The sequence below is a fragment of the Carassius auratus genome, chromosome 32 (genome assembly GCF_003368295.1).
Source record: "Carassius auratus strain Wakin chromosome 32, ASM336829v1, whole genome shotgun sequence".
NCBI lineage: Eukaryota > Metazoa > Chordata > Actinopteri > Cypriniformes > Cyprinidae > Carassius > Carassius auratus.
In genome coordinates this window covers 1921590-1993678 of record NC_039274.1, presented here as the reverse complement: position 1 = coordinate 1993678, position 72089 = coordinate 1921590, and the positions used below count along the sequence as shown (strand labels likewise).

The window sequence follows — 72089 nt, the reverse complement described above, 5'->3', positions numbered from 1 at the left end:
TAAAAAACAAGTAAAAAACAAGCAACCATCTAGGCATAATTATTATTATTATAGAGATGTATTATTATTACTGTAGGCTACAACAGTAGCTTTATATATTGTCAATTTACTCATGTAAACCAAACATTTATTTTAATGGGCTGCCATGAAGATCTTTGAGTGTCTGTGTTTATGATATGACAGTATTCTCAAATGAAACGGTAAATTCTCATGAAGTGACGGTTTATGCGTTCGTGTCCTCATGACACACAGCAGAGACTACAAAACAGCGAGCTCTCGCGCATCTGTGCCAGTCACCCACAGAGATGTAGATTTTGCGGGAGTAATATTTAAATAGTATTTTGCAGTTTAATATTCACAGACACTAGTATATATTCGGCTACTGTCTGGAGCCCTGCGTTTTGACTTACACGGAAGCGACTGAACGCAGTTGCCGGTACTGAATATACTCGAGAGTCTGTAACTACCGGTACTACAGAGACATACTGCTAACCACTGATCTATAATATAGTAGCGGCTTCACTGTCTTTTGGCAGTTTAGAATGTGATGAGTGATCCAGTCATATATAGATAAGGGCTGCTAACGCGTTTTCATTTCTTCTTCGCTGCTCTAAACAGGGGTTGCTTGTGGCAACACAGCACAACTTCCTGTGTTTTCAATGCATTTTGAGCAGCGAAGAAGAACCGTGCAGCGGTTAGGCAAAGCTTGCGGTCATAACTAGGTCTTTTTTAAGAAAATGGTATCGGATCGGTATATGGGTTCATGTACTCGCCGATGCCGATGCCAGAATTTGTTGTGGTATCGGAGATATTTCCGATACTAGTATCGGAATCGGAACAACTCTACTAAAGACCTAATCCTCTCTTTCATCTTCAGTAAATCCTGTTTACAGCCAGTAAATAAGGTTTACTGTCTTCTTTACTTATGCTTGATGTCTCAGGATTCAAAGAATCGTGCTGCAGACATTTCTTTGTATACATAATCATGTCAATATTCTGATCATATTTTTCCAAGCACATTTATCCAATTCCAGACCACATCAGTCATAATAATTCATGATTTTATAAGATATACATTGCTAATGAGGGAGAGTGTAGCTTACAAACACCCTGTTTTCAGATGTATGATCATAAGGCATGTTTTGGCAAAGTTGAACAGGCGGGGGAAAAAAAAGAGTCATGACATTTAAAAATTATGAAAGAATGCATCATTCTGAGGTTTGCCAAAAAGGAAAGGTGTGAATTAAGTGCAAAAGACTTGGGGGGAAAGTAGGTGTCGGCAGAAATAGGTGTCAGTTTCTCAGAGAACTTGCTAAGGGAAGGAAGGCTGAAACACAACCAATATTTAATAAGAATCCAGGTCAAACAACACAATATGAAAGATTTGTCTTGCCATCTACACTACCATTCAAATGTTTTGGGGTCAGTGATTTTTATTTTGAAAACAATTTATACTTTTATTCAGCAAGAACACATTAAATTCATCAAAAGTGACAGTAAAATATGACAAAAATATGTATTTAAAATACATAACTGTTTATACTAAACTTTGATCAAATAAATGCTGTCTTGGTGAGTGTATGAGTGATTAAAAAAACTACTTTTGAATAGTAGTGGACAGTGACAGAGTGTCTCAACATATTGCATAATATGTAGTCATATATTTTGCATATAAGTTCATGTTTAAGAATTTATTAATATTTTGAATTAATTCTGATTTTTAATTACGGTCTTCAGATGGTGGTGTTGATGGACCCCTGTGAGGACTCTGAAAATGTCCTGAGGTCCAACCGCTCACGTGAAAAAACATACATGTTTGATGTGGTATTCGACTATACTGCCACCCAGGTCAGTAGTAGTGCTGCTCTTCCACGCAAAATATTTTTTTGTGTTTGTGTAGGTCATGGGATACTTGATCATTGTCCTTCATGGTCAATTTTGTGTGTGTGTGGTCAAAGATTATTTGTGTGTGTGTGTGTTAAAGGTCATTTACATTTTTAAAATATTCAGCATGATCACAGTGCCAGACCTCCATGTTATTTACTTTTTCTTTATTTCAGGAGGATGTTTATGTGGCAACAACAAAAAATCTTATTGATGGTGTGATTGCTGGTTATAATGCCACAGTCTTTGCATATGGACCAACGGGTAATGTTGATATGACGTTTTCTGTTTAGTGTTCGTATAAAAATTAATGTGCTGTTCATTCACATTATCCTAAATTAAAATTATTTTAAAACAAACAAATGTTGAACCTAATGGGATTAAAAAAAAATGAAAATGCTCATTTTATACTGATCACTGACACCTCGCCTTACCATTGATTGTGTCTGCATATGACCTCAGATCAGACAAGAAAACCCTCTAAAATTAAGCATTTAACTAAGTAGAGAAAGTAAACTAGCCAAGATATCTATGTTCACATTTTCTGCTTCGTTTAATTTTTTAGGAGCTGGAAAGACATACACTATGTTAGGATTAGATTCTGAGCCTGGCATTTACATCCGAACACTCAATGATCTCTTCAGGGCCATTGAAGACAGCACTGAAGATTTGGATTGCACTGTTTATATGTCATATATAGAGGTCAGTTTTATTGTTTTGTAGATATTAAAAACCATTACATCAAATTTGGTACTGTCCTTTTGAGACTTTACAAACGGATAGTGTCCTGAATGCACTAAAAACTAATAAACTTCTTTGCAGATTTATAATGAGATCATCAGAGATCTGTTAAATCCATCTTCTGGATACCTTGAGCTTCGTGAGGATGCCAAAGGGGAAATACGAATCGCCGGCATCACAGAATTCTCTACATGTAATGCTAAAGAGGTACTTTTTAATAGCCTACCATACACTACCTTTTATTTTTGCTGCCCATTCATTTCCTACATTTTGCCTGTTTTCTCCTTATTATCTCCAATAAAGGATGATGTTTTTCTGAACTTGGTGTTTGCCTATGATTTTAGATAATGGCTCTTTTGACCAAAGGAAATAAACAGAGGACTCAGGAGTCAACAGCTGCTAACAAGACATCATCTCGCTCTCATGCTATACTTCAGGCAAGTCTAGAACACTCACACACACATACACACACTAAGCATGTACATGACCTCAAATTGGCACACTGTAGTCTGAGTGTGCATCTGCTGCTTTGTCTGCTTCACAGGTGACAGTCAAGCAAAAGAGTCGTGTAAAGGATATCAACGAGGAGGTCAGGGTGGGGAAGCTATTCATGGTAGACTTGGCAGGAACTGAGCGAGCATCACAGGTATGTATATCATTGCTCTTTTTTGTTGTTTTTGATTGCTTCCACTGTCCTCATTTGTAAGTCGCTTTGAATAAAAGCGACTGCTAAATGAAAAAATGTAAATGTATGTGCTGAATTGGAAATATAAGCTTTCGAATTCAGGGCTTGACAAAAAGAATTACCCAATGGCCCGGGGCCAGAATGAAAGATGCTTGGGCCAGTTAAAAAAAAATGTTGCTGGCTCAATCAGGCCACTGCTGCACCATCATGAAAGTTTATCATTTGCATGTTTTTAAGCGTAGTTAATTAAAACAATTCAGACAAATACATACCAAAGTATGTCAAAATACCAGTCTTTTTCAAATAACTTTGTAGCTTTAACAATAATTAATCTATATTAAATTTATACAGTGGGGTACAGATGTCCTGGTCAAATGGCCTGTCTTTGTTTTATTTTAACTGATCTCTGTTATGGGCCAAAATGTCATTTGTGTGGAAATATTGCAGGCCAGAGAATTGTAAAAAAAAATTCGGTATTTAAAATTTTGGTGTTATATAAGCTTATTTATTAGAATTAAAGATAACATGGTTCAAAAACAATTATTACTATTAATTATTTTTTTGTGGCAAGGTCAATGGAAATGTTAGCACGGCTGGTAAAATTTGTAACCGATTAGAATCCTTAGCATTGAGCCCTGGAATTCCTCAGGGAGGCCAGATTTTTTAGTTCGGCACCCTTCCTCATCTTTCGCCGAAATTAATATTTAAGCTCTTCTGGCCTTCATTATTCATATGCGTATAATGTGAGACTGATGAAGGAACTTGAGCATCTTACATCTTATATGGCAGCCAAAACATCACTCTTCATTAGATTCAGACATTCTTACACAGTTGTTTTGTCTGTGAACACCAACAGACAGTCTTATGTCCTGTTCTAAAGCACATATTCTCTTTGCTCAGACTCAAAACAGAGGAAAGAGAATGAAGGAAGGAGCACATATAAACCGTTCCCTGTTAGCACTGGCCAACTGCATCAATGCCTTGAGTGAGAAGGGTGGGAAAGGAGCCCAGTTTGTCAACTACAGAGATAGCAAACTCACTCGACTTCTTAAGGTGAGCAAAATGTATGGACCATGGACCTACTGTATTTCCACCAATAAAAAATGTCATTGTAACTTTCCATCTCACAAGTCTCAGAATTTACAAAATATAACTTCAGAATTCTGAGATATAAACTCGAAATTGTGAGTCACATTAGCATTTTTTATTTTTTTTTAATTCTGAGTCTGGAAAGTCCAAATTGTATGATATAATTTAGAAACCCTAAAAAACACTTTTTTTTCTTAGAATTGCATGTTTATATTTTGAATTCTCAGAATTGAAAGACAAAAAAAGTGTTTAGTTTAAGATATAAACTTGATATAAATATTGTCTCAGACAATATTCACAAACTCATTGATGTGTTGAATTTGATGTGAATTTCAGGATGCTTTAGGAGGAAACAGTCGTACAGTCATGATAACCCATATCAGTCCTGCCAGCTCCAACTTTGAAGAGTCAAGAAACACACTGGTTTATGCAGACAAAGCCAAAAATATAAGAACCAAGGTAAACACATACTTAATAGTATTTGTCTAAACAATGTGGATTATCTAGATGATTATTTTGAACTATTTACCAGGCAAAGTATAAAACTAATGGTGTTAATATTTAAAAGTCAAAGAAGTATCACACAAAATAAATGAGTATTAAAATAAATTTAATTTAGGTTTATGAGGAACTGTTCATAAGTTGTGCTGAACTGCTTAACATTTGTGTAGATGCCGTGATATATTTTTCTTCAGGATTCTTTGATGAATAGAAAATTTGGAATAGTAGTGTATATTCCACTAATAAAGTATTTTCTGTTAAATTTTAACATGATTAATTCAGAATTATATTGAAAAGATTCACAATTATGTTGAAATTAATCATACAGTATGTGTTAGTGAGATCTCTTAATTTTCAGTTTCTGATCACCCTATTGTGGTTGTATTTGTGATTTCATTGTGTTGAGATGCAGGCAAGATCCTCTCTTGCTATTCTGTTTCAAATTCTTCTAGGTGAAACGCAATTTGATGAATGTTTCATATCACCTGGCTCAATATACAAGAATTATTGCTGAACTACGAAGTGAAATTGACCGACTTCGTGCAAAGATTGACCAACAGAGTCAAGAGCAACAGAAAGGAGAGAAAGCAGACATTCATGAAATTCAAGGTTGTGTTCAATTTATATGTTGGTATTTGGGTACAGTAGCTAACAAAAAATATTGAAATAAACTTTATTTACATAAGGATTTTAGGTTGAAATATACTCTCTGCTTGAGTTACGCACAAACATTATTTTCTTAGTAGTTTGTTCAAATCTTTAACTGCAAGTATGAGCAATAATATTGTTTTTTCTTGAAATAGCAGTTACATTTAAAAAATTAAAGATTTTTTTTTAATGATTGCCATCTGCTTTCTCTGTATGGGCTGTTTTTAGCTGAGGTGCAGCAGTACAGTCATGGTGAGATGGCTTTACTGCAGGAGCAGCTCTTGTCTGCCTTCAGGGAGCAGATGGAGATCAGGCGCAGCCTCATGGAGCTGGAGAACTGCAATATGGAACTTCATATAGACACATCTAGACATCTGCTCACCATATCAGAGTAAACACTTAAACATACAGACAGAGTTCCAACCATCAGTAATTCTTCAATTATGGACAGGATTATTTTAGTTATCTAAAACTAAAACAGTTTAAAAATAATAACGTTAATGGGATAGTTCACCCAAAGATTACAAATTTGTCATCATTTATTCACCTTCATATTGTTCCAAACCCATATTATTAATTAGTATAGGAACTTCTTTCTTCTGTTGAATATATTTTGATGAATGTTGGCAATCAGACAGTTTCTGGTGGTAGCCATTGACTTCCATAGTATTTTTTACCATACCATAAAAGTCAGTGGCTACCGGCAACTGTTTAGTTATCAACATTCATCAAAAAAAAATCTTCTTTTGTGTTCAGCAGAAGAAAGTAAAGTTTGGAACAATTTGAGGATGAATAAAAACAAAAATTTAATAAAATGAAAAATATAAAAATGAAAAATGAAAAAGAAAAACCTTTTTAAGGATTTATGTTTAATGCCTTATGTTATTTTGTCTATTTAATTAATTTTTCTGTATTTTTAAGAGTGTTAAAATGTAAAACATTTAAATTTGAGTGTGATTATTTTGGGCTTGTCATCCAAATATGTCATTATCACCTTACTGATAAAATGAAAAAATTATAAGAAAGAAAATAAATGTTAAAACTTTAGTGTAGTAAAACATACTATACTCCTTGTTATAAATAGACCCTTGCCCTACAGTATTATAACTTTTTCTTATTTTCATCTCACATCAACCCTCTTTCTGTTTCCCTCCTCTTGTAGTTGGGAGCGTGACAGAGCACGTGCCCGGCAAGGGAGAGGGAAAGTAACTGAAGAGAAAACAGACAGAGATAAGGAGGAAGAGCAAGAGAGTGGACCAGAGGAGCCACAGTTTGTCACAGCAGCTCGAGAGGAGATTGGCCCACTACTGGCTGAACAGAGAAAGACAATGGAGCTCAAAGTAATTATGTTCATTTAGTAATTAAGACTCGTTTTAAAGGAGTTATGAATGCAAATGGAAATCTGACTTGACATGTCAAGCAGTAACAGCAGTACTTCATATAAAATTCTCATATTTTAAAGCAAGCTGTTTTACGTTTTCATCTTAAACAAGCATCTTTTTTAAAAACTTTTTTTTGGTTATTTCCCTATTGGTTTCTACCCTTTTTTCAGCGTGAACTGGAAGAAAAATTAATGACCATGAAACTAAAGTCATCTAAGATTGAGGAGTTGCTTCCTAATCGCATAAGTAACCGTGAACAGAGAGACATACTGACATTGCTCTGCAAGGTTCATGAGCTGGAACTTGAAAAAACTGAAATCCAGTCAGCTGTTCTCTGTAAAGAATATGTTCTCAGGACAAAAGACTTCATCATCCAGCGCCATGAGCAGCAGCGGACGCTCTGTGATGACATCATACACCAGCAGAAGGCTCTAATTGAAGGTGTGGGTCACTGACACGGGCTGATGTCTTTAAAGAGACAGATTATAGCATCTGACATTATAAACATTAGATCAAATACTTGTATTTATTAATTCTGTCCACAGATCAAGGACTTTGTGTACCTGAGGAGTTACAAGAGCTTTATTCACTGTACTTTAGTGAATTAAGTGATGGAAGCGTCGACCAAATTGTCAACCTTCACACTTTTACCACAAACCCCAGAGTTGTGAGCAACACTTGCTTATGTTTTCTTTCATCTCTTCCTTTCTTTCTTATTTTCTTTTCCCTTTTAAATTGCTCTTTAAGTCTCTTCTTCTCACCGAAGTGCATTTATTTGATCAAAAATACAGAAAAAAAACCCCAGTAATATCGTGTTATGATTATTGTAATATTTTTGCAATTTAAAACAACTAATTTCTATTATAATATGCTTTAAAATGTAATGTAATTTATTTCAGCAGAAATTACTTAATTACTTATCCCAGACTGTTGAACAGTAGTGTGTCAATTATTTATTTCTGTTTATACAGGATAATTCTCTTATGATTATGGCCAGCCAGATGAGACTTGATGTGATCTCAGCAGAACAGCAGAACAACAGGAAGTTCAGTCCTTTAGATAAACACCCCTGTGATTCTTCTTCCTCTGGGCTGGATTATGACAGGTAAAGTATGTATTGAGGAAAGTAGACTGCATCGTTCATCTGGAATAACAACAGATTTGGTATGCTTTCATCTATCTTTTTTATATCTTCCTTATCATAGTGACAGTAACAGAGTTTTCAAACCGTTGTCTAAACCTCAGCCACAGAGACGGCACCACTTATCTTCTAGCCCAGCTCTTTCAATAAAGGTAAAAACACAGACGCGCTCATAGACCCTGAGCCATACCACCTGACAGTGTCATCTCATCTTTTACTGTGTAAACAAATGGCATTATATCAGATAGTCTCACAAGAAACACTTCTGAGTATCAGAATTAAAATAATCCATAAATTAATCAGAAAATATCAGTAAATTAATTCAAACAGGTAAACATGAGGGTAAACAATGATCTTAATCAATGTTGAAATAAGTATTTAATTGATTTAGATGGCATAGCAATGTACAGTAGTTTGAAATGTGGCTTAATGTCTTTGAGCAGGTTTGTGCTGTTAAGGGTTCGACTCCCATTTGTCCTACTGAAGCTGTGAGTCCAGACACTTTGAGGGAAATTGTTAGTGACACCAAGAGCATCTCAGTAATTGCAGCGAAACGTCGCTCACACCTAGCGAAGGTGACCAATTCCAGAGTGGCCGGTTTGGCTTTGACCACAGGGCTCAAATCCTCAGTAAGTATGGACAGTCTAGTTTCTACTTTGGCAGAAGAGTCTTCTGAGGTCAAAAGAAACACCCCAAGACATGGAGGCAGGTCCCAGTCGAAGCAGGACTTAAAGACAACGGAAGCCAGAAGAGAGCTGCCTGAGAGAAACCAACACAAGAAACGGTCTAGGTCTTTTGAAGCAAGCAAAAGGGTATGAGTGTATCTATGTGCACCTCCATCTCTATTGTTTCAGTGAGCTTTGGCTATCATATATAGCATATATATATATGGGCAATTATGGGCATATATATACAATTGGGCAATTAGTTGAATTAGTTGAAAGGGGTGTGTTCAAAAAAATAGCAGTGTGGCATTCAATCACTGAGGTCATCAATTTTGTGAAGAAACAGGTGTGAATCAGGTGGCCCCTATTTAAGGATGAAGCCAACACTTGTTGAACATGCATTTGAAAGCTGAGGAAAATGGGTCGTTCAAGACATTGTTCAGAAGAACAGCGTACTTTGATTAAAAAGTTGATTAGAGAGGGGAAAACCTATAAAGAGCTGCAAAAAATGATAGGCTGTTCAGCTAAAATGATCTCCAATGCCTTAAAATGGAGAGCAAAACCAGAGAGACGTGGAAGAAAACGGAAGACAACCATCAAAATGGATAGAAGAATAACCAGAATGGCAAAGGCTCAGCCAATGATCACCTCCAGGATGATCAAAGACAGTCTGGAGTTACCTGTAAGTACTGTGACAGTTAGAAGACGTCTGTGTGAAGCTAATCTATTTTCAAGAATCCCCCGCAAAGTCCCTCTGTTAAAAAAAAAGGCATGTGCAGAAGAGGTTACAATTTGCCAAAGAACACATCAACTGGCCTAAAGAGAAATGGAGGAACATTTTGTGGACTGATGAGAGTAAAATTATTCTTTTTGGGTCCAAGGGCCACAGGCAGTTTGTGAGACGACCCCCAAACTCTGAATTCAAGCCACAGTACACAGTGAAGACAGTGAAGCATGGAGGTGCAAGCATCATGATATGGGCATGTTTCTCCTACTATGGTGTTGGGCCTATTTATCGCATACCAGGGATCATGGATCAGTTTGCATATGTTAAAATACTTGAAGAGGTCATGTTGCCCTATGCTGAAGAGGACATGCCCTTGAAATGGTTGTTTCAACAAGACAATGACCCAAAACACACTAGTAAACGGGCAAAGTCTTGGTTCCAAACCAACAAAATTAATGTTATGGAGTGGCCAGCCCAATCTCCAGACCTTAATCCAATTGAGAACTTGTGGGGTGATATCAAAAATGCTGTTTCTGAAGCAAAACCAAGAAATGTGAATGAATTGTGGAATGTTGTTAAAGAATCATGGAGTGGAATAACAGCTGAGAGGTGCCACAAGTTGGTTGACTCCATGCCACACAGATGTCAAGCAGTTTTAAAAAACTGTGGTCATACAACTAAATATTAGTTTAGTGATTCACAGGATTGCTAAATCCCAGAAAAAAAAAATGTTTGTACAAAATAGTTTTGAGTTTGTACAGTCAAAGGTAGACACTGCTATTTTTTTGAACACACCCCTTTCAACTAATTGCCCAATTGCACAGCCTTAAGAGCGTGCATATCATGAATGCTGGGTCTTGTTTGTTTTCTGACAATCTACTGAACCTACTGGTAACTTGTTTGCCACGTAGCAATAAAAAATATACTAAAAACCTTGATTATTCTGGTTAGTCACATTGTACTGCTATTATTTTGAACAATACTGTATATATATATACACACACTATCATTCAAAGTTTTTATTAATACTTTCATTCTGCAAGGATCCATTAAATTAATATAAAATATCACAGTTAAGGCATTTATTTATATGGCTACAAAAAATATATATTTAAAATAAATGGTGTTTTTTTTTTTACTTTCTATCTATCGAAGAATGCTGAAAGCAAAATGCATCATGGTTTCCACAAAAATATTAGGCAGTACAACTGTTTTCAACATTGAAATATTTCTTGAGCACCAAATCAGCATATTAATATGATTTCTGAAGGATCATGTAACACTGAAGACTGGAGAGTAATGATGCGAAAAATTCAGCTTTTACATCACAGGAATAAATAACATTTTAAAATATATTCAAGCATTTATTTTAAATGAACAAAACTCTTCACTATATTACTTTTTTTCATGCTGAGCGCGAAGGTGTTTTTTTCTTGGTGACTAATACCGACCAAGCATCACAGTCTGCTTGTACTACGACAGAACAACAATGGAGAGTTTTGCTTGTCTGCGAGTATTTAAGTCTTTACCAGATGGAATTGCCGGACTACCATAATATTGTTATGAAAAATAATGCTTGGCGAAACATTTAATTCTTGATGCATCTGCCATATTACTTCAGCAGATATCGCACGTCATAGCAACCAAAAGAAAATGCTGTGCTCTCAAGCACTCACATCTGGGCGTTTTCAGCAGAGCGCCGGGCATTTTCAGATGGCTAGAAATGCTTTGGTGGACTTGCGTGGCTACAGTGTGCTTTTGTGTTTTTTTTTACAGTGGGTTGCATGAGAAATTCTAACCTAATTGAATAGAGCAAACAGGTGTCTATGTAAAAAGATGGGAAAAACTGTAAAGCTCAACTTACATTATTGAAGAGGCTGCTTAATTTTATCTGTTTTTACCACAGCACATACAAAAACCAAGACAAAACCCTTCCAGATATCCAGCTTTGAAGAGCATTTCAGACAACAGGCTTGTGCGACCAGCATTAAACGTGATCCAGTCACACAACAGTGGTGCTGGAAACCCTGCAACACCCCCAGTAGCTAAAGTGAAAAACACTGTCTCTCAATTTACAGGTACAGAACTGCTTTCCAAACTCAAGCAAACTGTTATACAGCCTAGAATAGGGATGTAACCTTTATTAGAAAATGGAGAACTTTGAGTCATTTATCCATTAACACAATTGAGTTTTTTTATTTTTTAACATGGGTGCCAAAATCGGTGTGTGCTTCTTTCATGCTGTATATCTGTGAAACAGGCCTAAAAATGAGCAAACTGTGAAAAAAAAATTATATATGAATTTAGGTGAAGTGCAGCTTGAGAAGTTAGAGATCAGGGGAACACCACCCAGCATCATCCATCAAAAACACTCTGATGTCAAACGAGGACAGACAACCTACAAACGACAGCAAGGTAAAAAAAAAAAAAAAAATCTTGCTAATTAGCAACATTCTTTTGTTTTTAGTTGTGAAATTAGATGGAAGGATATGATTTTTGCATTCCAACTCAAGTTACCAAATTTTTTTTAGGCCTAGGAGATGTTTCTTACTCCAGCAATCTCCTACAGCAACCAGGCAATTACAAGAAGTCCACCGATGAAAATCCTAGACAAAAAGGAATGACCGATGTCAACAGAAAGAATGGCAAAAAACCCAAACATCCTGTAAAAAAGTCATTTGTCTGAGTTTTTCGTTCACATACAAGAGAAAATTTTTTTCACTGAAATGTACAGCTGAGACTATGTTATGCAAGTTATTTGTCTTTGCTTTGAAACTGACAATACATACAAAAAAAATGTGGATGAATAATTTAAAGCAAATTTATTTGACGTGAAAGCATATAAATGTATATATAAACATATGTTTGGAGATAAAGCATGTTTCAGAATAGTTTAATTTTTTCTCTAAATGTACTGTGTAAACTTCTACAAAACTGATGAAATGCTTATGGCTTAATTTATTTATAAAAAAAAAAAAAAACAAAGAAAAATGTCAAGTGTCAAAGTCCATATTGGTTTCTCCAAAGGAAAATTAATTACTTGGATTAAAGTTAACCACTGAACTGGCATGGACACAAACTGATCCCTGATCAACTTTAATGAAATTGTGTCAGGTGTTGAATAACACCGGGTTACATCGCTGTTTAAATTCACATTCAATAATATATATATTCTTCGTCTTTTTTTAAATTATAAGCTTGTAATAATGTTCAGGTCTTTTGTGTTTGCGTCATAATGTCACATCTGTATACATAAAGAAGAAGTCTGGCAGAAATGTTACTTACTTGTTCTGATGAATTTTTTTGGTGTGACTTCTTATTTTGGGCAAGCTTTCAAGGTGTAGCGTAGCTGTAATTCTGAAGTAAAGCAAATATCCGGACTGGTGTGCTAACTAACAGCCTACACACACCTACATCGGAAATCGTTAGTTTCATCCCTGCTGAGGAGCCTGCCGATGCATAACCACATAAAGAAGATAATTCTGCAAATAACATCTCGGTTACATATGCAAGATTGGTTTTTGGACGTTTGTAAGCGTTTATCTTGTCCTCCGGTGAAAATGTTGTTGCAAACGTAGCCTTGTGTCTGTCGCTGTGTTTGACAGGAGCTTGTGTGGGTGCCGTCCCATGTAAACTGCGTTAGAAAGCTTGTGCTGTAGGGAAGTGAGTGCGTTTGGGTCGCTGTTGGTCGCTATCTCACTATCTATCTGTCGGTCTATCTATCTATATACTGTATCTAGTCTATCTATCTATCTATATATATCTATTTATCTATAATCTGCGTTCTGCACTATCTGAATACTCTTGTCTCTCTAGTCACTCTCAATGCTCTCAAGGCGGCTTTGGTAAATTCTCTCCCCAACATGACGTGATGCAATGCATTGTGGGGGAAAGGAGACCGCTGTAAGATAGTAGCTATTTTTTTCGTATTATATTCCATTTTGTGATACCCAACAACATAAAATCGATGGATAACAGTTTAAATGTTTATTACCAACAAGCAAATTGCACATATTCGTAAAAAAATGAACCTTGCAACACGGCCTTTAAGGGAATAACATAGTATAATATGAAAAAACGGTGGAGTATCCCTTTAAATCAACTAGATGTACCATTATTTAATAAACACTAATAGCATCGCCTATTAATACAACCACAATAATGTAACTCAGAATTGAGAATTTATAAAAAGGTATTTAAAAATTAATTTTAATTAGAAAATAATTAAACTGTAAATGCTTTGCGGAACAAGTATTCTCTCCCTAATGAGGATTTCTACAGACAGTTTGGCCCTGTAATGTTTCAGCGTTATGCAAATATTTCAAAGTCCCCTGACTCTGTTCAAGAAGCCTTCGCCGCAGGTATCAGATTGTCCTTTACTCACTTTATTAAGTACCTGTTAGATCCACAGACTGAAAAGGAGAAGCCTTTCAATGAGCACTGGCAGCAGATGTACAGACTCTGCCATCCGTGCCAAATTGACTTTGTTGGGAAAATGGAAACACTTAATGAGGATACAAAACATTTGTTGAAGATTCTTGGGATGAAAAATCAGATTTGCTTTCCCCCAGGGTACCGCAACAGGACAGCTGCTAACTGGTTAGCAAACATTTCAGTAGCTGACTGAAGAAAATTGTATAATCTTTATTAAACAGACTTTAGATTATTTGGATACGATAAACCTGAGACACTTCTGCATGAGTGACAGAGACAGTTGTTCTTTAAAAGAGATTACATGAATATAATGTAAAATAAAAGTGGATTGTACAGATGTTTGGTACCTAAACAATAATATTATTACACTATTGGTTTTTTATTATTATTATTTTTTCTTCTTCTTTTACTAAAACAGTGGTTTATCAGGTGGACATTTATTCCTTCATTATTAAATTAAATTATATCCAGTGTTGCCTTCATAACAATTTTGCAGTACAACAATTGTACTGTTATCCCTCACAGCCTCGTTTTTGTCAAACAAAAAAACATTGATACTATTCCGATAAGGTCTACAGACCAGACCAGAGCATTGATTTGTTTTGGCCACAAGGGGGCAGTGTGTTTCAGTTGATTTATTTCAGAGAGTGCCATATACTAAAGCCATGTGAGCAGCACTGAAATTTGACAGAACTTATTAATATTTAATGCTAGGAAAAAAATCTAATGTAGAATTTATGAAATGATGCATATTTTGAGGCTAAGGCCAAGTGGAGAAATATGCAAATTAGAGGTTCCTGTTTTTATTTGAAACAAGACATCAGTAAAAAGAAATATGAATAATATGTTCATGAAAAAATGAATTGTTCTTTTTTTTATTTAATATGCTACTAGTTATTTAAATGGGGTTATGCAATGATAAATAATGGTACTGAGTGTTTTGTTTTTAGTCATATTCCTTCATTACAAATAAGGAGATCAAAATGTCACTGTAAATTCCATTTAAAAAAAAAAAATTGTTATGTCCTCTTTCCCCAACTCTCTTTAGTTCTCTATCAGACTGACTAGAACTGAATAGTCTGAAAGGTCAAGGGCATATTCACCATGGAGTCAAGCCTTCTGAACTACTGTCCTCTTCATCTTGCCTACGCTTCTGCTGTATGACAGCTTGAAAGGTTGTGTGGCAGGTTCTTTTAAAGTTGTCCCCTCTATGAGATGCTTTAGAATAAAGGTCAATACTAATGGCCAAATTCAGTCGTCCACAAGAACAGGATGCAAGTACACTCTTGCTTCCTGTCCATGCTGACTCATGTCCATTATTTCTTTCTTTAGTTCAGCACATTCTTTCGCACCCCTCAAAAGGGATTGTTGCTACATAATGTAAATCAGTGAATAAACTAAAATAAGAAAAGGGATTGCTAGAAAGCGTGCAGATCCGGTTTCTTGCACTTTCTGCTTACAGTAGACAAAACAGGGACTGAAAAACTTCATTAAAGCTATTGTTCAATTAGTCTGGAATTTTTTTTTTTCTGTGGGGTTTTCAACTGTCAGAACTTTAGAAAATTGTCTAAATACCTGACACCTGTCTCTATCGGATACAAGCATGAAGTCAAAAGCAAACAGAATCCATAATTATTATCACTGACGCTTTCTACACTGGATACCGTATACAGATGCGCATTCAATTTCTGAAATAGTCCACATGCTTGAGCTACTGCCGACAACAGGATAAATGGAAGAGTAAAGGAATGTTTGCTATGACTAGCACATTAGAAACTCTAATGCCTTCAGAAGATGTGCAGCAGCAAGAATAAGTGCAAGCAATTGTTTTAGAAACGAGGCACAGTGAACCTAAAAAAAACCTAAAGGTTTTGACATTTACATATTTGGATAGCTCAGTTTTAATTAGATTCTCATTTAATGTCTCGACAAGCACTTTCCCACAGAAAGCAGTAACAGGAATGTGCATCTTGTGTGATGTGATGACAGCTGCTTCAAATGATACCGAGCCAGAAACAGCAAATTTCACTATTAGATGAGCAGAATTAAAGAAAATATGTTTCAATATGAAACAAATATACTGTTGTGTCTGTGAGAGGAAGCATCCAATGAAAGTTCTTGTTAGTCCATCCTAAAGAGATTTGCCCTTGCTTAAACCATTTACAGAAATAAGTCACCCAGTCCTGATTTCAGGTCTACTAAATGTGCACTGACAGAATCAATACATTGCTCTTTAACTTCTTCAACCTTGTGACGTACAAATCTTGTGCGTTCCTGCTTATATGTGAGCAACTGTTAGGATAAGTCTGCGTAGGTGTGCATTGTGTGACTTACCACTGGCTTCCGGCACTTTCCTTTTTTATTAGTATTTTAATTATTTTTTAAACCAGCAAGTATATATCCCATGGCTAGAGGCAATGCTGTGTCACAAGCCAGCGACGTACCATTATGTTCCTCCACACATATGGGATAAAATCCCAGCGGGGGTGGTCAAGTCTGTGGTTTTCTCGTGCAATTGTGCTACTTTTAAACTGTTGCCATTTTTCCCCCGTGGGTTAAACGTTTGACATATTATATAAATTATATTTGACTGAAATGTTTGTATTGAAATATTTTATATTCTATCAATGATAAAACTCTGGTAGGAGCCTTTGAGCTGTGTGATCACTATGATATCGTGATGTTCAATTTACATAACAGTGACTGTAAATATATGTATTTTAGGTATGGGAATTGCATATTTAGAATTTTGATAGTTGGGATATGATCTACTTTGGGGCTATTTTTGATTGATACCAAGACTTGGCAACCCAGAAGCAGAAATGCATGAACACACACACAAATAATATATATATATATATATATATATATATATATATATATATATATATATATATATATATATATATATATATATATATATATATATATATATATATATATGTCTACACACAATAAGCTAAAAAAATATTAAGAAAAAACGTCTCAGGTTACGAATGTAACCATGGTTCCCTGAGAGGGAACGAGACACTGCGTCCTCTGAAGGGACACTATGGGGAACACCTCGTCGTGACCCGTGTCTGAAGCATACTTTGAAAAAACGCCAACTCGTTGGCCGGTGACAGCGTCTGACGTCACTACCGGCGCGACTATAAATAAGCGACCGGAGAGCACGTCATTTATCTTCTTCGTGAAGCTTGCGTCCGAAGCATGGCAAGGGATCTAGAGGACGCAGTGTCTCGTTCCCTCTCAGGGAACCATGGTTACATTCGTAACCTGAGACGTTCCCCCTCAAGGGAACTTCGAACTGCGTCCTCTGAAGGGACACTATGGGGAACAGTATACCCACGCCGCCATGCTGAGGGGAGCGCAGGCCAGACCATGGCGAACACTAAGTACCAACTCTACCATTCTTATGGGAGTTGCCCCTAGGACGTTTAGACAGCTGTCTGTGACACTACCCCTTACGGCCAAAGGCCTAAGCTACATACCCAATTTAATTGATCAGGGCCTCGACCCGGGGCAGAGCTTAAAGGCTTGGAATAGGAAGGATTCCTTTAAAGGGATACGGCTAAGAAACCAGTATTATACAAGGTCTTGCCTGTCACACAGGGGCTACCGCTTGCTCTTGCAAAAATTTTTCGAAGGAGCTGTCTCAACAGAACCCTGGTAGCAAACCCCTGCTAGATAGGTATTCAAGGATACCTGAATGGAGTGGCGCCCAAGATGAACGGGGCTTTACACCAACTCAAGAAAGGGCACGAAGCCACCGCGCGAAGCCCTTACCATAAAGGATTTTTAGAAAGAACGCAGAGCCTTAGCGTGCGAACTTACCACAGAGTGGATTTCAGAAAGTGTGCAAAGAATACACGTGCACACTTACCATAGTATGGATTTTAAAATACTGTTCTAGGGAGGGGTTCTCCTGGCACTCTGAAGGGGAAAAGCAGAGAACACCGTCAAACGAGAGGAACTCTGAATTCAGAGTAGCGTAATAACACGTGATCCTTCTTTTTTGGAAAAAGGGGCCCGTGGTTAAAATTACTGCGAGAACCGCTCCAATATCCCTTGATGAGGGAAGCAATGCTTGAGTGCAAAAACAAATGCACTCCGGCTGAAAAGAGCCAAAGGAACCAAAGTCTAAACATCTCGAAAAGGGAACGAAGCTGAGCGCGTAACCCTTACCATACAGGATTTTAGAAAAGTGTGCAGAGACTTGCGTGCACACTTACCACTTTAAGAAGTACACAGAATGTAGCGTGCGTACCTACAGGTTCCTAAGCATCGCAGAGGTGTTTATATAAGCGGTCAGGAGGCCCCTCAGGGTGACCTGGCCATCATGAAATCTCCTGCAGTGCCGTGCCAGTTCTGATGATCAGCGAGGCTCCCACAGAAGCCCGTGATCTCGCCGCCTAATACCAGAGCACGAGGCCGGAAGGACGGTGCTGACGGGTGTTAGTAGATGCCATGACTGAGCACTGTAAAAGAGACTCACTTAGAAAGTTAGTAGACATATGACCACCAGCAATTCAACTCATAAGTATATACAGAAAAAGGGTTACATACTCACCCATCCTCCTGTAGTGGAATCCTGCTCACAGGGCGCCTCCTTATAGTCCGGACCATCAGTAAGGTGGTTACTATGAATATAGAACCAACCAAAAAACATCATAGGTCCAGCATATGAGACTGTTATGAGAGAAATTCTCCCCCACCTAACCTCGATCAGGTGGAGAGCTGGTGGTCGCAGGGGAATTCAGGCAAGGGAGGAAAAGAGCAGAAGTTAAACATAAAAAACAGTTACTGTTCTCTCTAGGTATCGCTCTGATTCGGACGAGAACGCTGCCTCGTCTGAATCACATCCCTCAGGTCCTGCTTACCTCCTCGCGACCCACGATTCCTCTTGCCCCTGCCCATAGGCGGGGGAGGAGCGCGAGCCGCGACACTAGCCTTCTGCGCCCGTCTTTGATCCTCAGAACGAGACGGGCCAGGACCCCTATGTTGTTCGGGCTCGGACCTGGTCCTTCGTGGAATGAAGGTTTTAAAAGCAGCTGAGCGCGCCCTTGCCTCCCTGAACTTTTCAACCACCATCTCGACGGAGGTACCGAAAAGCTCAGAAGGCGAGACCGGAGCATCGAGAAGAAAGCCCCTTTCTTTCTTCCCGATGTCTGCCAGGTTCACCCACAGATGTCTCTCCGTTACTACCATGGCAGCCATAGACCTACCCATGGCTGAGGCGGCCTGCTTGGTAGCATGGAGAGAGAGGTCTGTGGTGCGGCGCAGCTCGGCCACCTGATCAGCTGAAAGGCCCTCGCCTTTATCCAGGTCCCTCAGCAGGTCAGCCTGGTAAGCCTGAAGCACCGCCATAGTGTGCAATGAAGCCACAGCCTGACCTGCTGCTGCGTATGCTTTGCCATTTAAACGGGATGTATCCTGGAGGGGCTTAGATGGCAAAGAGGGAGATTTAAGAGAGGATGTTTCCCCCACAGAGAGATAGCTAGCCAGCGTCTCTTCTACAGGGGGCATCTTCTCATAGCCATTTTCGCGCATGCCCTCGATGTTAGCATAACTCGTATGCTGAAACCGATGGATGCGAGAAGAAAATGGCCTCTTCCATTCTTTCTCGATTTCCGCATGTAAATCAGGCAAGAATGGAAGGCTCACCTGGGCTGGAGGGCTATGGTCAGATAAATAACGCTCATCAAGGCGACCTCGCGGCGTTATTTTGCTGGTACGTTTCCATGGCAAGTTTAACTTTTCTGTGGCACGATCCATAACCTCTAACAGCTCCTCATACGCAGGGCAGGAGGATTGAGAAGGCTCAGCCTCAGCTTCTTCGCCATCCTCAGACATCTCCTGCTCTTCCTGGGTAGAACCCAGCAGAGCACTAACTTCAGTATCAGAAAGGGTTAATGATAACACGTCTTCCTCCCGAAGTTCATTCTCGTCCGCCGCCGAAGAGCGAGAAAGAGAAAGTCCCTCTCTAAACTCTTCAACGAGGTCCACCTGTGATCCCCACGAGCTCATTCTCCTCCGTGCCTCAACAGCGGCGGGTCCTGAGCCGCGGGAGACAGATGGCTGTCCCTCTTTCCTCGAAAAGAGAGACAAACGAGAGCGGAGCTTTTTCATGGAAAAACGCTCACAGTGCACGCAAATCGCCCCCTCAAGGACATCGCGCGCGTGCTCTTCGCCCAAACAAAAAACGCAAAGACTGTGTGTGTCATCCGGTGTCAAATAACGCTGACACGGATGCACGCACTGTCTAAACGCCTTGCTAGTGGAAGCCATGATAACAAAAGTAAAGATCGCTCTTACCGTGGTCGTTTCTCAAACGCACACTTCAAACAAAACAGTCAAATGAAGACGAAGAAGATAAATGACGTGCTCTCCGGTCGCTTATTTATAGTCGCGCCGGTAGTGACGTCAGACGCTGTCACCGGCCAACGAGTTGGCGTTTTTTCAAAGTATGCTTCAGACACGGGTCACGACGAGGTGTTCCCCATAGTGTCCCTTCAGAGGACGCAGTTCGAAGTTCCCTTGAGGGGGAACATTATTTTAACATTTTTGGGGGTAGCACGGAAGAGACAATAAAAGTCTTAAAAGGAAAGAGACTCACAAATGGTTTTCACCAAGGGGTTGATTATCTCTGGATAAGTTTTTTAAGGATTCCAAGTAATTTTTACATTCACGATTGTTGTAAATAAGCTGAATAAAAAATATGTGAACAATATGCATGATTGCAATATGGTTTGTGTTTTTCAAGTCATTTACAGTTGAATAATGCTGAATAATAAACTGAATAATGCAGCGCTTACTGACATAGCATTTATCACAGTAGCCTGTAGAAACTATTACATATATTTTCTGCCTTATTCTGTGATCATAATGGAAAAAAAGTTTAGTATATAAACAAATCATAAAAGTGTAGTATATAAACAAATAATAAGACTATTTGAATTGCTTGTGACAAAACCTTAAAAAATGTGAATTCAATTTCTATTCATTCTTGTGCAAAAAAAAAACAAACAAACAACAACAACAACTATTTTTCCCTGAAAGTCACTGCTGCACACTGCCTATATCGGAAAATATAGGCAATAGTCTTAGTCTTTGTGCCAATAGTCTTACTCAGAAATATCATGATTTTTCACATCAAATTTAAGTGGTGATATTGAGAAATAATTCCAGCAATGACCCAGAAGTGTGAATGAAGATCACCTTGATTGATTGTATTTTATAAGATTTAGACTCCTAGATGCATGGGAATGCTTCACTTGAGAAATCATGAAGAAGATAAGAGCAGCACACCATCCAAAACCAAGCCTGAGGGCTGTGGGTGGTCCTCACTGCTTCCTGTCCTTAAATGTTATCACTGGTGAGTCAGGTGACTGTGGGGACTAAATGTCTCTCAGGCTTAGTTCAGGCAAGTGTGTATGTGTCTTGCACAAATGTGTGGGCAGTGATGTCTTGAGGCTGTGTGTGTGTTTGTTTTCAGGGGGGTTTTTTATGGCTGCGATTAGAAGCTCACCCTCTTAACATGCTTAAACACCAGTATGGACACAGCTGAAGGCGCCTTCTTATACAAACAACCAGCGAGGAAGGAAAGAGAGAGAGAGGAAAACATGGAATCAGGGAAAGGTAGACCTGGTGAGTGTGGTAAATCTTTGTGGTAACAGGCAGGAAGGAAAACAGATTGATGAGAGGAAAGAAAATAATGGAGATCATGATGTTTATCGAGGTAATCTCAAAGCACACAAAATTACGTTTTTAATGAATCAAAGAATGAACTATTTTTAAGGCATGCCAAGGAAACCACTCCCAGTTATTGTTCTTCATTTTGGAGATTTTCTCTATTCTGAGATGTTCCTTTGCAGCCATTTACTGCTGTTAACTAAATGACAGAGCATAATTATAGTAAAAACATTAATATTGGGAAATATTATTGCAATTTAAAATAACTGTTTTCTATTGTTTTTCTATTTTAAAATGAAATATTGAGTGTTTATAAATTAAAAATATCCTGAAGGATCACATGACACTGAAGACTAATGGTCACTAAAAAATTCAGCTTTGCAATGACAAGAATAAATTACATTTTAAAATCTATATTAAAATAGGAAATACTAATAAATTGTTAAAGGATGAGGACTAGATCCACACATAAATCTGCTATAACTATAATGAATGAGAGACATGAGAAAGCCATTCCCATAATGACATATTTAGTATCTTGCAAAGGGGGAAGCACAGGTTCATTAAAATAATTTAATATCTCTGTTGCAGTTTATTAGTAATAATCATAAAATGCATTGCCGTTTTTGCTGTTTTATATTAACCAAAAGTGGAAAAATGATCACAGTGTGATCCATGATAATGTTGAAGAGGAAGCCCGGGGTCTCTAAAGAATCAATGAACGGATGAATGAACAGGTGTGAAGGTGTTTTATTTAAAAGTGTGTATCAGATCAATCAGATGTGACACTGACTACGTTTACATGCAGCCAATAACCCGTTCAAAACCGGAATATTAGCAATAACCCGGTCGCGCATGGCCATGTGAACACCGACAAAAACCCGGATATGCTCATATCCCGGTTTTTATAAATTATACCTGGGGTACCCCTTTTCTAACCTGAATATTTGGTCTTGTAAACGCGTTTCGGCATATCCCCATCAAAATGTGTGTTCTGCGCATGTTCTATTCACAAGGAATCTTGGTCTTTTGAGTAGAGACGGTGCATAAAAAAATCGGAAATGACGCATATTGCATCTTAATGTTGTCCGTACGCCCAGACGCTAATCGTGCGTTGCAGTTTACATCGGGATATTGGCGACTGATTACACATTCCATGTATACAGGAGTAACTCTCTCTGCTCACGCATGTAAACGGGATAGCCCGAATGTTTCAGGACCCCGAATAGTGACCTTAACCCGACCACAACCCGAATTTTAACAGCTTGTAAACGCAGTCACTGTTTGAAGGTCAGTGTTGAAGACACATATGTTTAGACTCATATTTCATCATTAGTGCAGTTTAATTATTTTAATGACAGATGAAATAAACCACATTAATGATACAATGTTATTTATAGAAAATATCTGATCAAAAATCAAATCAGATTCATTCTTTAGATTCACAAATGCAATAATAATAATGATATATATATATATATATATATATATATATATATATATATATATATATATATATATATATATATATACTGTGACAGTATGAGAATGCTATATATATATATATATATATATATATATATATATATATATATATATATATATAGCATTCTCATACTGTCACAGTTATACTGCTATTAACACACAGAGAAGAAGGTTTATAAAAGTCTTCAATCCAACACAGATGGTAAAATAAATGCAGACAAGACAAGCTAGAGATAGACATACAGGAACTTAAATACACAGACCCAATAAGAATAATTAACTACACACACCTGAACAGAATGACACAATTAACTCAATGAAGGAGAATGATGCATAAGGAAAACAAAGTGCAAACTAAATGACATGTGATACATATTTACACTTATAGTAAAAACAATGTGTTTTCAAAGTACTATACAGTATGTGCGAGAGCAGCTGTGGCCAAATGGTTAGAGAGCCGGACTACCAGAATGTCGCCGGTTCGAGTCTCGGTGCTGGCAGGAGTTGTAGGTGGGAGGGAGTGAATGAACAGCACACACTTCCACCCTCAATACCCATGGCTGAAGTGCCCTTGAGCAAGGCACTGAACCTCCAATTGCTCCCCGGGCGCTGGATATATAGCTGGCCACTGCTCCAGGTGTGTGTTCACTTCTCATTGCTGTGTGTGTGCACTTGGATGGGTTAAATGCAGAGCATAAATTCTGAGTATGGGTTACCATATTTGGCAAATGTCTGTATGCTAATAATAAAGTACCATGATATATATCCAATTACCATGGTATAATCATCTGATACCTTCAGGTATATTGCTCCAGTTGTTGTTTTTTTCCAATCTTATAATTATTAATGCACTTGCAATTATTATTATTAATCATTCTTTTATAAATAATGTTACATCTTATATTCTTACCATGTCTTTTACTCCTTGATTAATTGTTTTGAAATGTGCTTTTCAAAAAACTTTTTTTTTTTATAACTGGGTTTCTTCTGAGACAATAATTAATATTCTCAATTAACCCTGTAAAGCCCACTGTTGCAGAGTTACAACATGACTTTTAACAATATAAAAAAGCCTGCAAATTTTTTATTTTAGTTTTCTTAATACCACATTTACATAGTTAATGGGTTCTATTGTTTTTCCTCACAATGCTATTGAATAGAAGAAGTGTTTATAGATCTAGTCCTCTCGCAATGAACTCACTCTACCTGCAAACTTTGTGTTGAGCTCATCTCCTTTTTTTGCATGACTGGATTTGTCAAGATTCATGTAAGAAAAAATCCTTATGTATTTGTGTGTGTGTGTGGGTGTGTGTGTGTGTGTGTGTGAGTGTGTGTGTTTATTACAATGTCTAGAACACAGAAATTTAAATATAAACTGTTAGATGATTCATTTTAACTAAGTTTTAAATTTCTGTAAAATTTGTGCTTAGTTTAGCTTAGACCATAATTAAACACATGAATAAATTGTATGTGGTATTTGAAACTCCATCAGCAGTATCTGAAACTCCAAGTATCTGTGTAGTTTTTTTTTTTTTTTTAAACTTCTAAATGATCCTGAGATTTCTTTTATGAGTGTTGCCCAAGTAGCAGTTTATAGCATTAAGAGATTAAAAAAAATAGTCTCTGAATCTTCTGGATTTTTTGGGGGGCAAGCCACAACCATGAGGGTTCAAACTGTGGGTGAGAACTGGAATCTCTGGCATGATGTGTGACTCTGATGTGTACCAAGGGTGTGTAGATGAAATACAACAAGCCAAATCTGAACTTGGACTGTCATGTGATGTTGTGATGATGAGGTGATGAAGCTTGCCTCCACACTTAAAGGGGTCAAAATTACAAGATCTACGCAGACAACTACTTCACCCTTGTCCCATTGGTAGTCAAGCTCCATCATTGATGTTGAGAGGCGTTACATTATTGGTTCCTATAACAAAAACATGGGAGGGGTGGATTTGTTGGACTCATTTGCTGCCAAGTACAAGTTACACCCCATGAAATCCCACCAATGGTACATTTACATCTGGCACACCATCGTCCTTGCTGTGATTAATGCCTGGCTCCTCTACAAGTGGGACTGTAAAGCTCTGAAGATGACTAAAGAGACACTGAACAGGAGACAGTTTCTGGCACAACTTGCAACCTCTCTCCTCCTGGTGAACACACACAACACAACACCCAAGAGAGGGCGACCATCTTCAGGGAAGACGAACACATGCACACAGAAGGTGACATCAGGGAGCCCTTTGGATCCTCAGAAGATAACATCCTCAACAGATGTGAGTCCCCCAGCCAAGAGGTCATCGGACCACCCCCCACTGCATGTATGCAAAGACATGATTGCTCATTTCCCAGTAAAAACAAAGAGTGGACGCTGCAGACACTGCAATAATGGATACACAAACTGTGTATTAAGCGCAATGTTAGCCTGTGCTACTCAGATGAAAAGAACTGTCTTAGGGACTATCACAGCAAGTAAACACAGACTTCATTCAAACCACATTGAAAGTGATAGAAGAAAAAGTTTTATAAATATTTTTTTTCAGTATTTTTATTAATAAATGCCTATTCATAATAAAATATGATTGTTGTGCGATTATTACTCATGATATACTGTTATGGGGCTAAGTAAGCAATCAACCCTGCAGATGCATGCTTAAATGCTCTGTATATATGTTCAGACAGAGTACAAATACAGATATTCTGCTCCTAACTAGGGCCAATGTTGCAATATTACAACATTTCCATAAAAACTTACTAAAATGTAAAAAAAAAAAATCACATCAGAGACCTCCTAAAACAATATCTGAGGTCAAAAATGTTTTTTTGAAATGTTGATAATTTTTTTCTATATTTGGGTATTGAAGGATTAACGTTCAAAATGTAGATTTAGCTAATCAAAATGATTGTGTTAGATTTTAATCATCTCTACTCCATCACACAGAAAGAGAAATATTGTATGATATAGTTTACAAAGAATTATATTGTGTCGTACTGCTCTAGTGACGCACACCAACAGTGCTCAGCAATGAGCAAATCTTACACCGTTAAACTCGTGAGACTTCACTGCCAGAGCTGTGATCATGATGGCAGACACATCTAGATAAGGTTTACACCCTGAGGAGACAAAGCTAGTTGACATGACCTCATCTTAAAAGGGAAAAGCTGACAGAGATGGCGTGAATGCCTCCTGTGGCTGGTTCAATGCTTTTGAAATGGCATGACTTTCTTTACTGAGTGCAAAATCGAGAGTGCTGAATACAGGATCTAGGGTTTCCTCCCCCATCAATGAACATGAGTATATAAGAACATCACAGTCTGTATTTCACAGTTATTTAACAAATAAAAGTAATTCAAGATCAATACCACTTAAACTTAATATATATTTTGTTTGGGGGCGGGTAATTTTTTATTTTACGATACTACTCTTTTTTTTCTTTTTTCTTTTTTCTTTTTTTTATGAACTCAGTGCATCTCACATCATCACTTTAATACATCATCCAAATCAACAGATATCTAATTAATGTTTTTCTCCTAATTCAAAACACTGCAGGATGCCAATCTGATCATTTTTCATCAGTTTTTTAAAAAGTGAGAAATCTGGAAGTCACACTGCATGCCCTGAGGAATTTTACAAAAACTTTAATTAACAGTTCAGTAACTTTGCTCTAACTTGCAAGCTTTTAATGCTCCCTCTGTGCTTTTTTTATAATAATATTGTCATGTCTTCATTAGTAGACTTTTCTGAACACAAACATATATAGTGTTTGTGTTGATAAGATTGACATTTTTTATATATATATATATATCTCTTATACTCACCAATGATGCATTTATTTCATCTGAAATACAGTAATATTGTGTAACATTACTACAATTTTTAATAACTTTTTTCTTTTAAAATATATTTTAACATTTAATTTATTCCTGTGCTGTCCAAGCACAATTACTGCAGTTTTCGGTGTCACCTGATGCTTCAGAAATAAATTCTAAATGCTAAATTGTTGCTTAGGTAACATTTTTTATTATTATTTATGTTGAAAATGGTTGTGGAAACCAGGATACAATTGTTTTTCTTGATTATTTTAATAAGGATGAGTTCGAAACAAATGCATTTATTTAAAATAGAATTGTAACATTTATTAAAAAATGTCCTCACTGTCACTTTTGATGAATCTATGCATATATTTTATTTGTGAAAACTCCAAATGAACAGTATATTTAAAGAGCCACACAATTACCTGTATTACAGTGTATGATGTAGCTGTCCATCAGTGTAAACAATGTGCAAAGTAATTAAACCAAAAAGTACACAATTTATAAAGTTATTGGCTTCTAAAGTAAGGAGTCGACTCTGAATCGCTGAAACGAGTCGTTATAGATTTCAAAACTTTTGCCCATCTCTATGTACGTCACTAGGAGCACTTTGCATAATAATCTCCGCCTACCGTCTTGGGAGAAACAAGTCTCTGACCTGCCCCACCCACCCCCCCACACAGACGCTCTGGTTGGTGTGATAGCATCATGTCGAGGAGACAGTGTGTTTTTAAATTGTAAAAGGCAAGTTTGTTTTATTTTCACTGCCAAAGAATGAAGATCAGAAGAACCAATGGCTAAAATTCATTTTTACCACAATAACAGAGCAGTACAACAAATCCCTTTTGTTGTGTTCACAACATTTCACTGATGACTGCTTTTCTAATCTCGGTCAGTACAAGGCGGGATTTTCAAAGCGTTTGGCCATAAAAGATGGTTCATTACCAACTTTATTTAGACCAACAAGCATCTCCGAATCACAACTTGAAGTATGATTCTGAAGTTATGTGTTTGTTTTCTCCCGAGCGTCTTATCAGTATGTGTGCTGTCTGCAGCCTTTGTCTGTGCTGATCTTCATTTACAAACACGTCATTGAAATGAAGTGTAACAAGTGCTGCTAACAGATATTCTGTGATAAAGTAATCCGTATGAAAACAACCCGATGTCTGTTTTCCATGTCTCCCTTCGTTATATCTAATGTGACCACGCCCCGTGTTGAACGCGCTATTCAGATTCAAACTGAAGCGCGCGGCTTGAATACGCCCACACAGAAGAAAAAGCAGCGAGACTTTTCAAGTTTTTTATTTTACTGTTTGCTTCGCGATGAGAGGAATAAGACATAAATTCACCCCAAACAGATGCTAACGCATTGTTTACCATGAAGTTGTGTGCGGAACAACCAATCAAACCTGACTATGTTTGTTGACCAATCAGAACACAGTATGCTACCGAAAGGTGGGGTTTAAGGAAACTGAATCTTTTGAACAGCTTCGAGGAATTGAGGTAATTTTAAAATGATATTTTGACAAAATGACAATGTTTTTTAACCTTGGATGGATTTAAACCTATTGTACAGGACTTATAAACAGTAATAGGAAGCTTAGAATTTTCATCTTACTGGCTCTTTAACCGATAAACAGCCCTATTTAACAGCACATCATGAGTATCATACAGTAAAGTGCTAAAGGAAAAAAAAACATCAAATGCTACAGATGGGGGCGATTGAGTCATTATTGCCATTATCTCAATTGCAGCTTTAAATTCATAAGACAGAACAGTTTAATCAGTCAAAAGAGAAGAATATACTCCAAGAGACTCTTGAAGCGAAATACTGAGTTGGCATTGTCATACATAAATCTTTAGGGAACATTGCAGCCACTTCAGCACTAGCTTAACCATCATCATCAATCAGCATCACCTGGCTGAGTAAACTGATTTGCTGGATTTTCCGATGTAGTCAGACTGCATCATGTCTGCATCATTTTCAGAAGCAGTGTTGATGTTAATCAGTTAGCTATGATTCTGTGGCGTTTATGGTGAGGGAATATGTACTCACTCAAACACACTTTCTCTCACTCTCATTCATGGTCTAGACAGACTCAAAGAATAGACAAAGTCTCTTGAGTCTCAAGACAATATGGTAATATAATATGTGACGTATGTATATTGAATTAATGGAACGCATTGCAGTACTCAGTCAAACTTTCTGCTCTCTTTGGTGATACTGGTGATTTTAAATTGGTTGATTTGCATCGCTGCAGTGAATCTGATACCAACCTGTGTCTGAAAGTGCAGCTGCAATTTACAACTTTCAGTCTCATTCAAGCCTTATGCTACCTGAATCTTTAATTCTTTAAATGACATTGCTGTAAATATGCCTTTAGAATCTTTAATAGTTTTTGAAGTGTATACTCAACTCAAAATATATCTAAGTATTTCCAATTTCTTTTACTTCTTGTACTTCTTTAATTATGAAAAGCTTATGTAACTACAATTTACATAACAAGTTTACAAGTTGCTTCCCTAACACCGCTGCTCTAACCTCAGAGTTACACAACTCTGACAGTTTGATGCTGAGACTGGAAGGCAGATTAGGCCCACCCATAGACTGTATAAAAACATGGACGTAGTGTCCGTGGCGTAACCTGTAGACTCCTGAAGAGTGTTTTTGAAGCCTAAAGGGGCGGTCACACTAGACTTTAAACGTGCAAAATTATTTCGGACGCCGCTACGAATATGGGCGGGAGCAAGATAAAACGGTCTCTCTTCAATTATCACAACATAAATTAATATGTGCTTGTACGATGTCTTTTGGAATTGCGTCGAAAGCGGCTTATTATTGTACTCTCTGTATCTCTCTCTATATAAATACATACACCCTAAGCAATAAAAAATTATAAAACGTCCTCATTCAAATGTACCATCTGTTCCTGTTTCCACTGACACTGCGGGCCATGCAGCTTCTTTTTTTATTTTTTTATATATATAATCTTTTAAATATGTATTATATAAAATAGGACGCTGCACTACAGCTAAAGTTATATAGCGCTTCCTTCATTTTTGAATTTCTGTACAGAGAGGTCACGCCAGTGACGTACCGATCTTCTACTGGTCCCACATCTTCACATGATGCAAATTCGCAGGTCAGAGTTCACCAAACTTGAACTTTGGAACAAATCATAGACAGTAAAAGAAATGGACACAGCGACCCCATTGGATTCAACGAAGACAAGTGAAGTCAATTAGAAACACGAACTTCCTGGGGGTCGAGCGTACTGCGCAGACTCAAACTGAACTTGGTGACGTAGATGTCATGTGAGCAACCTGTCTGACAATTGTAAGTCTTCTAATAGCTGTGACAAGAGAAATCTGAATCACCCAACAGATCTTGCAGAGAAGGTGAGCGTGAACAGGAGCAATTTTGGTAAGTGTTCTGATTAATTATCTCCCTTGACTTTATGCCTCCACGTCCCCCCGATAGCCTCATAGACAGTAAAAGATTGTCTGCGAGCTTCTCCTCCTGTCCATACGGTAATTTATCTACTGTGCGACAGAGTCGCAGGTTATGACGCAATCGTTAGCCTATTTCTTACAAAAACTGCTTCTATGGGACCATAACGTAAGATGCAAGGTAATGGAGCCTTTTATACATTTTTGTGTTTCTTTAGAAATAATTAATGGACAAATGGAGTCTTTAAACGCCTCAGATGTAAAGTTATTCGCTGTCAAAGTGGCGCCAAAATTAATTGGAGTCAATGGAATGCTAACAGCAGGTGGGGGTCCACTAGCCAATGGTGGCGCCCAGGGCTGCTTCAATAAGATATAAAACCCTGCCCCCCTGATTGAAATGCGAAATTTTTCGCATGAGCTTGTGTTTCCGGTCTGACGCATTCGAATGCGTATGAATGGAAGTCAATGGAACAAAAGTGCAGTGTGACCACCCCATTAAGGCTGCATCCGAAAACTTAGGCAGGTGATTTGTTGCCTTGCTGTCTAATCAGGCAATGACTTTGCAGACAGCGTTTTTGCCTGAAGGCACCTTATGAAACGAATTTCGGACAGGCTTCTGAGCCAGTATAATGGTTAAATGATCACCATGTGACCCTCCAGGACAATCAAAAATGGGCAAAAAGGGAGGAGCTACTTGATGAGGCCATGCACATCTAGCACGACGACAGTGTCAGCAGTGGCAATCCACCTGTCACTCAAGTGACCACACCCTTAATTATGCAGAACTTTAAGGCTTAATATAATTTAAACGGATGAGTTTCACAAAAAATTCACCCTCCTCACAGTTGTCATGAAGGGCAAAATTTGCTATTTAGACCAAAATCTTTTTTTGCACCAGGCTATAACCATGTTTTTTTCTTCTGTAAAGACTGACTCCCTTTTGCAGCCAGCCTCAAGCGGCCAGTCGATGAATTGCAGTTTTAGTCACTTCCTTATTGGCCTCAGGAGAGAGAGCGAGAGGTTATAGGCCTACACGTCAACATGTACACACACTGTTTAATGACACCATGCATTTTTTCAGAAACTAGACAGTATGTAAATGTGCAGATGATCATATACAATATATGTATGCAAAAAATGCACCAACTGTATAATAAAAATAATGTCTACTGCCAAATTTTCTCTTTAGGCAATAATAAAATCTGGTCAAGCCTGCATAATGCTTAAACCAGAAACCCACAGAACACATTAACACTGAAACTGTGAGCCAGGACCCATCACCCAGCATCTGATGCTCTTTTATCTTCTATACGAATGGGAGCAAATCACTCATGCATGTTCCAGCATCCAGTGTCAAACCTTCCCAGAAGCTGTTAAAGCAGCAAAGGGAGGTACAGTTATCTATTAACACCAATGGTTTTTAAATAGCATTTTTAACAAGCAAATATGGGTGTGGAGTTTGGGTGTTCACATACTTTTGGACGTGTTTATATCCACTGTAAATACACACAGCTATATACTAAAAATTAAACATTCATATCTCTTGCGCTAAATGTCACAATCAATCTACACAGAGACTGCGCTGATGAAGATGAACTCATTGATAATGTATGAAAGCACCAGCTCAGGACTGCTAGCTTGCAAAATTCTCACACATCGTCATTATTTTCAAGATGCAATATGTATGTGCATGTTTTATCACTAAATTTAATTGATAAAAAAGAAAGAAAACCAATAACACTCACTGATAACTCAATATGTACTCCTGTTCAGCTGCTTGTTAATGCAAATATCCAATCGGTCATTCACATGGTAGCAGCTATAATTCTCACAGGCTCACCAAAACTGGACAATAGAATGCTGACAAAAAGGTTGATTAGTCTGGAACAGCATGAAAAATGGATCCATTCTGCCTTTTATCGACAAGGCTGCTGCTGGAGCTGTAATGCTGTGGGGATTATTTTTAGTACCAACTGAGCATCGTTTAAAAACCACAGTCTACCTAAGAATTGTTACTGACCATGTTCATCCCTTATGACCACAGTGCAACCATCTTGTGATGGCTACTTCCAGATGGACAACCTGTGTGTATATATACCACATAACAACGTTTACAGAATCACTTCATGGATTTTTTTGAAAGCTACTGTATTTACAAACTCCATAGTTTGATTCATGCTCCTTTGGTGTATTTTTGTGCTCTTAGTAGTACTTAATTTTGTGGGCATCAGTGACAGTACTGAGTTCAAAGATCTCAGGTATACTAAGAATATTATATCAAAGTGAGATACTGTCAACTGTATAACATTCTGGCAGTGGAGATGCAGTTATTTTTAGGTTTATATAATTAAATAATGTGAGCATGACAAAAATAGATCACTGTTGCACTTTCAAGGTTGAATGGAGGCTTGAGATCAGGACCTAAGGACGGTATGAATTTACAAACCACAATAGACTGGAAGATAATTCACATCTTGTAAATGCAATGTTCATGATGCAAGACATTTCTGTGCTAAATAAAGGGATGGTACACTCCAATTAGCTAACAGCATCACAGTTTTATTTCTATGTGAACATGCAATCAGCTATCCACATTCAAGCCGTCAGAATCAATCAAACTACCTGATTGTGCCCAGACTGCACTACAAGGCACTTAAGAGCTTCTGGCTGCTTGTAAGAAAGAGATGAAGAAAGGGAGAGAGGGAAAGAGAAGGACAGGAGTGGTAGAATGAAATGTATTAGTTTATTGTAAGTTCTCCTGACATATAAATTCATGTGCTCTGCAACACATAATGCTTTTATGCTGTTGACTATTGAATTTACATTTAGCAATACATACTTTGCAATGATAAGATGGTGTCTTTTATAGACAAGACACCTCACATATCATAAAGCAGAGAACATTCGTATTTATATTCATATTCGTGGCAAAATAAGTACCTGTATAAATGTGTGTAAAAATAGAGCAGGGAGGTATTATAACAGTAAACAATGTCACCAAACAACAAAATTTATAATTTGTCAGCAAATGACTCAAATATTTGAAACAATGAAATCTGCACATTCATCTGCATCCATCATAGCTGTCAAACTTCTTTTTAGTTACTGTAGCTTCTTGTGCAACTGCTGTTCGAGTCATAAAATATTGAAAGTTTACAAAAGAGGGCATTCCTCAGAATATTCAAGTGCAAAGCCCATTTTTAGGACATTGTGACAGACATCACACAGTGTAGTGCAGAGAAAAGTCAGAGCCTCGTATTTCTTTTCAAAATGTGTGCATGTATATGTATATATATATATATATATATATATATATATATATATATATATATATATATATATATATATATATAGATATATATAGATATAGATATATACATATACATACACACAAAAAAAAGTTTTTGAAAGAAGCATCTTTTGTTCAACAAGGCTGCATTTATTTGCTAAAAAATACATTTAATACATTTTTTACATTTAAATAAATTATAAAATGTTATGTATTATTTCAATGGCAAAGCTGAATTTTCAGCCTCATTACTCCTGTCTTCAGTATCAGATGATCCGTCAGAAATCATTTGAATATGCTGATTTGGTACTCAAGACTTTTCTTATCATCAATGTGGAAAACAGTTGTGCTATTTAATATTTTTGTGGAAAACTCTGATACAATATTTTTCCACTATTCTTTGTTGAATAGAGTAGGATTAATTTAAAACTAAATGTTTTAGTAACAATGCAAGAATTTTTGTAACATTTGATCAGTTTAATGCATCCTTGCTTAATATAATTATCAGTTTCTTTCCCAAAAAAATAAAATCTTACTGACCTCAAACTTTTGAACGGTAGAGTGGTTTAGAATCTGACTTCAGGAAGATAACGGTGAGAAGAGGGTGATGACTTGAGATGCAGATGGTTTCCACATTTAGAAGAGGAGGTGAGAAGCCGTGAGTGTGTTCACAGAAAGACATTTCCATGTGTTTCTTCGCCACAGACAGTAGGTGTGAGTGCGTATGTGTCTGGGTTTCATTCAAATGATCCTTTTAATTAAACCACTCTGCCAGACTTAGGTGCAGCATTTAATGACGTTAAACTTGATTTATCTTAAGACACTGCTCTAGGCAAAACTTAGCAACAGTACTGTATACATTCTGCATTGAACCACTTTATACCATTATGATACAGATTCATATGATGAACCCTTATAAGTTTCAACAGCAAGATATTTATTTCACATAATTAGCACATTTACACCAGATCAAAGCATCATCAACAGATTTACATCTACTCCATCTGGAATATGAAATGTTTAAACACTATGCTGTTAAATAGTTTTAACAAATATAAGGGTTAATAAGAAACTCAGTCCTAACACATGACTGTCCCCTTCCCACGACTTGAGGATTACTGGAAAGAACAGTTAACTAAAATCAGACAGGTTTTCCAAAAAAAATATTGTTTGACATTTTTTTTTACTAAAATCTTGAAAGTTATTTTTCAAAACGTGAAGACACAGTTCACACACAAATGAAAAACCATGTCATCATTTACTCATGTCTTTCCTAATCTGTGTGACTTGAGTAGGTAGTAGATGTTTTTTCTGCAAACTAACCCTTAAATCCAGTTTTCTAGAAGCACAAAACACAAAGCACAACACATCGGAGTGGGAATGTTCATCGGCTCTGCTATGTATCCAGTGTAATCACCTCAGTCATTCCTAAATGGTAAGGCAAGCTCATTGACTCACACTTGCTTGACTGAGTCCACCACATTGACAGATTCAGGTTCCCAGTGTCCTCCCCACAAGAATTGGTTGAGTTTTCCGCGCTCCCATGAGATTTCTCTTGATTCTGCAGGCTGAATATTTTTGGGAGTGAAGCCAGAGCCAGCGCCGAGGCCGGGGATTGGCCGCAGAGGCGCAAACGCAAAGCCTTGGCTGAGCGGTGGAGGTCACCAATGAAGCAGTAGCAGAAAGGGTTGAGAGAAGAGTTAGTGAGGCCCAACCACTGTGCAAAGGGTCTAGTTTGTAGAAGCCAGTCCGGTGGATGGCGTAACTCACGATCCAGCCAAATATCAGTCACATACATTGGCAACCATGACAGAGCAAAGAGCAGCACCAAAGCTGTGACCATACGTGCGATTTGCCTACGCCCCTGCAGCCTTGTTTCATGAAGTGCCTGGGAACGGGGGTCCAACTCTGTGAACCGGCCCTCAGAACCAGTGCTACGCAACCGGCGACATGTGAGGAAAGCTAGAGTGAGATTAAACCCAACGGGTAGGCAGTAGAGGGCACTGAACAGCAGGACGTTGTATGCCTGTCGCAAGCGCGGCTGAGGCCACACCTCTCCACAGACGGGCAGCACGATGGCCAGCCCTTCGATCAAAGCTACATCATCACGCCTGGTAACTATTGCGACTGGCATGCAGATCACAGAGGAGACGAGCCACACGATTGTGACAGAGGCAAGGATGCGTCGACGGGTAAAGTAGGCACGGGACTGTAGCGGCGAGTGAACCGCGTAGTAGCGGCTGATGCTGATGACCGTGATGCTCAGGACGCTGGCGGAAACGGACACAGCTTGCGTGAAAGGCACTGCACGGCACAAGAAGTCCCCGTACACCCATGGCGTATAGATGCGGTGGCCCAGGGTGACAGGCATGCAAACACAAACCACTGCCAGGTCACACACCGCTAAGTTTATCAGCAGGCAACGGGTGGCGCTCGCACCGGACAGTCGCATGCTTCCATGCTGGCCCAGTAGGACTTTGAGGGACATGACATTCCCCAAAAAACCCACAAGGAAGGAAATAGAGTACAGGACAGTCAAGATGATGGTGCCAGGCTCTTGGATGGTGAGGAACAGCTGCCATTCTAAAGCTGCATTATCCTGGAAGAAGAAGGAGCTGTTGAAGAAGCTGGCTGGAGCCGACCTGCTCTTGTTTTCAGGTTCACGCTGAAGGTCCAGTGCCCTTGGAAGGTCGTAGAGCTGGGTTGGTGGCTGTTCTGGGGTCAGATTCATAGTGGTTTTCACGTGACTGAACTACATCATAACTGAACTACACGTTTTAATTTACTTTTCAGGTACCAAAGTTTCCATTCACGCACAAAAACGCTGGAAGACCATGAAGGAAAACAGAAGATCTCAAATCCATTGTTCTTCCCTTCGTCGTTTCACTTATTCAAAACCAATCCACCTCTTCTTCCAAACAGTATTAAATACAGAATACACTTTTATCTTCCCGGACAATAAGAATGACATTAAAAGCATAGAAGACCCTCTTCTTTATCTGCGTACCTCCTCTTCGTTCTTTTGTTTTCTTCATTCACACCTTATGGCAATCTATATCAAGAATGACCTGAAAAAATACACACACATAAATATACACACACATAGGCTACACATCTAGGCACATACTCCTAAAAAGAAGAGAGAAAACTAGTAAAAGCTTTCAAAATCCTTTCATTTAATTATACTTTCAGTGCGTATAAGGGTAGCTGAGATTCCCACATGAAACTGTGCTCATCATGAGCACCTTAACTAAGATTGAAAGGTTTTTGCAGTTTCATGCAGTCATGATAAAAGGTACGGATTCATTAAAACTCTTGCATTTTTTATTTTGTATGCATATACAAATATAATAATGCTAACGAAGGTAAATCCCAGTGAGAATTTAAGATTAACATAAAAAAAGTATAGTGATTCATAAACAGCTTATTAAAACACTAAACTCTTTATTAAAAAGTTAATGCTATCAGTAATACATTTATCTAAAATATACATTTTCAAACTACGACACATTCATCAGTCAACACAGTTAATTTTACGCACAGATGATTCTGGGTAGTGGGTACTTACTTAGATCAAACATTGTATCTTCCAGCGGGTCAAAAGTTAACATATATCCTGCAGGTAAAGGTTAACGTACATTTTCAGCAGATTTCCATTAGATCCAGCGCAGTGATGCTGCGTCAGTTACCTGTTCACGACCTCTGGTAAAGGAGATGAGTTATCGGTTGAGGTTCACTTTGTCTTTTACTGTGTTCGATCGCTGCGCACGGGCGCCCCCTGGCGGCAACATGAAGTCACCGAGACATCCGCCGGTCACCAGCTGTGAATTCCTCCTGTGACCAGCTGACTCTCATTAATTAAATACATCCGTCTGGACACAGTGGACATAGCATATTTTAAATTCAGTAGTGCTTTACATTCCATTTAAATATTGTTTTTTCCTCTACTATAATAAACTTTTTTCATAAAAATAATGTAATGTTGCAAAATACTATATATTGTTAAAAAAGAAGGCTTAGTTTTCTCTACGCAATAATCACTGTCACTGAGAGAGAGAAAAAAGCTCACATTTACTGTACATCTGCACCCGTGCATCGCTGTCTCTTAGTTGATCTGTTAAGTTCATTCTCTAATTCTGTACAACAGTGTTTCTTTCGCCTGTCAGCACATTTCATGTTTCTTCTTCTTCTGAATTCATTATACTGAAGTGTTTCCATTTTCTGGCGCACCATCTGTGCAGGATTTAGCGCTTACTGTAATTTCTCTAGGGCATTATTCGTCTAACCTCTGAGATACACATGCAATTTCAATACACAGCACGGGAACATATTTTATTTTAAACAAACAAAGACTCGAATGAAGTCCTCGGAAACTAAGAAAAGTTCAACTAATTTGGTCTCCCACAATATATAAAAATGATAAACATCAAGACCCCATCAAGTGTTAGCCTCTGCACGACTGTCGTTATAGCCGTGGCAGACCGTCTGCATAAAAAGTGCAAAGTTAGAGGTGCTGGTCATATAATTAGAATACTATAAAAAAGTTCATTTAGCTCACACATTCCATTCAAAAAGTGAAACTTGTATATTATATTCATTCATTACACACAGACCGATATATTTCAAATGTTTATTTCTTTTAATTTTAATGATTATAACTAAGGAAAATCTCAAATTCAGTTTCTCCGAAAATTTGAATATAAGACCAATACAAAGAAAGGATTTTTAGAAATACTGGACAACTGAAAAGCACTGCTCAGGTGTTATGAGAGCCCAGGTTGCTCTGATAGTGGCCTTCAGCTCTTCTGCGTTCTTGGGTCTGGCATATCGCATCTTCCTCTTCACAATACCCCTTAGATTTTCTATGGTGTTAAGGTCAGGTGAGTTTGCTGGCCAATTAAGAACAGGGACATCACGGTCCTTAAACCAGGTACTGGTGGCTTTGGCACTGTGTGCAGGTGCCAAGTCCTGTTGGAAAATGAAATCTGCATCTCCATAAAGTTGGTCAGCAGCAGGAAGCATGAATTGCTCTAAAACTTCCTGGTATTTGGATGTGTTGACCTTGGACCTCATAAAACACAGTGAACCAACACCGGCTGATGACATGGCACCGCAAACCTTCACTGACTGTGGAAACTTTCCACTGGACCTCAAGCAACATGGATTGTGTGCCTCTCCTCTCTTCCTCCAGACTCTGGGACCCTGATATCCAAAGGAAATGCAAAATTGACGTTCATCAGAGAACATAACTTTGGACCATTCAGAAGCAGTCCAGTCCTTTTCGAAGCAAGACATTTCTGTCAAGAGTGGCTTGACGCGACAGCTGAAACCCATGTCTTGCATACGTCTGTGCGTGGTGGTTCTTGAAGCACTGACTCCAGCTGCAGTCCACTCTTTGTGAATCTCCCCCACATTTTTGAATGGGTTTTGTTTTACAATCCTCTCCAGGGTGCGGTTATCCCTATTGCTTGAACACTTTTTTTCAACCACATCTTTTCCTTCCCTTCGCCTCTTGGACATAGAGCTCTGTGAACAGCCAGCCTCTTTTGCAATGACCTTTTGTGTCTTGCCCTCCTTGTGCAAGGTGTCAGTGGTCATCTTTTGGACAACTGTCAAGTCAGCAGTCTTCCCCATGATTGTGTAGCCTACATTAGATTAGACTGAGAGACCATAGAATTAGACTGAGAGACCATTTAAAGTCCTTTGCAGGTGTTTTGAGTTAATTAGCCGATTAGAGTTTGGCACCAGGTGTCTTCAGTATTGAACCTTTTCACAATATTCTAATTTTCTGAGATACTGAATTTGTGATTTTCCTTAGTTGTCAGTTATAAACATAAAAATTGAAATAAACATTTGAAATATATCAGTCTGTGTGTAATGAATGAACATAATATACAAGTTTAACTTTTTGAATGGAATTTGTGAAATAAATCAACTTTTTGATGATATTTTTCTAATTATATGACCAGCACCTGTAATTATCAAATGACTTGTTGTAAAATGTTTTTTTTTAAGTCATATAATATTAATAATTATAATAATTATTATTATTATAATAATTCCACGGGCACCAGTACGATTTTAAATAGGATTTACAAATGATCTAATTTGTTTGAAATTTTAATAGTTTCTGAAAGTTCCAGATGATGATTACATTAGACGTAATGTTAACTTTATACAGTATTGAATGGACAGTATCACATGCATGTTTTCATTAACAAATAAAACGCGTCATCACATCTTTAAAGTAGCTTTAAACCCCAACTCATTTGGTACATGAAAAAGAACAGCCTGGAAATTTTGCTTAATAGATTCTTCAAACGACTTGAGGATAAGCATGATAAAATAATTGTATATTTTGTGTAAACTATCCATTGATATAGTGAAACTATCCCTTTAAATATCAAATCAATACTATAGCAGTATCAATATTCTTTAGTGTTTAGCTTGTTTATAATAGGCTACTATCGTCCTTAACTATTTTGTATATGTACAGCATCCAGGAACAACACACACTTTTAGACTACTTTTCTATATGGCATTTATATTGGTTTATTAACAGCCCAACTGCATTTTTTGTAACATGATCTATTTTTCAAATGTACGTTTGCTCACAGATTTCATGCAGTTTTCAAACAAATAAGTGTACAAATTCTGTTCACGAACTTTGGCATACGTTCATAGCTTATTTCTTTCTCTTTTAAGCATCAAGATTCCAAGGATTCCAAGGTTTTCTTTTTTTTTTCTTCTTGTTTTTCTTCTGTAGGGCATACCTTAATATGCATTGATACCTTGATCGAGTGATTTTCTTTTTTGTCTTCAGGCACTGATGCTCAACACCCTGCACCAGATAAGTTCATTTTAATATTATTAAAACATTGAATCCAGGCTCAGAAAATCATTTTTTCTGACATGTACAACATCTTAATCACAAATGAAAAAACATAAAAAACATGAAAAAATCCATAAGAATTATCAAAACATCAATTTATGATGAATCATTCTTATTCACGTTTAGAAAGGAGTGAGTAGGCTCATTTGTTATAGTCTATACAATAGAAAGCGAACAAGAATACGCTAGAAAAAAAGTGTACATTTACGGAAAGAAAGGTTACTGTATGAAAACATTAAGAAAGGCAGAATATTTCTTCCTCATATTTCCTTCAGTCATGCAACTGCATTATACGGTACAGAGTCATAGATCCAAACATTTGGATTGTAAGTGGTTGAATACATGTAAATACTCTAAAAAGGCTCACATATTTCAGAGCATTTTTACATTGTGTTTATTGAGTGGTAAGGTGCATTTTATCCATTTGTGTTACTATTACTTTTTCTGTAATAGTCAGTGTTTGTGTGAAACATTGTGTTGCATTGATACTTTTTGTGCACAAGTGTTATTCTAGGATTGTAACTTGGTGGTTGCCTGATATTATATTGGTCAAAATCATGTCTGTGCATGATCTTAGAGGTTTAGGGATACAAGCCCTTTCCTGCTGGCATCCAAACACAGCATCCACTTTTGTTACACAAAAAGACAATTCAAACAACAACCAACCTCAATTGACTGAGGGTGTCACAAAGTCATAAAAGATACAGTATTATAGCATTTTCCAGTTTAAAATGACATTTCTACCAGCTAATGTAATCTATGATATTTATTAAAATCAAAATCAAATGAACACCTACGTTCAAGAAAAAACAAGGTGTGATGTTTTGAGAGTGGCATTAGATACCACATCTTACTCATGAGAACATTAGCGCTTGACAGGCGACGTGACAATGTCTAAACACTGTTATGTCAGCCTTATGACACTGGATGCAAGTAAATGAAACCAACAATACTGCACTTGGTAAAGACAGCTAGGTTATCTTACACTACATCCACACAAGTCTTACTTAGTGACTGCATGACCAGGAGGAATTTCCTTAGCTTCATTGTCCCAGTCACATTTTTTTTTTTCCGCAATATTTAGTTTGATCTTTCTTCTGCGGAAAGGTGGTGAAACCACAAAAATCCTGTTATTGGCACAAGTCCAGTGTCCATATTGAAGATCCATCAACACCACAGAGAAGTGTTTCCCCATAATTGCTAAAAAAATACTAATTAAAAGGCGGACCATGGTGAAAATAAAATCCAATTCATTAGGAGAAGAAAAAAAATATATATATACACACCAATCCCCTGGTAAAAAGCCTGGACAACAAGCCTGAACAGAAAAAGATGTACATGTGGGGCAGTGGGGAGGCATTTCTCTTCTTGTCCGATTTTCCTCCGTTTGAAATATTCACATTTAAAGTGTGCACATACACACGAGCACCCACAAGTGTATTCACAAATTCAAGTGATATGTCTACAAAACATACTATTATTTCGTTTCACGATTTTTTTCTTACATATATTCTCCGCTGCAGCTCTAATCCACAGCAAATGTTGCACTGCACTGTTACACAGAAGATCAGTGCACTGACTTTGTAGTGTTAATCATTTAGACATTTTTCCGAGTACAAAAACACTTACTATTTACAAAGAGCAGAGCTTGTGAGTCGGACCGTTTTAAAACACCCTAATTAATGCACAAGGCAAATACGCCACGCGCACAAACACACACCCTTAGTGTGCTGTTTAGTTGTTTCCCTTCTAGAATAAGATACTGAATGTGCATAATGGCTCAAAGGCTTGATGGCTGTCAGTTCACATTGTGGTTCACCATAGATTACACTTGAAATGTAAATACAAAGATTGGCCTTCCGATGAGAGGAACTGCAAGTATATGATCCAGTTAACTAATGAACATTTGTAAACGAGTAAACATCTCTGTTAACATCAAATAGCAATGATAAATACCTAGGATTGTGGCTGTAATAGTAGAATGCTGCCATATTGTCAGGAACTGCAGAGAAAGCACAAAAGCTGCATCTTTGAAACCTTGTTAAACTATATGTAATTTTGCAAAACACTTAAAAATAGAATTAAATGTCAAAGAATGACATTTCTTGCACAGCACGCCAAGAGATTTAAAAACGACAGTGGTACTGTATAAATCATTATCCTGCTGTGATAATGTGTCCTGCAGTCCTTGCCAATATGGCTGCCCTGAGAGAATCTCTGTAAGGGTAGTGAGGGAGCGACTGTGCTGACGACTGAGAGGAGTCCTCCAGATGAGGGCAGTGTAGGTGCTGTGATGATTGGGGGAGTTTAAAATATGGCAGTCTGAATAAAGGTTTAGCAGAATGGAGTCTTTAAGAAGACTGAGTAAGGATGAAGCATGGATGACTGATTCCAATCAGCAAAAGAATTTCTTTACTGGCAAAGGGCTGAAAATTGAGGTGGAGACAAATGTCTTACTTGTAGACCTGACGGCTAGATGGCTATTGATTACGCATTTGATGATAGTTAATGGATGGAGGAGTGGGGTCGGTGGATAGCTGAATTTGGTCGGCTGTTTGGAGCTGAACGGCTGGTTAAATCTGGTCGCATGTTGGGCTCCAGTCCGTTCTGGGATTCTGATGGCCTGGACTGGTCTGGGTGGCTGGTTGCCAGATATTTGGCCCTCATGCTTGAGGTGTACTGCAAAACAGGGTGAGAAAACACGGAAAGGGGGAGGGAAGACACAATCACATCATTTTGAAGAGCTGTATTTACAATACAATCTAAACCTTTTTCCAAGTATGATCGACACAATTATTTAATCAAAGTGAAGAAAGGTTATATCATCTGAATAGGCTTTAGGAGAGAGCCCCAGCTCTTACAAACATGGAAGCACATATAAATATGAACCTCATTCTGTCGTTCTCACTAACTCACTCACATGTGGAACACACAAACTGACAGTCATTTGGACAGCCTGATGGTTCTGTTAAAGTCAAGAGTTACTGTGATGATGCACACTATCATTATAAGAGTCCTTTTCTCCTCACGATCAGCTTTTGAGTGCAAGTTCCATTCGAAAGAGTGCAATAAATGTGAATATTAAAGAAAAGGAGAAAATTTAACACCATGACAAATACAGTAGGAAATGAAAAGAACAGTGAATGAGAACACATATAGATAATGCCGCTATATGTGGGTGAATACTGTTGAGACACTTTACAAAACAGACATGCATGAGGGACGTTTTTCAGTAGAGTGAGAAAGAGACAAAATTCATGCATATTTTCAATCATAAAATCCAGAGAAGGAGAGACTATTCCATTAGATATCAGCTAGGACGGGCACCAAAAAGCAGCATCCTGGACAATGACATTACTGAGAATAAGATTACATCCTTTCAAAGAATCGTGGATTCTTGAGCGGTCTCTCCAGTCTGGAGTTTGAATATGCATGTGTCATGTCCAGGGACCAAAAACACAAAGTCAAAAGGAAAAAAACATTTTGAAAGTGAGACGGAGTGAGAGCGGCGCTTGGAAGAGGTCAAAGTGTTTTTGTTTTCTGAACTCAAACTAATGGGAGAATGAAGGATGTCCCTCGCATGCCAAGTCAGATTAAAAGAGCTGCCCTGCCACTTCAAAAAGAGTACCATGCTCCCTTATTCACTGCGCATGAACCAGGAGAAGCATTCTCCGGTCTTGTCACTGACTATACATGCAATCATGCCAACTTCCAGGATTCTGTAGAGCACTGCAAAACCCACTTCCACATTTATTGGGGAATTATTGAGAAATAAATGCCATCTCAGAATATTCTTCAAAGGAACAGTTTATCCAAAATGCATAATCTATCACTACTTACTCCAAACCCATACAAATGATCTCCTATAGAACATAGAAAAAGAGATTTTTAACAAAATGTCCATGCAGCTCTTTTTCATAAAATGCATATGAAGGGAAATGGACACTGTTAAGCACCAAAAATGATAAACAAATTCCATCAAAATACCCTGGAACTAATCCATACAATCCATGCATTATATTACAAGTCTTCTGAATAGCTTTGTGAGAGAAACAGACCAAAATTTAAGTTGTTATTTGCAGAAACTCTTCCTTTTACATTTAACTACTGTTAGATGCATCAATGTTACATATTGATTCTGAATATTTGAAAGAATTTCAATGCTCATTTTCCACAGCACTGATACACTTGTACAAACTGCGCTTTCTCGCTCTCTCCTCTCTCTGACATCAAGTTGACACACAGTGTTATAATTAAGTACAGTCAGATGTGTTGTGTTTCAGAGCGAAGTGCATCAGTATGTTTTTACATGCTAGCAGCTCATGATCCAGCGTTTTACAGTAAATGAAGCTAACTCCATCTTTGCATGTTCTGTGAGTTTAACATGCAACGTGCTGTTCTTTTTCATAGTCACATAATTTACAACATTTTTGTGGACAGACAATTCTCGTGTTTGTAATAACAATTATACCCCATGATATTAAAAACACATTGCATAACTGCATCTTGCAGTTTTATTTGGGTCTCTTCCTCACATAAAGCTATCATAAGGCTTCACTTCACATAAACAGTGCTTTTTTTAGGTCAGGTTTGGACGTCCTTCCCATTTACATTCATCGTATGGAAAAGAACACTTTTATTTCACATTGAAAGAATAAAATAATCAAATGATGGCACATTTGGCTGGATCTATTTCACCTTGTTGTTTGTGAGGCCTTTTTTTGTGGCAGTTACACAGGGACGACTTGTAATAAGTGTCGCATACAGGCTGCCAAAATGACTTTCAAGACTCTTTACGTGTGTTTGAGTTGACAATGTTTTTCAGTGTTCTAAAACTATTCTAAAAGTGAAGTTTTAAGGTTCTCAAAGCTAGTAATTGCATACTTATCAGTAAGAGGCTTATCACAGTTACATACTTATCACCATAAAGAGCTATAAAACAATTATGTCAAGCATGGGGCAGGGTTTCAAGGAGATCCATTTACTAAAAGAAGAACTGAATGTGTGACACTGTGCTAGAGGCCGTCTGCACATCTACAGACATGTGTGTTTGTGTAAATGTGCTTGTGCACTTACTGACGGCGGGGGGGATTCTCTGCCAATGAGTGGCGTGTTCTCGCACCGAGGGGTCTGAAAGTTAGCATTCTGGCTCCTGCGTCACAAACAAGATACCAGTTACTCCGACTCCCTCTTCATGTGAGGGATTTCCACACGGCGGTGCACTAAACTTTACAAATCTGACAGAAACTTTGAACTGCAGGGTAGGAGTAATACCTAAAGCATTATATTGAATCATATCCACTATATATGTAGAGCACGATAGATATCGCTTGGGTTGTGTCATACAGTATCTATCATATAGTAAAACTCATTGCACAATTATCTACTTCCCATGCCATAAAATGTTTGTTTCTAGACGCCGTTCAGGGGCTTTATATATAATAACTTTAATTAAGAATTAAAACCCATGCAGTATAACAACTGATCTAAAACCTGCAGTAAAGAGAGCAAAGCCCATGCAGTAATCTATGCTAGCGAGCCTATACTAGAGGACCTGTAATACCGGTACGGTCCTTCAAATCCAGCCCATGCATTAGGATGAGGTTAGCATGGCTACACTCACATGTACTCAGTGACTGGTGCGTTGCTGACAGTGTGTGCCGCAGCAGGGAGACTAGCCTCGCTGCCGTAGGTGCTGCTGCCACAGCTGTACAGGCTAGGCATGTGTACGCGGTACAGGTTATCATGCGGCGCTCGCGGCCCGAGTGTGGCTGAAGTCTCATCGCCATCCTCCTCCTCAGACCTTCAGACAAATTAGCACAGGTCAAACACGTGCCCCTGGGTCAGATGGGAGGGGAAAAGGTCTCTCCTCTCACTAGACTTGGTGAAGATCTCTTTTTTTCCAACCATTTTTCACAACATTCCTCATATGACTCTATCTGATGTTTGCCGCTTGCAAATTGACATGCTTCTCGCATTCGTTTTCCCATTCTTCATCCCTGTCGTTTTACAAAGGGGAGTGGATTTTCAAGACTGTGAAAAAATATATTTTAGAATTTTTTTTTTAATATTACTCAAGCTTGAGTCACTGCATGCTTTATATGAAATACTTGCAGTCAGATTAATTGTTATCTTAAAATCCTCAAACTCCACATTTACATCGAAAGTCTACATTATAAGTCTCTCAATACCTTTTAGCCAACTATGTGTGAAAAAAAGAGTCAAAAATCTATCTACTTTAAATCTAAAAATTTTACATAATATTAAAATTATAAAATGTTTATGTAAAATATCAAATACACTACAGTTTAAAGATTGGCTGAAAATGAGAAATTAAGTAATTATTCAGCAAGCACATTTAAATGATCAACAGTGACAGTAAAGACATTTATAATGCTACAAAATACTTATATTCCAAATAAATGCTTTTCTTTAGAACTTTCAATTTCATTCAAAGTGACACTGAAGACTGGAACACTGGCTTCTAAAAAATCACCTTTGCCATCAAAGGAATAAATGACATTTTAGTTATTTTAGATTGCAATAATATTTCATAATATTATCGTTTTTTTATAAAATAAATGCAGCCTCGGTGATTATAAGAGATTTCTTTAAAAGACATTTAAACTCAAACATTTTTGAGCGGTAATGTACATTATTATATTTTATATAATATTGATATAAAAAAAGTTCACTAGGAGTTTCTAATGTACATGAAACTCTCAACTTTTGATTTTAAAAGCCACTTTTAATACAAATGACTTCTAATGACTTAATGAATGATTTAGTTAAACTGATGGAAAAACTAAGCTCAGTCAGTATGGGCAATTATAGAATAAGAGTAAACTTGGCAGTCAGGACACTAAAATGACAACCAAAAAAAAAAAAAAAAGAGGTCTTTTCAGAATGGGGCAGCATCTCATTTTCATGTGCTATGTATTTGCTTTAATACATGTGCACTGTCAATGTAAAAATAAATAAATCAAACCAATCAAATACATAAATAAAGTCAAAACCATCCTTAAGCCATGATGTTAGTCAGAAGCAATGCAACTGAACTCAAAAATAAAAAAAAGTCTTACAAAAACTACTGTGGATTTCCATCGTGTGTCCAATGGATTGTCCTCAGTAACCACTGAACATTCTCTCAGTGATTCAAGTCATGCATTAAATCAACGAACAACCAATATGAATTGGATCTGAAACGTAAGAAAAAGGGGGGAAAAAACAACGCATTTTAAAGGAATAAAATAAGAAAAAGTGGATCTGTGAAAGTGTAGATTTGGATGCCACTTTGATCAAGATATCTTTTCTACATGTAACTCTTAACAGACCTTTTCCAATCCAGCTTGCTCAGTGTGTAATCTACGCAAATGAAGTTTTCACATCACCAATCGTGTTTCACTGATGATGATACTCTCCACAAATGCACATCAGCCTCTCTTGCAGTTTCAAGATTGCTCAAAGGGAGGCAGCGTCTTCCACAGAACTCTCAGTCTGCCTTCGCACAGAATTTGGAATAGGGTCTCTTTGTTCTCCCCTTTTCAGAGATACACAAGTGCTATTACACACAAATGCAACACCGCGAGTCAAATAACTAATTCATCCATCACTGTAATTCAAAATACTCCTTTTCGAAAAGTACTGCTATTTTTCTTTTATACACGGGCTATATTTACACTACAAAACAAGTGTGTCTCTCACACATACTACAGGGCAGTGGGTTTTCCAAATCTATGACACACAGAGGAATGAACGACAAGACAACAGAAGCTACACAGTCATGAGAAGATGAGATTAATATGTGAAAACAGAAGGGACAGATGCCAAAATAAAAGCATTTAACAAACACATGACTGCAGTCAGTTCTCTGTCTATCTACTGGAGCTGCGTTTACATACCTTGCCCTCCTCAACCCACCCCACAACCTTTTTCTTTTAATGTTTTTTGACCCTTGCCCTCTCACCTCTTGCTCTGCCAGGTGTGAGGCACACTGCAAACGATGGAGCTAAACATAAGCGCAGTGACAAATGAGAAGAGGACCAGATAAATGAGCCCCTCCACTCCATCATAACACAGTCCGGTCAGAGCCTGCACATAGTCCTGTCAGACAGAAGAAGAAAAACAATGATGAACAGCCATATGAAAAGTCTTTTCTTGCTTAAGAAGTCTTTCAACACAGTAAAGGAAGAGGCATAAATGCATTTGCACAGGAAGCACATTCATGGAAAGTAATAAATAACAAGTGTTTCTTCAGCTTTGAACAATTTATGTCCCATTTTCTAATACTCTACCGTTCAAAAATTCGGGGTCAGTATCCAGCATGTTTTTGAAAGAAATCTCACAAAGCTCACAGAGGCTGTATTTATTTGATCAAAAGAGTACTGTATATTCAAATTTAGCAGACATTTTTATCCAAAGCGACTTGCAATCGAGGAATACAACATGCAATGATCATAAAGAGGCAAACAAACACAGGAAGTGCTCATAATATAAAGTTTTAGACACTGTTCTTTATAGTTAGCTGGAAGCTTGGGGGGGGGGTTAACAAAAAGGAAAATGAAAGTGAAGTTTTTTTTGTCAGGGATTTCAGCATCTGAGATAGGGGTGGGAAAAAATAGAGTAATATCGTGAAATATTATTACAATTTTAAACAACTGTTTTCTATTTTATTATATTTTAAAATTGAATTAAATCCTGTTACCGCACAGCTGAATTTTCCGCAGAGAGTACACCAGTTATCAAGAAATGTTGTCTTTCTATTATTATTGTTCCTTCATTTGAATCTGTGGAAATTAAAAGAGCAGCATTTATTTGAAATATAAATCTTTTGTAACATTACAAATGACTTTACTGTCACTACTGAACAATTTAAAGTGTCTTTGTTGAGTAAGAGTTAATTTATCAAAAAAATAAAAATAAAAATAAACTTACTGACCCCAAACTTCTGAATGGTAGTGTATTTCTTGGATACATTTTACCATATTACTACTCTTCAAAAGCATTTTGGTAATGGATTTTATTGTTTAACCCTTGTCCCAGATCCAGACATTCAATTCTAAACCTAAAAATTCATCTAATACTTATTGTGTGAATCTGATTGTCCCAGACTGATTGTCAATTGTGTTGCGATTTCCACCACAATGAACACTTGTAAGAAAGTTTTTGTAAGACAGATATCAGGGGAAAGGTGGGTCAGAGGCAACACTTTTTAGCATGGCTTTTATGCATAATTTTGTCATTACGCAGAATAAACTTGGCAGTGTAAAAAAATATTTTTGTATATTTTTGATCTTAACAAACAAACAAACCATGTGCAGGCTCCGACAATCGACCAGGGCAGTGAGGTGATGGAGACTGACTTCAGTGGAGTTCAACACCGCTTGCATCTCCTCCAGGTTACTCTGATAACCAACCCATCAACAGACAAACTGATAAACATCCACATACTGAGTACGGCAATGCTCGGTCTCACTCTCAAAGACATCTCCAATCTCACACCTTTGTCTTAGGGAATTCTCGAATAGCGGAGCGCAACAGCTCGGAAACATCATCCTGCATCTCCACAAGAGCTTTATGGCTTCCGGAGAGTCTCTGCAAATCAGAAGACCGATTTATATTACATGAAAGAAAACAAGTGAGGCAATGAGAAAGAGAGAAAAGAAAGAGTAATTATATACCTGCTGAAATGGGTTGGTCTGTCCCATGCTGCACTTCAGATAATATTGCAGGATATCTAACACACATACATAACAAACATAGATAATAACAAATACATATGAATTCCAATAACTATGTTCATTATTTTACTTCTCAAATGTGTGACTTCCCAAACACTGCCCTAGTCTTCTGTTGGTCAACGATCAAATAATTCTTGATCAGATGTTGAAATATTGTTGAAATCACTCTGCAAAGAAAGCAGCTGATGCAAACTAACAAAACGTGGCAGTAAATCTGTTGAAAGTGCTGCATGCATCTGCCTCTCATGAGTCACTGTGACACACTAGTTCATTATTTACTAACCCAGCTGGCTGAGATAACTGGCAACTAGCTTCATTTGTTAAGATATCAACTTTTCTGTGTGTATGCATGAGTATGAGCGTACATGAGAGAGAGAGATGACTGTAAAGACGCTGCATGAATCTAAACCCAATTACTATGGATTCATGTGCTTGAAAAAGAGACAAAAGCAGCAGTAGAATGACCTCGGGCAGCGGTTTAATGATTCATTAACCTCAGCCTAGATCATCACACTCATAGTGGGTGCAGATGGATGCTGATGATGCACTGGCCAATATAGCACAATTTCTCCTTTAAAATAAGTTTGAATTAATTTGAATAAATATTGTGCAAACTGTTATCAGTCGTTTTGTTTATTTATCATTTGCTACTATTACAATGCATAACCATTCAGAAGATTTGGGTCTGTATTATTGATATTTTGATGTGTTTGAAAGGGTCGTGAATCGTATCCCCTGTGGGAACTAATTAGCAATGACATTCATGTCTGTGCAGGAAAGCCAAGGTCTGAGGGCAGGATACAAATCTTGCTTTGTTCATAAAGGCTCTTTTAAGAAAGCCTCCTATGCATAGCAATGCTCCAGGACATTTCAAGTGAATGAATGAGAGCGTTTGTATCCATGCACATTTTCTGCGGGGAGTACTGAGTTCAAGACGCGATACACCTCAGGATGCAATTAAAAAAATCAGTATATAATTTAATTAATAAAATGCAAATAAGAAAATAAATAGACTGAATTGAATGGCAAGCACCAGTGAATTTGAGTTCAGCATTCACTACTTTCTTTGATCAGTACACTCAATATATACTATATATTTGCATTACTTTTGTTAACATGATATATCTGTCTATACCATCTTGTATTTTTTTGTGTGATCTGAGGCTCGTCACAAGCATTTCAATGTCCAGCGAACCCTGTGTAAACTGTGAAAGACTAATAAACTGAACTTGACTTATGAGCACATACCTTGATTGATAACAACGTTCTCACGTGTCACTTTGGTGATGTAAGAGTCAGGGGCAACACAGAAATCACTGGTAGTCTGAAAAAGAGAACGCACCAACAACATCATATATCTGCACTTTTCCTTTGCAAAACTTTATCTATAATTCTCATTTCAAACATACAACATTCCAAAGTTTGGGGTCACTATTTTTTTTTTTTTTTTTTAAAGAAATGTAAACTTTGATCCAGATAGAACATATTAAATTGTAACGGGAAAGACAAAAAATATATATATTTCTCATAAATGCTTTTGTACTTTTACACAAAATCCTATATCACGGTTTCCACACAAATAAAGCACCACAACCACTTTCAGCACTGATAATAATAATAATAATAATAATTGTTTCTTGAGTGCCAAATCAGCATTTTAATATGATTTCTGAAGGAAAATTGTGACAATTTCAGAATGATGCTGAAAATTCAGCTTTATCATCATCGACTAAATTACATTTTCAAACATAGAAAACAGTTATTTTACTCTGTAATAACATTTTGCAATATTACTGCTTTACTGAATTTTGATCAAATAAATGCAGCCTTAGTGAATATAATAGACTTTTCAGAAACATAAAAAAAACGACCCAAAATTTTTGAAAAGTAGTCTATATACAGTACTTCATTACAAATTAAATAAAATTTTATTTAATTTAATTCAATTTAATTAAATTGTATGCATTTAGCAAACGCTTTTATCCAAAGCGATTCAGGCTAACAGTTTTTACCTAACATGTGTTCCCTGGGAATCGAACCCACAACCTTGGGCTGCTAAGGCAATTCTCTACCACTTGAGCCATAGGAACATATAATACTAATATTTTCCTCAAGACAATAATCTTAAAATGAATCTTAATTTGGCCTCACTTAATGAGTTTATTATTATTTAATGCCCTTTAGATGGGCATAGAACCACACATAAATATACTGATATAAAATTAAAGAGAATTAAAAGTGTTACTCACTACAGCAACAGAAAACTCCAGCCCAAGTGAAGCCCAGCTGATCACCAGCGTCAGCACACCTAGCAAACAAACGCTGAAGGACAGAAAGAGATTATTAATAACCACTGAAAATACATTGCACTCAGAAAAACCCTGGACACCTTGAAGATGTTTTAAAGCGCTTATTTTAATTCTTCTGAACTTGAAATGGCTTGAGTTGTCGTTTAATTGTGGGACAAGTGAAATGAGTTTCTAGTTATTGCTGTAAGCAAAGCCGAAATGTTTCTGTGTTGTTGATGGATATTTTCTGGTTGGCTTCTTTAAAACATGTTTAGACTCATGGTGAGTAACCCAGTTAGTAAACATCTCTGGGGATTCAAACAACCTCCCACTGACCAAATGTGCTTCTAGATACACATGCACCCTCAAGAACTAATGTAAACACAAACAAACATGCATGTACTGTACACCACACGCGGCAGAAGAGGTGTCTAACTGCAGCAGAAGGCGTGTAAAGTGAGTCAGAGTGAATCAAGGGAAGATATTCACCCTCCCTTGTAGACTAAATAGATTTTGTTTTGCCTGAATCCATCTCTCCTCTGCCAACTCCTCTCTGATTCGTGCTCTCTCTCTCTCACACTCTCTCTCCATTTCTAAAGACTTTCAGAGAATGGATCTCAGTTTTGCATAGTTACAGGCTAAAAATAGGAATTTTCACACAACGATTTCCAACTTGAAAATTTTCAAACTGAAACTGTAAACTCAGGTAGTGCATTTTATCCTGAGACACCTCCAGCAACGCACCAGGAAAACAAGAAAGCCACTTTTGATGTACCGTGAAATTTCATGTGATCTTGCATATCAACATTCTCGCATTGATTATTTATATTTTCTTACACTTCAATGTCTCACACACACACACATGATACTACCGTAAATTAAATGTACCGTATTTTCCGGACTATAAGTCACACTTTTTTTCATAGTTTGGCTGGTCCTGCGACTTATAGTCAAGTGCGACTTATTTATCAAAATTAATTTGACATGAACCAAGAGAAAATGAACCAAGAGAAATTAACAAATAGAAAACATTACCGTCTACAGCCACAAGAGGGCGATACTGCTCAGTGCTCCTGTAGTCTACACTGAAGACATAGAGCGCCCTCTCGCGGCTGGAGACGGTAATGTTTTCTCTTGGTTCTTGGTTCTTGGTTCTAAATAAATGCGACTTATATATGTTTTTTCCCTCATTATAACGTATTTTTGGACTGATGCGACTTATACTCAGGTGCGACTTATAGTCCGAAAAATACTGTAAACAAAAATATATAAAAAACAATGCTGTCTTATATTTTGGTCAAAAGTCTAAGTAATGTGGTGTTCCCTAAAGATAGAGAAAAGCTTCTTTAGGGGAATTTTATGATGTATGATGTATACATGAGTGGCTATTGTGTGTGATATTTACTAAAAACATGTGTTTCGTCATTTTTGCACTTACCTGATCAAGATGCTTCTAGAGTTGCGTATGAGACCGACCAAAACGAGCAGGCAGATTATAACATCAAAGAGCAGCAGACCCAGATAACCCAACCACCTACAAAACACACATACACATCAACTCTTCCAGGTGGGTGGAAATGTCTTTATAACTCCAAGTAACAAGTCTGGACTTTATTATTGAGAAACTCTAGTGTGTATGTCCATAAACTCTCATTTGAGAGTCATTCTTATTAGTTCATACTAATGTCTGAATGTCACTGCATTAGATAACAAAACATCAAAGTCATGCCAAACTACATTTTTGTAAAAACCTTCAGGATTTTAGCAGCCACCACTATCTGGGCAAAACCTCTGAGACTAATGTAGCCATCAGAGATCATGATTACTTGACTGGACTTCATAATTACCTGTACCAGTCAAACTGCTCGGTGACGGATGCCAGGTGATCTAGAGAGAGATCCGTACTGCTCCAGAAAGGCACCTCCACCATCAGATTGGTCAGCTCGTCCAGCTGACCCTGCAGTTTCTGGACGATGGACAGGTAGTCCGTATGCTTGGAGTACACGGTCTCCAGCTGCACCAAACCTTCCTGCAGGGTTTCATTCAGAGAGCTGGTGCTTTCTGAAACCTAAAACACAACCATTTTAGGCTCAATAAATCAGATGAATTTTTTCTGCCCTCTGAATGAAACTGACAGATTATTATGCATGTCATCATTAGTGACTGACCAAATCACATAATTCAGGAGAATGATCATCATTTTTTTTATTTGTGATAGTAAAATATTAGATGGAAAATACCTGCTAATGGATATTTTGATACACATAATTGCTTCGTACAAGAAGTCCCAGCAAGCCAGCCAAAACAATTAAACCCTCAAACTTCTGAATACATTAACTTTTAATAACCCTGCATGCTGGGGGTTTTAGCTATGGAGTATTTGGCAACAGAAGTAGAGTGTTTATTCTACTTAAAGTGTTTAGCAAAGGGCAATGAACTCTAGCTACAGCAGTGGGGAGTGGGTCATTTTTCTGTAACACAGTACTTTAGCATTGGTATGCCATGAAACCCTATTAGTTAGGGCTGTAAAATAAGAGTATAGAGATGTTAGAGTGCATGCAAAGTGTGGTAATGTGTTTAGGACTGACCACAGAAGGGCAGTTAAGTGTGTTTTGAACACCTAGATAAGGCAAAATGTCCCCAGCTCAGAACGAACAAACACGCCAATGACTCACCAGTTTGTCGATGCCTGCCACCGTTTGGTTAGCATGGCGCAGGGAATATGTCAGTCGTGTCATGCCGTCGCACGTTTCGCCGTTTCCATAGAAACCCACTGCAATGCCAGCACTGCGGGAAAGGGATCAAAATAGGAATTAGCTCATGTGAATGTGGCAGACTCTTTAATATAGGCTGTAATTCAACACGCACACAAACAATGTCATCTTTATTCTGAGATGCAGAGAACAAAAACCACTTGATGACTTTGAAACTTGGCTGAATCGACATTGTTGTTTTTGCTTCCACAAAAGACATTAAAACACAGAACGGTGTCTTTTCCCTAAAATTACCAGCTTTCAGTTAATGCTTTGTATAATAAATCAAAATCATATGTTTGAATTAGCTGCTATACATTTTATTTTTAGGGAGTGTTTGCTTGTTTATATATATATATATATATATATATATATGTGCATTTTCTTTGCAAGAACTTCTATAAATCTTTTTTTTTTTTTTTTTTTTTTTTTTTAAAGAAAGAAATTAATACTTTTATCCAGCAAGCACACATTCAGTTGCTCAAAAGGTGACAGTAAAGACTTTTACATTGCTGGAATAAAATGTAAATACTTTTAATAAATGCTGTTCTTTTGATCTATTTACAAAAGGATCTTAAAAAATGTATCACTTTTTAAATGTAAAATAATTTGAAATAGGTTTCAAATCATATTAAGCACCACAATCGCCATTAACAATAATACTAAGAAATGTTTCTTGAGCAGCAAATCGGCATATTAGAATGATTTCTGAAGGGTCATGTGAGTAATGATGCCGAAAATTCAGCTTTGCGTCACAGGGATAAATTATAAATTGTGCCCATGAGCATTTTATCCGATGCCATGTGCACATTTTCCTGTATGTGTTACTCTTTGTATCTGTCACTCAAATACAAGAGGATTCAGGCGGGAGAGCTCTTAAAAGCTTAAGAGTGTGTGAGGCTGAGAGATATCCAGAGAGAGGTCAAGCTGTCATTCTTTGTTAAGGTCAAGAGTCACGTGGCTCACTGAGGCTTTTCCACTGTTACCCAGAAACCCTCACGCTAACAGCACTGACCACAATCGTAACGGTATCCAAAACTGGTTGTTAAAGTATAATGAGTATGAAAATGTTTGATTCACAAGCGCTGCAATGTTGGTTTAGAATGATAATGCAATCCAACTGAACCACTGAGCACAGTTAACAAAAAATGTAAATAAAAAAGCATCAAAAGTACTACCATGTTAGAAAGTACCATGCTTTTAAGCATTTTAAATATCACATAAATACAATGATATATGAATTTGAGTACAGAACTTTCATGATATTTGTGTTATTGATTTTGCAGGTCCATGTGGGTTCATTCAGAGCAGTTGGCTTGAACCGATGACATATATTGGTCACTTTCAAACATACACGGGAAGAGTCGGGACAAACCACCTCAGACTTCCTCTTGTTATAGCACTTATATATCATTGCTCTTTTTGTTGTTTTTGATTGCATCCACTGTCTTCATCTGTAAGTCGCTTTGGATAAAAGCGTCTGGTAAATGAATAAATGTATTTTTTTTAAATGTACTTCCTCAGGTAAACATCATTGTTGTGGAAAATAAGACTTTTTAGGAGTCCTGGCTGCTTTAAATAGAATCGATTCTGGCTTGATGGCTCAATTACTGAGCCAAGGCAGTATCCATAAACCAAGACAAAATTATTCACAATTAAACAGTGGACACATAGAGATACAAACAAACACATCTTTGAGAGAATCTGGCAGTGTTAGATAAGAGATATGAAATAACGACTCTATGCGGCTATAGCACACATATACACAGTGCCCACACACACACACACACACACACACACACACACTGTCAGAGAGACCTGCAGTGCATTATTCATCTCGCAGCTACTGTGTTCAAAATCTGATTCTGTTGCTATGGCAACATTGCCAAGGCACTCCGGGGGTTAGCGCCAGGGAGTGGGGGGGGGGGGCTGATATGAGGGTGACAGAGGGAAAAAGAGAGAACGCTATACATAGAGGAAGAAGATATTTTTCTCTTTAGCCCAGGACAAAATCATACACACACATAAGCCGCAAAAAAAAAAAAACAATTATATCAGTTGCTTATATCATTTTTTCCAGTAAACATCAAAACGACAGCATCAAAATTATTATTTATATAATTATTATTTATTATTATAAAAAAATATTATTATTTTGTGAAACAGTATTACATTTTTTTCAGTGTCAGATTTTTCATTTGTTTGTTGCATGAACCAAACTAAATATATCATTTTATTTATTATTTTCTATTTTCTATCAAAATATATAATTTATATATATATATATATATATATATATATATATATATAAACTTTTAATACTTTGGAGGAAGCTTGATGTTTAAAAAAACTAAAAGAAACTAAGGGAGTCAAAATTATTTTTGGTTATCAGCGTTTCTTTAACTGTTGATAAAGCTGAAAGCATAGTTCAGCAGAAAATCATTTACATACGCTCATGTCATTTCAAACCTGTGTGACATCATTCTTCTGTGGAAAACTTTTAGACGAATGTTGGTAACCCAACTATTTTGGTTTCCATAAACCTCCATTATATGGACAAAGAAAAACACACAATGGAAGTCAATGGGAACTGAAACTGTTTGTTTATCAACATTCCTTAAAATATATTTTGTGTTAAACAGAAGAAAAAAAAACGCATACATATTTGAACTGGTATGAGGATGAGTAAATTGTGTCTTTTTTTTCACTTAAATATTTCGGATGCACTTTATTTTACAGTTTGTGTACTTACATGTACTTATAGTATACTTACAGTGTATTTATCTAAGAAAGTTCTGGTAATACAAGGTAACTATGGGGTAGGGTTAGGTTTAGAGTTAGGTTCAGGGTTAGTACCTAGTTATTACATAGTTATTGTATATAGTATGTACATGAGGAACAGGACTGTAAAGGAACTGAATGTCACGAGAATTAAACCGCTCCAGTGTTTTGAACACTTCTAAATGAGAACACATTCATTGAGCTATCAAAGACACAACACATTAGATAGATTAGGGTTTTAGGAGAGGGATTCAGTGTTTTGAGTATGTGTGCATTAGTGCATGTGTGCACTATTTGATGTGCTTAATGATGCATGAGACAGTGTGTTCCATCTGAAGCATCATATCAGCATGACATCTCTCATCTCTGCCATGGACCCATCACTCAGTCTGATCCACGACTCGCTCTCTTCTCCCAGTTAAGCTTTATCTGCATCTCGCTCAATCAATCAGACGTCATTGTCCTTTTCTCTGGTTGTTCTTCTTTCTAAGGGAAATAATCTTTTCTTTGTTTGTCAGTCACGGAATAGAATAGCATGAAGTCAGATTTAGGAAAGATGAGAGAGTGCTGATGAGAGAAAGGAGAAGGAAGGGAAGGCAGAAGGGGTGGAACAGAGGGGAGGACAGCATCTGATGAGCCTTGTGGGGCAGAAAATAATCTGAACACAAGACAAAAGAAAGCAACCTTAAAGCTATTAAAACGATAAATAATATTTGAAAAATGTCAAATATATCGATATATGCAATATATCGCTTGACCACTAAAAAAAGACACTAAATACCTCCCAATTTAAAGAATACGGAAGTTTGTTGCACATGACCCCTATTCAGCCAACATAATTCTACCCCTAACTAATGCGGACACTTGATTAAACCACTTAACCTCTGTGTTCTGGCTTCAGTGTGGAATGGCTGCCAGCCTGATCTGACCTCTCTCTATATTTAAAGAGATCTGACAGGAACGATCAAGAGACATTTTCGCCAAGTGTATACAACAGGATGCACTGCAGACAAACACTTCACTACTAGTTTAGACAAATATTTTAAGAAAGTACAGTACAATGAAAATCTGTAAGAACGGTTTAAAATATTTAGGTTAATTGTCAAGGTCAGCTAAGGTAGTGTAACTGATTTATCAAAACTGACAAGATAGCAGATGTCAAATGTGACAGCATTGACAAGGCACGTCCTGAACAATGAAAGGGTTAATACAGATGCAGATTAACAAAAAATACAGATGAGGTAGAATCCATTTCACAATGTTCAAGGAGAAACACACACCTACTATTTCATATGAATCATGGCCAGCGGCGCTCATCAGCGTGCATTAGGCGTTTAATAAGCTGCCATATTATGTGTCATGCAGCAATTACTTGAGAGCACTTTAGTTCTTTTTCTTTTATATATATATATTCTGACATAATTTACTAACCCTCATGTCATTCCAAAACTGTATGACATTCTTATTTCTGTGTAACATAAAAGAAAAGAAATGTAGAAGAAATGAGAAATGTAGCATTACATCACTTCCGCATCAAAGGTTTCTCTGCAGTCAAAGGGTGCCGTCAGAATGAGAGTCCAAACAGCTGATAAAAACATCTCAATAATCCACAAGTAATCCATGAGACTCCAGCACATCCTTTAACATCTTTTGAAACAAAAAGCTGCATGCTTGTAAGAAAGAAAAATCCATCATAAAGGGTTTTCACTTTATACTATCGTTTCTGGCCTAAATTCAAATCCATTTTGCAAAACATCCTCCATCCCATCTTGTCCTCTCACATCAAAATCCAACAACATACCTTTTTATAACGGCTTATGCTTATAAGTGGCATTTGATCTAAGGCTGTCAAAATTGCTGAAAAACTAACTGTTTTGTACTTAAATTTAAATTATATTCAGATTTAAAATGCATAATTTCAGTTAGGGTGAAGAAAAACTTCTGGATTCTCTCCTGAGGCCACAAGAGGGCACATCGAACTAAATATTACAAATGCATGTTTATTCAAAGAAAAAGATAAACATGACTATATGTGAAAAAAGTCCATAATGTTTAGAATAATGTTTATAAACCAATTATAATTAATTAAGCTGCTTAAAAAACTATACGCAAAACAGCATCGTACATGGCTTTCTAAACATGCAGCTCTTTTGTGCGAAACGACAACTATAGTTGTCCCTCTAGAAATAGCGCAAAATATGCGTTCTGTGTGAAAGGTAAACAACAACATATCCGCATTGATGTTCTCTTTTCCCGGAATATTTGTAATTAAAAACACAGCAGCGCCGCATCTAGTGGCTTCAAATGGATAGGCAAAAACTTTATGATGCAATGAAACTTACTCCGTAAAGCGTTTTTGCATTTGAATGTGGATTTTTATTTTAAATTCGACAAGTATTTGAAATTCCAGCCCTAGTTTGAACAGTGCATATTTCAAATTTTTCACAAGAACAAAACTGGATATTATTAATGAAGGACTCATATTTTAGCTAGAAGTTCTAATCACTTTGATGATGGGATTTGTTTATTATTATATTGTTTTTACCAACTCTCATTCTGACGGCACCCATTCACAGTGGTGACAAATTATGTAATGCTAAATTTCTCATAATCTGTTCCGATGAAGACTCTTCTACATCTCGGATGGCCCTAGGGTGAGTACATTTTCAGAAAAGTAAACATTTTTGGGTGAACAAGTCCTTTGAGATTAGTCAACTATGAGCTTCTGTCTTAGTTTTCTGCCTATGTTGGCAGTGGACAGCAAGAGAGCTTTCTAGGTTTAGGAACGAAGCCAAAATGTTCCCAACAGAATAGATCTCACTGACAGATTTATTTGTGTGGAAGTCCAAGTGTAATGCTCAATTAACTAGAATTTATGATGTATATTCCCACATCATTTGTGCATGGAGGTAGTGTGGTGATGAGTGTTTCATGTTTAAGTGTATAAGAATCCAAACCACGGACCTGCAGACGAGCGTGGCGATGATCACGCACCAAGCGGTGCAGCAGCAGTCCGCGTTGGGCGAGTCCTGGTTCTTCCTGCGACGGCAGCATAGCCAAAAGGAGTAGAAGAGGAGGAACAGGAGGTCAAGCGCCAAACACACCAACACTACTGCACCTAGCAACAACACAGACTGAAAAGAAAGAAAGAGAGAGAGAGAAAGAATCATGTTGTCTGTATTTGTAATCTAGAGTAACCTATAGTATCATTTTAGACTCTCATGTTTGTATGCAAGGAGCTATTCTAGATAGAAAAGACACCCCTTTTATATAAAATGGGAGTTACTTTCAGGAGTCGTGCATGTTTAATCCAGATCTACATCCACAAGCTCTTCAACTGAACCAGAAGTGTCATGATGAATGATCTAGACTGTTCTCCATATGCAGCAAATGTAGGGCATGTTGTACATGGGAGACTTCCTTTGGTCTCAGAGCCGTGGAGTATAAGATGGCAAAGTATGCAAATCTGCATAAACACACACACACAACATGGTGCCAAGTACTAAGATATGATACTAAATCAACATCCCTTGTTAGTCTCAGAACAACACTCCTATCAAAATCTTTGTATTTTTAACATGCAAATATAGGGAATATTAAGCTTCCTCTGGAATATCCTTGTTTAATGGAATAAATGGGTTGTCCTTTGTTTACCTAAGAAGCACATTGTACTTGCAATGCACTTTTTATATATATATAGTTCTGGTTTTTGAAATGGACCAAGATCACCAATTTGTCCTCAGAAGCCCAGAGTGACCCAGTCTGATATATGTACATCACGGCACGATCACCAGTGTCAATAAAACAATTTTGGCACGATGACATTCTCACCCTTAAAAGTTAATCTTGAGTCGGCTGAGATATTGTGTTACGGCTTAAAACTGGTGTCATGAGACTTTCATATCAATATCTATCTCAAGTCGTCTGTGGGATTGAGGGACCTGTGTGCAAGCTGATGTCAGTTTTTGTGTTGATGTGTCAAAGCTCATTTGAGTCAGTCACCAATGACAGCAACCGTTAAGAGATTAGAGAGGATTAATTATCAGCTCAAACACACACACACACACACACACACACACATTTATATTTCAAATCTCAGTGAGGATACACAGACTAAAACTAACCCAAGTTTACAAAGCGGAGATTTCCTGGACATGTGATGTAGTTTAGGTAACAGATTTGACTGTGATCACAAAAGGAGGCTTCCTGGCAATCAAGATCAAAGAGAAGAGACTAGACGAAATAATCCAGGAGAAGTTGAGAATGGGGGAGGGAGTCTTCAAATGTAATTATCTTATTATCAGCCCTCAGAGACACACAGAGGGAGAGACTGAGTTTAAGTTTGTATTGGGCTGACTCTATAGCAATAAAGGATGGGATGGCAGGAAGCTGGCATTATCTAATTACAGGAATGCCTTAAAACCGAATAGTTTATGAATGTGCATGCAGAGATCAAATCAAATTCAAATTTCAAATTCAAAAGTCAAATTTGTTCTGTAATATGTTATATGGGAAAAAAAATGTTTTAATTGATATTTATACATAATCTGAAAGCTGAATAAATAAGTTCTCAATTGCTGTATGGTTTGTTAGGATGAAACATTATTTGGCCGAGATACAACTATTTGAAAATCTGGAATCTGAGGGTGCAAAAAAAAAAAAAAAATCGAAATATTGAGAAAATCGCCTTTGAAGTGGTCCAAATTAAGTTCTTAGCAATGCATATTACAAATCAAAAATGAAGTTAAGCTTTGATATATTTGAAGAAGGACATTTACAAAATATATTCATGGAACATGATCTTTACTTAATATAATGATTTTTGGCATAAAAGAATACCCATACAATGAATTTTTGGCTATTGCTACAAATATAACCCAGCGAATTAAGACTTAAGTTTAGTGGTCCAGGATCACAAATGTGGAACCCCAACTTCATCCAAACAGCAAAGCCAGATCCTTTCATTAATGTGTATATAAATCTTGCATATCTTCATGAAGATCTTTAGGACCTGGTCAGTAACAACAGATTTTACTCAATAATATGTTGTAGCAAACACTGCTATTAACAAAACCACACTTAAATCCCCATATTACCCCCATCTGTACTGAGAGGATAATGGTTCAGTTAAAACAGTAATCAGTTGTTTATGTGCAATGACATTTTCCTCTCAGCTCAGTGTTTATGTGTCATTAGTATGTGTTTGTGTGTACAGCGCAGTGTTCTGGTGTAAATCGTTTCATTACCACTACTCATGACTTCCTGCCAGCTGGGCCCCTTTCCTGCCCAATATGCTTTTACTTATTCCAGCATTCCCTGCTGAGAAAAAAACCCCAATGCTTCTTCCACACGTCAAACGAGAATGACAACACAGCTGTAGAAACCATCTACAGCAAACAGAAAATTTTCTTCTCAAATTATTGCAGATTTAGAAAGATTTGTAAATACCTCTCATTTTGGACACCGCACAGACAAAAAAAATAAAAAACTGTACCGAGACATTAAGTACAGTGACACAGAGAAAAAAGAAGTCTGATACCAAGCAAAACAGATGTACAGCATCTGCTGAGGAAGTAGAGAAACTACTGTAGGTGAACTAGCTATTACACTTTTAAATATAACTCTAGAGAACAACATCTACATCTATCACAGTGTTCAGTTGGACCCTTGGTTTTAATGAAACAATTAAAAAAGATTCACAGATTGGATAAATCTCTAAAAGTAGGGCTGGGGAAAAATTTATTTAATGGTTGCAGTGGTTAACTCTAATATGAAATGCCTGCAGATAGTATTGCCTGTAGAGCAAATAAACATCTTGTCCATGTACACATATTTCCATTCGTCCAGTCTGTATCATTGTGTATCATTCAACTTTTACCCATGGTCTAGAGATAAATAGCAAATAAATATCGCAATACATTATATTTATGCATATTTATTAATACAATAATATTTAAATATATAATTTACGCTTTTCTTTTTCTTTTCTTTTTTTTTTTTTTATAAAATGCAATGAATGTTAGTGAGGACCAGTGTTGTTTTGGACCCCAATGATTTTTAAAATATTTTTGGTTAATTTATCCCTTCAACAGTATTCCCAGAAGTCCCTGTGTGGCTACGCTATTCTTGTGAAACAGTCCTAAATATTTAGTTAAATTCTAATGATTATATCCATGTTCTGAATTAAGTTGCACAGACTGTAAAAAGTTGTGTTATTTGTGGTATTAACATGTCATCCACTTTAATTTAACTACAAAACAAAGCTCACGGAGTCAAGCGAAGTGCATAAAAGTCATTAAAAAGAACCGATTCAAAAGAACAAATCATTACTAAATCAGATAATCACTATTATCTTCTCAAAAGAAAGACATATGGACACCCAGAGTGGTTGGGGATGAGGTCCATGTGGCATTTAAAGAGAAAAGAGGAGGACAAAGTGCTGACATGTTTTGGCAGCTGCTGGTGGGCCAGATCCAGACAAACTATTGTGCTGAGTGCCCTGAGATCCAAGCGAACCCTCCTACACACAGATGTTTTTAATCCAATAGTGCATATGTCTGTCTTCTTCTCGGTGCCAGGATGTAAGCACAGTTTTTGAAGTTTTGAAGCCGGGAGGTCTTTGGGGTGGAATAATGCTGAAATTGCACTGGCTATGTGTGTTCACACGGGTGCATGTGTGCCATCTCTGTCCCATTAATGAACAAGTAGAGCTGGACTGTTGTCTGTTCAAAAAGACACACTCTATATTCCAGCTAAAAATATAATGGTTTTATATAGCATTTTAAAATTATTGTATAGTTAACATTCAGTTTTTATGACATCGGCTCATTTAATAAGAGTTAGAAATGTGAAAATGAAAGGGAATACTATATTTTAATCATTCACATAAATGTAGCGCAATATAAATACGTACTGGGATATTTGTGTCTATGGTTAGCTGTGCAATGTCAACTTTTGTGATTGGACATAATACCTGCAGACTGCAAAGAATTGCTTTCTGTCAGTGTGCATCCTGAAACTTACAGAACAGATTGTGAAAGCAGGCTGCTGCTTCAGGTATATTTTCTGGGATGAACCATGATTTTTGCCGAAAATCTAATCCTCTCTTTATAACAAACGGAGTGGAGACAAAGTTAATATTAAGTGACTTAAATTCATGCCTCCTCTGAGCCTCATTAAACAGTCTGTACAGTAAATATACCTGAATGCCACCTTTGTGTTCTTCTGTTTCACCTCTATAGTGCAAAGATACATTTTGTTGATACTGATTTTATTCGATTGGTATATTATGCTTCCCGATTGCGTCTTATTATTATTGAACGTACTGTTATCATTTGAAAAATTAAACGTTTAGAAATATAATTGCACAGGTTTTCTTATCTTTATCCCTAAAAAAACATATGGTTATAGGATACCTGGAATAAGTTTAATGTTATTATAGTTTATAAAGGTTTATATAATTCAATAAATCTGAAAGATCATCTAAAATCACCCCAACTTGGAGTCCCCCAAGATCATTTTTGGCCATTTCCACCACTGACGGACTATGTAGAATATTTTTACTTTTAATTTATTTTTTTTTTTTTTCACATTGCAGGACTATTCATGTGAATTGCAAAAAAGTGAATATAAATGGTTATAAATGGTATATTACTGTTTTCACTATATACAAACACAGACACACACATATTTATATATTATGTATGAACTACCTCAGTAGATACTTACAGGCTATTTTTCACATTTAAAACTATTGTACTGGCATAGTAGAGTCTGGGTGAACAAGTGCAGACCCCAATGTGTCCCAGCATGCATGTATGACAGGGTGAGAATGAGCGCATTGGGGTACTGGCATAAAGACTATGTGTCCATTTCACAAAAGGAGCCCATAAACCCCATTTTCAGAGAAGCCCACAGAAAGGGGTGCATTCATTTTTTATTAAAAAGAGAATAACAGCATCCAGCCCCCTCCTCTTCCTCCACTCACCCTCCCTCACTCTCTTCCCTTCTGCTCTGCCAGACCAGACAGACCCAAGGGCTTGTCATGACCTCACCTCGTACAGATTTACCCCCACATACCCCGTGGCTTTCCTGTGACCTCGTACCCAACAAGCCAACCAACTAGGCCAAGCTCATCTCCAAGCATCCCAGATAAACCCGGCCTTATTGACACACAAGCACACTGGTTTCACTCGGCTTTCAGCACTGAACTGAAATTATAATACGTCTTGACCTTGAAAAACTATTCACAATAAAAAGGAATGCCGAGAGCTTTTGAAATCTTATTTAACTGAATCTGCTGTGATTAATGAGCTTATGTCTCTAAAGGAACTTATATTAGCGATGCCTGGCAGTATTGTATTACACTCATCTGATCTCTCCACACAACAATGTTTGAACATGGGAGATCAATTTCTATTACCGCAGCCTTGAGTTTCTTTTCAGTGTAGTTTCCTTTTTTGGAAACAAGTGACCGTTGTTGGCCATTGTACCATACAGCATTAGAGAGTTCTGGATGTGGTCAGTGACAGCTACAGCTAGTGAGCAAAGACAACCATGGCTGCAATTTCACACAGCTGGATGCCATTTCCTACTGATCCTCTGGAGAATTGCTCCTTTGACAAAATAGTCTTATTTTATGAAGTGGACAGTAAACAGCCCTTCTTGACATATAAACTTTAAAAGTGTCCGGATGACCTTCATCTCTGTCTGAAAGTCCAAAACTTAAAGGGATACTCCACCTCAAAATGAAATGGACTATTCTGACGATGCGTTTCATACTTTTCTAGACCTTGACAGTGTTATTTACTTGGCAATCTATGGGACAGTCTCAAGCCTCCTGGTTTTCATCCAAAATATCTTAAATAAGGGTCCCGAAGACGAACGGAGCATTTACGGGTTTGGAATGACATGGGGGTAAGTGATTAATGAAAACATTTTTATTTTGAGGTGCAGGAAGAAAATTAAAGCACCATGGTACAATAATGGTGTCAGATGATAATACCATGGCTAGGCGATATATATATATATATATATATACACAAAATATTTATGATTATTTTGTTAAAGTTTGCATGAAATTAAAAGTCACTCTACCTACTTACTGCAAACAATGAGCTAATTCATGCATGTTTTATTTTTTCCATTTTCTTTTGACCTTGTGTGTGTGTGTGTGTGTGTGTGTGTGTTTTAATCAAAATATCATTATTCCAATCAAACCAAAATACATTTTTATTTAAATGTAAGCAGTAAAATGACATTTATGTTGGTAAGCTCGTTTATTTTCCATGAATAAGTTCAAACTGTCCTTTTCAATGAAATGATTCATGACTTCTTAAGCGATTCATTTGATTTATCACTCCAAAATGCTGCTGGAATTCTCTGCATATTTATAAAACTAAACACAACTAAACACTGCGCCTTGTTTTACGGGTGGACATTATAAAAAGAAAATTATTAAATATTATTATCCTTTTATTATTTTAAACTCAATTCGCATGTACATTTGAATCTACCCGGCAACAATGGCTGTTTGATTGAAATTAAAGAAAAAAATATAATAATGATAAGAGAAAATGTTTTTTAAAATATTGATAAAGAAAAAATATCGCCTTTTAAGGTATTTTATAGGATTAACAACATAAATACTGAAAACATAAGGTTAATAAAAAGAGAATTTATTAAGCTACATTGCCTCAACCACATACTGAATAATTTCCATATTATTATGCTACAGAGCTTACATAAGCTATAAAGAACATTTAAAATACAATGATGCTAAGCCTTAGAAACATGTTATTACCATTCTGATTCTGAGTGATGTAATGCTAACACAATACACAACACAAATGCAGAGAGCAGACCTGCTTACACAATGTTGAAAAACCTAATTGGATGTTTACACCAAGAACCATACTGACACACAGGTTGCTTTTCCCATTTTTGGCAGCATTCCCTTAATGATGCTGTAACTAAGATACAACAGCAATCCTGGACACCTCTACATTATACATATGACTAAATGTTGCATATGCATGGAGAAATGCATTATATATGCAAAGGCACATAATGTCTCTTAGTGTGTTGTTATCCTTTTCTGTGCGTGGGTAAATACACAAACACTGATCTCTGCACGACTCCTAAGCATAACATCATTTCTAGACAGTAACTGCTCACCGATTGGACAGTCTGTTCTCGTGTGCAACATGAGCATCTCGGTGAGATGGTGAAATCATTAAAACTGATTACAAATCAATGCCACTCTTTGGGCTTAAAAAAAGTAGTCCCAGCTTGACCGGCATGGATTTTCAGGGTACTTTAAGCTGGTTAGTGCTAATGAAGCTACTGGATCAACATAGCCATGCTACTAACCAGGAAAAAAAAAAAAAAATACTTGTTGTGGTTTATACCGTTTTAAAATGACAAGCACTGTCAGACTGCATTATCATTCACTATACAAGGACAGCTCACCAATGTATTATCATGTATAATAATGGTGCATGTATTCCACATTTTGTATTTGTTATTCATAATTATAATCATTTAGCAGTCAACTTATGGAATACTTGACTCTCAGAATGCTATAACTCACCAACTAGTATCTCAAAACCTTAACTAGTTGTAACACTGCAGTAAAAACCTTCAGAGGGTGACGTCATGCTGGAGAACATCCTTTGATGTTGCCGCTCTCGCACACAGATCACTCTCGATGTTGCCTCGTATTTCCAAATCACGGAGCACTTGAACTCGACCTACCTTTTGATATTCCGAGTCCTCCGGGCGGAAATCGCTGCTGGTCAGCTGAAACTGTAGGTTGAAGTGCGGGAGGCGATGGAAGAGGTTAACCCACCACGGCGGAGAATAATTCACCACTGCAGCCATAGTGTTCATGCAGATCCGTGACTGTGAAATACACAACGAAGCATTCAGCAGAATTGAGCTGCTTCATCACGTCGCATTGCATCAAATGCCTTTAAAGTGTCTTTTTACACGCTGCTTCGAGGTGAAGCAGGGGTTAAAATCTGCACCAAAGACCCTCAAAGCAAACAAATGGGCAGTTTTTGTCCTGGAATTTTGTTGCCAACACACATATGTAGTTCTCAATTGGATCACGTATATATTCTTAAATCTAATAATGAATAATTTGCATGCATTGTTTATGAGCTAGGGTTGAATCTGCAATCAGTTCGTGCAGGCTTTTGTTATCAAGAACCCATACTTACCCGTTGTCAGCCTAAACCATAGCTCCAGCAAAAACCTGCGAGGATCTCAAGTGACAAATGGCTCCTGTTCTTCTGTGTTTTGGTCGAAAAGCAGCAGCAGGTTTCTCTGTGCTCAGCAGTCAGCGTGCACCGAGTCGCTTGTCCAACGCAGCCCTTGCGTCACTGCTGTCTGCATGTTATCCAGCGATGCACTCACTGAAACTGGAGGAAGAGCTTTAAACGCCTTTGATGTCCAGTGTGGTCCCGCGCTGCTTTCTTTCAGAAGATGCGTGTGATTAGCGCTTGTGTATAAAATAAGAAACGATATCTTGCATTACGAGGATTTGTGAGCAGCCTTCAGTAAGAAACGGGTGTGATTTTCAATAACCACGTTCAATACAAAAAATTGAATCATATGTTCACTGACCTCTAGTGGCAAAATGACGCTGCTCATGGCTTTCTATTGTTGTTCTAAATTTTCCTACTTTCTAAGAATTTAATTGTTTTAACTCAAATGTATACTTAAATTATAATTCATATAACTATATTACAAACTTTTTTTCTTTTTTTTTTAAGGTTATAAAAAGAGTAAAGTTTGAAAACAACAATGTGCCATTGTAAATTTGCTCAATTGATCCGATTGGTCCTCCTTCTTGAATTTATTTGCATACTGAATTGTGATTGGCCTTCTTTTTTTTTTTTTTTAATACTCAGAACATTTTAATGAGGTGAAAAGAAATATTACATAAATTTATTATCTGTTTTCTACAAAGTTCTAAGCGGCCATGCATTATACATTTTTTCCTTCTTGTTTTCTCGTTATAACAACTTAATTTTCTCGTTATCTCGACATAAGTCGTTTTCTCATTATAAAACTGCGCCAGCAGGTGGCACTATAGACCTGAATATAACTGATGGGGGTGTTGTACACTATCCACTTGACTATACGCAGACCTTCCTCGTGATCGCTAATTTGTGCAGTCTTGTTCATTACTGACATTAAATGAATTCATAAATGTTAAATGCTTGAATCAATATGGTTATTTTGTGTATTAAGTTCTTGCAAAATGCATGAATTTCACCAACGCGTTATGTGTCATAAAATACGGGATACGGGATTTAATGATAGGCTATTTGTGATGTGCTTCTTATCCTTATTATTCATCTTTATTGTTAACCATATTGATGAGAAATATGATGTATATGTAAAGTGCATAGGCTAATTTAATTTAATTTAATTTAATAGTTTTGTTCTATAATGTTGTAATAATTTTTTTCTGCACACACACATACATGTACACATGAACGCTCTTTTCAAACAGAAGCTTGTAATGCACATGATATATCTATATCTATAATTTTATTTCAAATAAAGGGAAAATGTGAGTTTAATCCAAGCAGCTCTAAAAGATCCTAGAATAGTTCTGCATCCTTCTGAAGGCGCTCATGCAGCCTGTGTTCATGGTGTTGCCATTTAAACATGTTAAAAACAAAACCTTTGGTGTACTGTCTCTGGAAAAATCAACAGTGATTGATCAGCCTTTATTTATGTACAGTATTGTAGACGTTATTACCTAGGCGAAGCAAAATTTGCTGAAATATAGGCTACAGTAAGAGCGCCTGCATGGTTGTCCATGAGATGCTTTCAAGTTGAGTTTGTTACTATAGCAACAGTAAAACTGTCATGTTATAACAAGAAAACAAACTTTCGTTATGTCGAGATAACAAGAAAATTAAGTCGTTACAACAAGAAAATGACTTTCGTTATGTCAAGATAACGAGAAAATTAAGTAATTATAACGAGAAAACGACTTTCGTTATGTCGAAATAAGAAAATTAAGTCATTATAATGAGAAAATAAACTTTCGTTTTATTGAGATAACGAGAAATAACGTTATAACGAGAAAACAAACTTTGTCATTATAATGAGAAAATAAACTTTCGTTTTATTGAGATAACGAGAAATTACGTTATAACGAGAAAACAAACTTTCGTTATGTCGAGATAAGAAAATTAAGTCATTATAATGAGAAAACAAACTTTCGTTTTATTGAGATAACGAGAAATAACGTTATAACGAGAAAACAAACTTTCGTTATGTGGAGATAACGAGAAAATTAAGTCATTATAATGAGAAAACAAACTTTCGTTATGTCTAGATAACGAGAAAATTAAGTCGTTATAATGAGAAAACGACTTTTGTTATGTCAAGATAACGAGAAAATGAAGTCGTTATAACGAGAAAATGACTTTCGTTATGTCGAGATAACAAGAAAATTAAGTCATTATAATGAGAAAACAAGAAGGAAAAAAATTATAATGCATGGCTGCTTACAACTTCTGTAATTTTTTTATGGCAGCCCTGTTAACCAACAACCGCTACTTAAGCTTCAAATGCAGTTTAATACCTTGATCTGTGTGGTTTTGATTTTTAAACAAAAATATATAATAAAAAATTTACAAAATGTATACAATTAAAAATGTTAAAATATATAGTTGAGAAGTCCAAATTACTTCACTATTATTATTATTTTAATCTTTAAACTCTCTTTGCCAAGCTTTAAAATATTGTATCAGGTAGAAATTGTGAATAATAAAAAAATCTCCATGCTTAAGTCCTTATCCAGTAAATCATAAATGACGGGACAAGTAATGTATATTCATTGGTTATAAAAGATTAAATTAATTTTAGAACAAAGGACAACAGACCAGAGAAAACAAGTCTTTAATAAACAAAAAATCTAACATGAATTTAAAAAATAATAATAATAATGTGCTCTTTGAGAAAAATCTGTTTTAACAAGACTT

The 72089-nt window shown here is 37.1% G+C and overlaps 4 protein-coding genes across 8 annotated transcripts in view; 1 reads left to right on the top strand and 3 right to left on the bottom strand.

The window, feature by feature from the left end:
* The window catches only part of si:dkey-26i13.8 (kinesin-like protein KIF19), a 16521-nt gene extending 3795 nt beyond the window's left edge, over positions 1-12726 (top strand). For 3 of the 4 annotated variants that reach the window (XM_026214937.1, XM_026214936.1, XM_026214935.1), the window contains 19 exons: positions 1738-1848; positions 2061-2148; positions 2450-2586; positions 2707-2832; positions 2970-3062; positions 3170-3271; positions 4211-4363; positions 4736-4858; positions 5353-5509; positions 5777-5939; positions 6711-6888; positions 7101-7371; positions 7476-7597; positions 7902-8035; positions 8136-8223; positions 8515-8883; positions 11370-11541; positions 11771-11878; positions 11995-12726. In XM_026214937.1, the coding sequence (XP_026070722.1) occupies positions 1738-1848; positions 2061-2148; positions 2450-2586; positions 2707-2832; positions 2970-3062; positions 3170-3271; positions 4211-4363; positions 4736-4858; positions 5353-5509; positions 5777-5939; positions 6711-6888; positions 7101-7371; positions 7476-7597; positions 7902-8035; positions 8136-8223; positions 8515-8883; positions 11370-11541; positions 11771-11878; positions 11995-12149 (2850 nt within the window). In that variant the 3' untranslated portion in view covers positions 12150-12726. Of the gene's footprint in view, positions 1-1737; positions 1849-2060; positions 2149-2449; positions 2587-2706; positions 2833-2969; positions 3063-3169; positions 3272-4210; positions 4364-4735; positions 4859-5352; positions 5510-5776; positions 5940-6710; positions 6889-7100; positions 7372-7475; positions 7598-7901; positions 8041-8135; positions 8224-8514; positions 8884-11369; positions 11542-11770; positions 11879-11994 lie in introns of those variants that run through there. The other variant, XR_003276884.1, reaches the window with a different exon arrangement.
* A 22009-nt stretch (positions 12727-34735) lies between these two features.
* LOC113052465 (QRFP-like peptide receptor) lies at positions 34736-37356 on the bottom strand. The gene is made up of 2 exons (XM_026216893.1): positions 37195-37356; positions 34736-36694 (listed from the first exon to the last, which is right to left on the bottom strand). Exon 2 carries the CDS (start codon positions 36355-36357, stop codon positions 35023-35025), a length of 1335 nt encoding a protein of 444 aa, XP_026072678.1. The 5' UTR covers positions 36358-36694; positions 37195-37356; the 3' UTR covers positions 34736-35022.
* A 2797-nt stretch (positions 37357-40153) lies between these two features.
* LOC113051316 (protein tweety homolog 3-like) lies at positions 40154-69691 on the bottom strand. The gene is made up of 15 exons (XM_026214934.1): positions 69303-69691; positions 68836-68982; positions 61045-61214; positions 55222-55333; positions 54394-54614; positions 53985-54080; positions 52508-52580; positions 51507-51582; positions 50199-50254; positions 50020-50112; positions 49830-49922; positions 48485-48621; positions 46142-46321; positions 45595-45670; positions 40154-43197 (listed from the first exon to the last, which is right to left on the bottom strand). Exons 2-15 carry the CDS (start codon positions 68968-68970, stop codon positions 43024-43026), a joined length of 1692 nt encoding a protein of 563 aa, XP_026070719.1. The 5' UTR covers positions 68971-68982; positions 69303-69691; the 3' UTR covers positions 40154-43023.
* Positions 69692-71990: 2299 nt separating this feature from the next.
* LOC113051314 (IQ domain-containing protein E-like) overlaps positions 71991-72089 on the bottom strand; it is a 10729-nt gene continuing 10630 nt past the window's right edge. For both annotated transcript variants that reach the window (XM_026214932.1, XM_026214931.1), the window contains exon 21: positions 71991-72089. This exon is cut by the window's right edge and continues 779 nt beyond it. The gene's annotated coding sequence lies outside the window, so the exon portion shown is untranslated.

Coding starts and splice junctions, on each gene's coding strand:
- LOC113052465 (XM_026216893.1), bottom strand. CDS start 36,357: ATGAATCTGACCCCAGAACAGCCACCAACCCAGCTCTACGACCTTCCA.
- LOC113051316 (XM_026214934.1), bottom strand. CDS start 68,970: ATGAACACTATGGCTGCAGTGGTGAATTATTCTCCGCCGTGGTGGGTT. Junction 54,081..54,393: donor GAGCAGTTTGACTGGTACAG/GTAATTATGAAG, acceptor TGTGTTTTGTAG/GTGGTTGGGTTATCTGGGTC. Junction 49,923..50,019: donor GAGAATTCCCTAAGACAAAG/GTGTGAGATTGG, acceptor GTTGGTTATCAG/AGTAACCTGGAGGAGATGCA.